Here is a 60,948-nt window from a genome sequence, read left to right as displayed (position 1 = left end):
AGATCTAATTCAACGGAGACTTTGTTAACATGTTAACATCACAGACATCTAAATAAAATGCCAGAAGACATCTCCTTGATGGTCAAGCAGCACATCCGACGGAGTGTGAGATCATTGGACTGAAAGAGCTTGGTCATGGCAAAGAAGGCCTCGGCCGCCTCCGTGGTCCCCAGATGCTCTCCGTGGTTTATGAGATAAAGGATCTTGGTGAGGATGTGGGCACTTTGCCGAGGGTTGATGGGAGTTTCATTAAGTGCATGGGCCTCTTGGAGTATGGCTCTCTTCTCAAGGTGCTGGAGTGGGTTGGAGCCTCCACTTGACTCCTCGTCCTTCTTGTCAAATTTTTTTAACGTGGTGGAGCCAGTGGGACACAGCAGCAACTCAATGCTTGCCAGGTGCGGCACGGAGTGGCGGGGCAACAGAAGTTCTACAGGGACCGTCGATCGAGGATTCTTTAAACAGTATCTAAAATGGCTGACACTAGCCTTTAAGTGCACCAGAATGATCCCCTTATAAATTGTGCTTTTCTCAATGGCTTAAATACTTAGTTACCTTAGTGAAAAGACACTAGCTTAGGCCAGGCACGGTGGTTTATACCTGTAATCCCAACACTGTGGGACACTGGCCACTGAGGTGGGTGGATCCCCGAAGCCCAAGAGTTTGAGACGAACCTGGGCAACATGATAAAACCCTGTCTCTACAAAAAGAAAAAGGAGAAAAACAAAGGTGGTAGAAATATAACACACACAAGAATGATAATCATGAGGACAATCTGTATTCCAGAAGAGTAAGGGAGCCTGTCCATTAGGAAGCCAACTGAAACCTCTCATCCAGTTCACTCCAGGGTGTGGTGTCACAGGCCTGTAGTCCCAGCTACTAGGGAGAATGAGTAAAAGGATTGCTTGAATTCGTGAGGTCAAGGCAGAAGTCAACCCTGATCATGCCACTGCAGTCCAGCCTGGGTGACAGTGAGACCCTGTCTCAGAAACAAACACAGAAAACCCACAGAAACAAACAGCAACAATTTCAGATTGTCACCTCACTCTGAAATGACTGTGGCAAACACCACTGTGCTATTGGGAAATTAAAAGGAACACACTTCCTCCTGCTGTCAGCCCGCCCTCCTGCTCTAACAAGTCTGTGATGGGTTAAAATGCCCAAAAGCTGATGTACTCAAATGATAATACACTTTCCTGTTCTGCACCCGCATTTATTTTTGTCTGAGGTCACCATCCAGGTCCTATACATGTCGAAGGGAATGGAGTGATGAAGGGCAGCATCCTTTAGGATGTTTGAATATATATATGGCTCTGAAGAAACCCAACATTGGGCGAGTTCGCTCAAACTTTTCACGAGGCCTGACCACCACTCTATTTTAGATAAAGATTCTATTGGGGCAAAACCTGACAATTATGTGCCTGGCCATCAAAAAGATAACTCCTTGCATTTTGTGGGGAGAACACTTTTGCCTGAAGGGAGTGTTTCTTCCCAGGATCACAAATCTTTCTGTAACCTTAGGGAACATTGCTGATGAAAACCAGGCACGGTGGCTCTGGCCTGTTATCCCAGTGACGCGGGGGCTGAGGTGGGAGAATCACTTCAGCCCAGGAGTTCGAGGCTGCAGTGAGCTGTGATGGTGCCATTGCTCTCCAGCCTGGGCAACAGAGTCAGACGCTGTCTCTGAAAAAAAAAGAAAAAGAAAAAGAAAGGAAAATATTGCTGATAAAATTGCGGCTTCCTTTGCAGCTCAACAAAAAGCTATTCACTGGCTAAGGTTGTACTAGATAATCATATGGCTTTAGTGATCAATTCAGCTGAGCAGATGTGTGTGGGTGGCAAATACCTTCTGTTGCATATACATAAATATTTCCCATGAAGTAGAACCTTCTCTTGAAAAAATTAGAAAGAAGCCAGTTGGCTCTAAGAAATCCCTGAAGAAGAACTGGGATTTGATGTTTTCCCTGCTCTTTTCAGCTGGCTGCCTAATGGAGCAGCTTCCCTTACTGTTCTGGCACACAGGTTCTCTTTGTGATTATCATGCTTGTGTGCATTATATTTCTACTACTCAAACTGTTAATCTTGTGTATTTCTCATTGCTTACTTCTTCCGAGAAACTAAATTTGTGGTACTCTGAAGACTAGAGACGTTTCAACAAGTGACAGCAACTATGGAATTGACCGAGATCTCTCTCTTTTTCTTTTTTTTTCCATTCTGTGATGACATGAATTCAGCTACCGGGCGCTGTTAAAACTTCATCAGTGAGAGGACGCCTTTCCTCCCTGGCTCCCGGTGCAGGACAGGAATATCTGGGAATGAGTCTTTCTGGCAAAGAGAAGCACCTTGGCCCTGCTCTTGATTGTCAACACTTTCAAGAAAAGTTTCATCTAAAGGGAGAAAGAGGAAAGAAGAGAACTTTTATGTGAGGAATGTGAGCCTTTTCAAATTCTCAGGCCCAGAAAGGCATTACATTGAGACAGCAACCATGCTCCGCTTTCTTTTTGTACAATGCTGTATTTCAAAACAAAAACAACCAAACCTACAAGGTTCACGAAATTGGACAGTTGTCTTTATGACACCACTACTGGTAAACCAGGAGGACTGCTGGTGTGCAGACATCTGAGCAGCTCCTCTAGTTTCATAGATATAATCTCTCTGATATGCAAGGGCTTCCAATTTTAAGCTCAATGCTACTTCACAAAGAGAACCATGTTTGAAAGGAACCGGTTTTCTGTAATCCTAAACGTTCTAATCTGCGAATTAAAAGCCGTGATTTGAGGACGGTGCACAGGCTTCCAGCTGGCCGCCACTGGCGGAAGTTAAGCAGTCCTTTCTTTGGGGGACACCAGCTGCGGGGGGTCTCGGCGCACCGCCCCAGGGGACAAGGGCGGGAGGGAAAGGAGGGAGAGGCAGAGTCACTGAGTGGTGAGGGAGCTGGTTGGTCGGTTGAGTGGCGGAGGGTGGAGCGGAAGTGTAGACAGCCACTGGGAAAGACAGTCGGTGACATCACGGAGACGGCGACTTCTATGCAGATGAGGCAGCGCAGGGGCTGCTGCTTGGACACCTGCTGCTTTGCCAGGAGTCTTTTCTGTTTTGTGGGAGCCAGTCCAGGACCACTGGTCGGACCTGAGAGTCCCAGCTGTGTGTCCGGGCTAGGAGGGCTGGGGGTCCGGTGCCCGCGGCGAGTGACCGTGCGTGTAAAGGGTGAGGCGTATGAGGCTGTGGCGGGGCGGAGGCGTGTGAACTCATACTTACCTGGCAGGGGAGATACCATGATCACGAAGGTGGTTTTCCCAGGGCGAGGCTTATCCATTGCACTCCGGATGTGCTGACCCCTGCGATTTCCCCAAATGTGGGAAACTCGACTGCATAATTTGTGGTAGTGGGGGACTGCGTTCGCGCTTTCCCCTGATTTTTCGCGGTACCCAAAAAAAGAAATACAGCAAATTCTCACTAGTTTTCGCAATCTGATTTACGTCCAACTGTTCTTGCTTGTAAGGCTGGGAAGCACCTAAAAGAACGTGTCGCTATTTTTTGTTGGAGAATTAAGGACTGACTGCTTACCGATGGCCTCAGGGCTTCCCTTTCCACCTTCTCTTCTACCTTCTATCGAGGTTGCTCTTTGGCCTGCTGTCTGGGGTCTCACGCTCTGTGAAAACTTTCGTGTTTTTCCTCCTACCCTCTCAGTCACCTTTTAGAGTTCCTGGGATTTCTGTGCTACTGAGGAATGTGTTCTCACCTCAGAGGGCCAGGTGGAAACTACGCAGACGGGCGCTCATCTCTGGGATCTAAGCAGGGCCTTTGAGGCTCTTAGTGTCCCCTTCGGTTGTAGACACATCACGCTTCCTTCGCGTAGGGGAACGGCTCTGCCGCCCAGGTGCCCCTGCGCAGATTCGTGGAGGCCCACAGGTCAGAACCGCAATCTCACCTGTCAGCGGAAATGCGCTGCCATCCTCCCTGAAATAGAAGGCCGGACGTTTGATGAGCCGGGTTCAGTTTCCCTACTATCTCCTGTCGTTTGTCTTTCTTCAGACTTCACCTAAGTGGCACTTTCCTTGCTTGATGGATCGCTTCCACATCCTACATCCATTGCCCGGCAACGTTCTCGACAGCACCCCGACCCATCCCTCCCACCCCCCCGGCCGCCTCTTCCTATTTCTGCCGCCTGTGTCCTCCCCGTCCCTCTTTCTTCAGGCCCTCGCGTATCGCCTTCATGGACGGAAAATACTTAGCTCTCTCTCAACCTGTGGTGTGCACCTGACACGCATCAGCACCCTGGCAGATTCCTGAATCCCCCTTCTCAAATGGCGTTGTCAGTTCATCTCTTTAACTCCCACGAGTATCTCATTGGTTTTGTCCCTGCTGCATGGACACGAATATTCCACTACACAAGAAAGCCCCAGGCCTGGTGATGGCGCTTCTGGGCATTTTGCCAGCATCTCCTAGGGTGTGTCTTTTGACCCCACCCACTTCTGATTTGTAATGTCCTGCTGAATAGAAACTCCCTGGCCCACACTGAAAAAACAGGGAGGACGGGGTCAGGGTGGGTGCCGGTTGTGGTGGGGGGTGGCGGTGGGACGGCCTATGGCACTGATACATCCGCATGTCCCGAGAAGCCTCTACCATTCCTACCAGGGTGCAGGTGCAGAAACCCTTTGGCTCCAAAGAAAACCGGCGAGAAAGCACAGGATGTTCACGGAGCGTTCAGGACACTGCGAGTGGAAGCCGTATGCCCTACGGACTGATGCAGTTGGATGAAGATGAGCCATTTACTTTTTTTTTTTTTTGAGACGGAGTTTTGCTCTTGTTACCCAGTGCAATGGCGCGATCTCGGCTCACCGCAACCTCCGCCTGCTGGGTTCAGGCAATTCTCCTGCCTCAGCCTCCTGAGGAGCTGGGATTACAGGCACGCGCCACCATGCCCAGCTAATTTTTTGTATCTTTAGTAGAGACGGGGTTTCACCATGTTGACCAGGATGGTCTCGATCTCTTGACCTCGTGATCCACCCGCCTCGGCCTCCCAAAGTGCTGGGATTACAGGCGTGAGCCACCGCGCCTGGCCGAGCCATTCCCCAGCAGCAGACACTGCCTTGCTCAAACATAAAATACATGAATCAAAACCAAAGTAACTTTCAGTGCTTTACTGATGAGCAAACAGGTTTTGAGAAGGTTGAAGAAATGTCCCTTATTGGGGGGAAAAGGGGAGGGCCAGTGGGAGGGGGAGGTGGGGAGGGATAGCCTGGGGAGAAATGCCAAATGTGGGTGAAGGGGAAAAGGAAAGCAAAGCACACTGCCATGTGTGTACCTACTCAACTGTCTTGCATGCTCTGCTCATGTACCCCCAAACCTAAAATCCAATAAAAAATTTAAAAGAAATAAATTTAAAAAAAGAGAAATGTCCCTTGTTTCGTGACCATCATCAATAATGTATGCTTCTAGTTTCTGAACAAAAGCAGCCCACGAATCCAGTGGCTAAGAACTGCTGGGATATTGGTTTCCAGGCCCATCAAACATACCGAGGTTCTGACAAAGACGTGGGCTTCTGTCTGCCTTTGGGAAGGCCGATTCCTCAGACAAAAATTTTTTAAAAAAGATTTCTTCTTGAAAGCATTAATGATCAAAAGCTTAGGGTGTCCCTCTTTGCCAGAAAGTCTCATTCCCTGATAGCCATCCCACACGGGACGGGAGGAAAGGAGCCGCCGCCTCTCTGAGGAATTTTTAAGAGTGCCTAAAAGTCCAATGGAAAGGGCATTACACCAGGTGCGGGGCTCACACCTGTAATCCCAGCACCTGACGAGGCCGAGGTGGGTGGATCACCTGAGTCCTGGAGTTCCAGACCAGCCTGGGCAACATGGCAAAACCAGACCTCTACTGCAAAACAAAAATTAACCAGCTACTCAGGAGGCTGAGGCATAAGAATCATTTAAACCTGGGAAGCGGAAGTTATAATGAGTTAAGATTGCACCACTGCACTCCAGCCTGGGTGATAAAGTGAGACTCTCAAAAAGAAGAGCATCACAGTGAACAGAGAAGAGAGAAGAAAGAGAGAGAGAGGCCTCTCTGATAGCAGATAGAGAGACCTCGGATTCTGATAACAGAATGTCCAACGGAAACAAAGTTTTGAAGTTAACGAACAGCAAGTCACACTATAAAACCACTGCAAAGCTTCGTACTTTAGCAAAAAGGAAAAAACTGTCTACTCTTTAAACGGCAAAAGACCAGGGGAAAGCGCGAACGCAGTCCCCCACTACCACAAATTATGCAGTCGAGTTTCCCACATTTGGGGAAATCGCAGGGGTCAGCACATCCGGAGTGCAATGGATAAGCCTCGCCCTGGGAAAACCACCTTCGTGATCATGGTATCTCCCCTGCCAGGTAAGTATGAGTTCACACGCTTCCGCCCCGCCACAGCCTCATACGCCTCACCCTTTACACGCACGGTCACTTGCCGCGGGCACCGGACCCCCAGCCCTCCTAGCCCGGACACACAGCTGGGACTCTCAGGTCCGACCAGTGGTCCTGGACTGGCTCCCACAAAACAGAAAAGACTCCTGGCAAAGCAGCAGGTGTCCAAGCAGCAGCCCCTGCGCTGCCTCATCTGCATAGAAGGCGCCGTCTCCGTGATGTCACCGACAGTGCCTTCCCAGTCCCGTCTGCTCCTCCGCCACTCAGCCTACCAACCCGCTGCCGGAGCCGGCGGGGAAGTGACGTCGGCCTCTCAGTTCCCTCCCTCCCGCCCCCGGTCTGTTCTCTCCCAAAGAAGCAGGTCCTCATCCTATGTTATCAAGCACCCTTTCGGCGGCCAGCTGGACCCTGCGCACCCTTCTTCAAAGAATGGCTTTTAATTTGCAGACTAGAACGTTTAGGATTACAAGGAAAACTGGTTCTTTTCACATATGATTATCCTGGTGATGTAGCATTCCCCTTTAAATTGAAAGTCCTTCAATATCAAAGAGAACCCGTGTTTCAATAAGCAACCACCAATGACAGCACAAGAAAACCACTGCAAATCCTAATGCCTTCGCCTTGATTTAATGTGTGTTTACCTTTAGAGGATTCCTTTAGAAAAGTGTCTCTAACTGATTGGAGTTCAGGAATTCCTCCATTTTTGTTTCTGTCTTATTGTCTTCAGTTAAGTTTATGCACTATTAAATGAAATATTAGTAAAATAAAAATAGAGTCTAAGCTCAATTTTACAAAAACATATTTATATATGGCCTTCTTTATTGATTTTCTTCTGCGGGGGTGGGCAGGGGGCAGTCTAGCTAAAACATACATTCTTCTCTCTGTAGATACAGCAGAAGAACACGACTCCATCAGCGTTGCCCCAATGTTAACAAAAGTGATTTTGAACTTAAGGTGATCAGAAATCTTATATATCTGTACTTTTTCTGTACTGTTGGTATGTCTATGCTAAGCATGTATGATTTTTAAAAAGTAACTTTAAATGGTTTGGAATAAAAGTATGTACATGTGCGAATAGTACTTAATTCCAGGTAGTGGAAATATGGATGACTGGTTATTTTTGTCTTTCTGTATCTTATATTTTTAAATGGAAAATCTCAATGACCTGGAAGTGAACGAACAGATTAGACATGAAAGGGGTGTGGGGCAGGTGAGAGGAACATGTGAAGGGAGGACAAACCCGGTTCTGGCAGGAATCGTGTTTAAGTTGAAGGTTTCTGGGGAGCAGTTGTTGGGAGAGAAGGATATGGGGGGACAGGAGAATCATGAAAATATTTAGGACAGTGTACTGCCTGTCATCATTTTTCCTCCTTTTGCATTTCTTCAAAAGAAATACACGGACTTACATTTCTTTTCAAGCATATGTACCATTTGTGTTTTTCTTTTATTAATGAAACTGGTGGGTTTATCTTGCTGGTTGCCCAGAAAAGTCAATGGAGCTGAGAACAGCAGGCTTCCTGCAATAGGGAAAGGATCTAATGCATGCAGAGCCAGCCAAGCAACAGGACAGAGGTTCATTATTAATCCAGTCTGTCCCCCTCACACCCCCACCCCCACCGCAAATTCAGAGACTAGGGTTTTTTAAAGAATAGTTTGGCAGGCAGAGGGCTAGGGAATGGGGAAAGCCAATTGGTTGGGTTGGGGGTGAAGTCACAGGGAGTTGGAGCTTGTCTTCTTGCCCTGAGTCAGTCCCTGGGTGGTGGCCACAGGACCAGATGAGCCAGTTCACCTGTCTGGGTAGCACCAGCTAGTTCATCATAAGGCAGGGTCTGAAAAATACCTTGAATGCCAATCTTAGTTTTATATGAATGATGTTATTTATAGGCACAAATGGGGAGCTTAGGAATCTTGTGGCTTCTGGCTGCATGGCTCCTGAGCAGTAATGTTCAATCTTATGTCTAATTTGTTAGCTTTGCTAAGGAGCTCTGATGCCCAAGAAAGGAAGGAGTTTGTCTCAGGAAGGGGCTGTTACCATCTTTGTTTCAGACTTAGACTTGGAAGTAAATTTCTCCCATATTTGGCCTGGCCTATGCCCAGGAATAGCCAAGGGCAGGTTGAAGGTTAGAAGCAAGGTGCAGTGCTCAGGGTCACTTAGCCGGGGAAGGAGGGTTTGAAAGTAGGAATCTGAACTGAAGGCAGCCTGGCTCCAGAAGGCATTCTCAGAACCACTGCGTTTATACTGCTCCTGATGAAAGTGCCCTTGCAAAAACTACGACAGTGAGAAAAACCTGACAAAGGAAAAGTATAACTGTCAAAGAAATCTGACCTGTGTGACCCTGAGCAGGTTACTTAACATCTCTGCATCCCAGTCCTCTCATGTGGAAGATGAAGATGATGGTGCAGCCTTGGCCTGTAAGGACTAAACAATCACACGCACTCATCCGCTGTGCCTGCCATGTGGCACTTTGCAGATCAGGCACAGTCGGGAGGTGTGGATCTATTACTCCTTTGCATGTTAGCTCTTGTAGTTTCCTGCAGCAGTGCAAAGAGCAGACGTGGCCAGGTACAGGCGCTCATGCCTGTAATCCCAGCACTTTGAAAGGCTGAGGTGGGCAGAAAACCTGAGGTCAGGAGTCCGAGACTAGCCTGGCCATCACGGCGAAACTCCGTCTCTACTAAAAATACAAAAATTAGCTCCCCATTGTGGTGCATCTGTAATCCCAGTGACTCGGGAGACTGAGGCAGAAGAATCACTTGAACCGAGGAGGCAGAGGTTGCAGTGAGCTGTGATTGCACCACTATCACTATACCCTGGGTGATAGAGCGAGTCTCATCTCCAAGAAAACAAATAGAAAGAGCAGATGTGATGAAAACCGGCTGTGTTGAAGTCACAGCAGTGATACTTTCCAGTGGCCGTGCACCCTCCCAGGGAGACTGCGGCAATCCTCTCACCAGCAGTGATCTCCTGGGGGGAGGTCCCAGGAAGTCCCTCAATCTTCAGCAGGTTTGACCCTCAAGGAGCTTCAGGGAATGAGCTATAGAAGTGTTTCTCTGGCTGTCCACAGTGGCTCATGCCTATCATCCCAGCACTTTGAGAGGCCAAAGTGGGAGGATCACCTGAGGTCAGGAGTTCAACACCAGCCTGACCAACATGGAGAAACCCCGTCTCTACTAAAAATACGAAATTAGCTGGGCATGGTGGTGCATGCCTGTAATCCCAGCTACCTTGGAGGCTGAGGCAGGAGAATCACTTGAACCCGGGAGGTGGAGGTTATGGTGAGCCAAGATCACACCATTGCCCTTTAGCCTGGGCAACAAGTGAAACTTGGTCTCAAAAAACAAAACAAAACCAAACCCTATTTCTCTCTGGGAGGAACTGGGACTTTATTAGCTCATCTAAAGGAAATCAGTGATTCGATTTCTTGCATCAAATCAGCCTCAATAAAATTTTTATAGTTTTAAAGTGGAAGACATTTGTGCCCGCAGGGGAGGAAATATGATTTTTCCTCGCCCAGCCTAGGTTCACTGCTGAGACCCTTACAGCAAAAGACAGACTAACAAGAGAAGAGCATACTTAGTTATTTAATGTCAGTTTCACATGACTGGAGCGCCTTCCAAAGGAAATGAAGGCCCATGGAAACAGCTAAGCCTCAGGGTTTTTTTTCTTTAACAGTAGTTTAGATAAAGAGTGGATAGTCATAGAGAAGTGTGAAGGAATGAAAAGAGTACGATGTGGGGAACCCCCTGTAGAGGTACTGAGGAAGGAGAGCTAAGCAGAATCCTGGCACAATTAAGGCCTGGAGAATATCTCAGTTTACAGAAATAGGGCTTGGAGAATATCTCAGTTTATAGTGTTACTGCTCAGTTATTTCCCTTTGTACAATCCTCTCTATATAATCATATATTAGTTCATAGAATGAGTGCCTAAAGAATATCCTACCATTCAGTTATTTCCATATATATAAAATGATATCTTAGTTTATAATCAGAGGAATGCCTAGAGTGGACAGAGTACAGAGCATGAATTAAGGAATAAGCAGCTTATAATCGGAGGAATGCCTAGAGCAGACACAGTGCACAGCATGATTTAAGGGAAGAGCAGTTACACCAGGACAAGAATCCATGGCCCAGGGGGCAGCGTTCAGTATCGTAAAGATACCCGCTGTATGGGAGGCTTGGGGCGAGAGCCACTCCTCCTGATAAGGAGTTGTAGGACCTTGCTCCAGTTCTTGTGGGAGGCTGCCCTCAGACCAGCAATCGCACCTTGGCGACTGTGAACTTTACCAGCTCTTGTTACTGTGCTGCTTGAAAAGCATTCCCCTATAGAACTCATTGGAAGCTGCCACCAGGTGGTGTAGACCCTGACAGCTCTGTCACTGCTGTGTGACTTAAAGCATCCTCCTTTAAATCTTCTTAGTAGCTTGCCCATACATAGAGGTATTGCACACTGCACCCTCTTCACTGCGCACGGCCCACCTCCATGCCTCGGTGACCTAATGGGATGGACTCCATACTGCACATGGCCCTTGCCTCGATGACCTAATGGGAATGGACTCCCTGCTGTGCACTGTCCATCTCCCAGCCTAGGTGACCGAATAGGGGTGGACCCCTAGTTTTATTGCTCACGACCCTATCACTATCCTTAAAGATGACGTCACTCACTGCCCTGCCCCCTAACCTATACACAATAAATACTCACACTTCTGGACATTCGGGGCCTCAATGCCTGACTCCACTCATAGGTGGCGTGGCTCCCCGAGCCCAGCTGCATTTTCCTTGTACTTCTGTGTCCTGTGTCTTTATTTCTTGGATCCTGTGCCTCAGCACAGCATAAGGGACAATCCATGACCCTGTGGGCCATCACCCCCACAGTACCATCTAATGGTAATAAGCTGGGGGAAACATAGCCAGGCCTATACATTCAGACTCTTCTCTGTGTCCCTGTACCTTCAGACACAGCGATGCACATTTCCTCTGGGTACAGAGAGGGCACCTCTCACATGAGAGCCTTATGATTGGCTTCCGGGACGAAGGGCAGGGGGAGGTGACAGTGGCCTTCCTGCTTCTGTTGTTTTCTCAAATCCCTTTAGTATAAAATGTTTAAGAGCTCAAGGTGTTATATTTTGGAGTAGCGTGTCTGGAACCCCATCATTCACATGCTACAAAACCCAGAATCTTTGAGAAGTGATACATATGACTGTAAAATATTTAAATGCAAAATACAAATGATGGCTGGGCACGCAGGTCAGCACTTAATCCCAGCACTTTGGGAGGCCCAGGCAGGCAGATCACTTGAGTCCAGGAGTTCGAGACCAGCCTGGCCAACATGGCAAAACCCCCATCACTATAAAATACACAAAAATTAGCTGGACACCGTGTTGTATACCTGTGATCCCAGCTGCTTGAGGAGGGTGGGCTGAGGATCAACTTAAACAACATCATGTGTAAAAACAAATGTTTTATTTTTTCCTTTAAGTTTAGACAAGTGAAGCAGTGGGAGTGGGGAAGGAACAAAGAAATCTGTAAGGAATTGTGATCAGTTGCTTGTAAACACGAGTGATCTGCATGCACTATACACTGTTATGAAGGTCTCACAGGCTGCAAAGCTGGTGGTGAACAGCAGCAGTGACGGCAGCGTCCTGGCCCCGCCCGCACTTCTCTCTAGGGATAGCAACTTTCAATGCACCTGCTCCTCTTTCACTGTGCAATTTTCCATCCCAGGCCCTTCAGTCCAGCCTGCAAGGGGAAACAGCGTGTGTGTGTGTTTTCCTTCCTCCCGGTCCACTCCAAGGAGCCAACAAGGCACCTCTCTCCCACCCCACACCTCACCTCCCCACATCCTCCAAACTGACTGCCTCAAAGACTTCGGTGTTTTTCAGTCCTTTGTAACTGCTGAAAATTCTCATATTTTCAAAATATGAAAATCAGAGCGATGGTCCTGAGCGCCTGGAGGGACATCTTAGCGCGCTCTCAACGCCCACCATGAGCCTCATCCGAAGTGTTCTACTGCGCAGAAGAAAACATTTTTGCATCTGTCTGGTCCTAAGGCGTCCTCTTCTCCTTGGGGCTGGGGTCCTGGCCGGTCGAGGGGGAGCCCGGCGTCTGACACTCATCCCTCTGGGCTGCTCAGCCTCCTCTTCCCTGTGGCCCTGCGGGAGCTCCCTCCAGGCTGCGGAGGATCAGGACCAGGGCTTCCAGTCCGCGAGCTTAAGAGGCCGCTGCGCGGATTTCTCTTTCCAGCTGAGATCCTGGGACCAAAGAATGAGATTTCCAGACTCAGCTTCCAAAGCTTAGTGAAACAGCGACAAAGAGCCCGCAATAGAGACGTGGGAGCTAGAAATTCGGCAAAAAAAATCTAAATATGAAGAACAGAGCAAATTAACATTCGGAATAGGATGGGCCACCTGAATAAAACACTATTACTCCTAAGGTAGGTCTCCAGCCATCGACCCTATACCCAGACACAATCACCAACGACTGACTGAGCTATCCGCATCAAACTTTCATGCCACTGTTTCTTACCAAAAAGACAACGGGTGCCATTATGAGATGTTCTGGGTGAAAGGCATCTCCGGGTCTAGGATCCAGGCGAGGCAGCCATTTCAGTGGCGGAGACCTCTCACCCCAAAACCCAGGGTCACGGGGTGGGGCTTCCTGGGTCGCTGGGGCACTGGCTGTGGGCTCTGGCCCCTCCCATTGCACGGGCCAAGAGGCCCGCTCAGGACGGGGACCCTCCAGGCTTGGTGACTCCCATTGGATGCTTTGGCAATTTCCCTGTGGATCAGGCCACTGTGAGAACCCAGTTTTTGGGACCTGGTCCCCTGAGGAGGGGATAGGAGAGCGCAAGTGACATCACCGGGGACGCATTGCAAGTCGGGAGCAGGAGGGACGTGGGGAGTTGCAACAGCCCGCACCCTGCGGGGGACCCTCCCAGGACCCAAACCTTTCCCTCCTCTGACCCAGGACTTGGAACAAAGGGCAAACGGAATCCACACCCCTTTCCCTTTATCTTTGAGGCGGAGTTTGCCTCCTGGAACGCCTTCCGGCTCCAGTATAAAAGACCAGCTTCCGTGTACAGCTAACGACAAGGTCCCACCGAGATTTGAACTCGGATCGCTGGATTCAGAGTCCAGAGTGCTCACCATTACACCATGGAACCGCCTGTCGGAGCACTCTCGGTTATTGGCATTTGCAGGTGAATTCTCAGCCTCCAGGGTCACCAGAATTTCCTTCGCAGCTGTTTTCTTCTGGTCACACAGGACCTGAGTACCTTTAACTGCAATAGGAGGAGTCGCCCCAGACGTGCTTCTCTCTGCTCTTCTCTTTCGGTTTCTATCTCAGAGAATGAGATTAAGCACCTCTTGGGATCAGGACCCGGAAGAGCTATATTTACGCCTCCACAAAAGCCGCCAGTTCGCCCGAGTTGCCAGTTTCCTGCCCCGACGTGAAAATTCGGCCGAGCCCCCCACCCGCTGGGGTCTCTTTCTTTTTCTTTGCAACTGTCCTCTTCCCTTTGTGCATGGAGCACAGCTGAGCATTTCCAGAACGGGATTGGGAGTATGCGGGGGTTTCTGCCCTCCTTCTGCCTTCTCCTCGTCCCCCTTCTCCTCCTCCTGTCATTCCATTTCCAACCCCCCTCCTGCTCCCTGTCTTCCTCGCAGCCCCCCACACCCATTTTCCCAGCCCCTCCAGCTCTCTGTCCATCCTGCCTCCTCCTCCTCCTCCTCCTCCTCCTCCTCCTCCTCCTCCTCTCCCTCTGGCCCCCATTCCTCTTCCTTCTCCAGGCTCCCACCCTCCCCACCACCGACCTCCCACGCAGCCGACACTCACAGGAAAGCCCACCACGGTCGGAGAGGAAGCGGAGGACGACGTTCCTAGTCGGGACATTTGGGGGTCTTCACTGGTGAGTGTGAGTGCAGCGGCGCCGACAGAGGCGATGAGCGTCAGCCAGTCCTCAAGGCCTGGGCAGGACGGCAGATCCAAGGCCACCCACACCTGGGGCGACCCAAAAGCGTCCTGCTCCGGTTCCAGAAGGCGGAACCCAATCGCCGAAGTCCGAGGAGACTGACGGCAGCGGGAGCCATTTTCTTCGCAAGTCCAGTTCCAAGTGGAAGCATCATGGCGTCTCCTTGGAGCCACCACGACGTCAAGACACAGGGATTAGCATCACCCAGGACTCAGCCAGTGCCCTGGACGCCTGGCCAGGGCCTGTGCAGAGACAAGCTGGGCGTGGGGCCCATTTCCCCCAGGCAGAGGCTCCTGGGGGTGTGGGCGCTCACACGAGATTGCCCCGTCCATCCTCCTGAGGCCGTGTGGAGCCTCAGCACTGGGCCCTTGGCCTTCACCCGGGGATGCCACCAGCTCCGGCTGTTCAGGGCTTCCAGTGAGCTCTCCAAGGCTCTGATTTTTGAATCATTCTATTTGGTGCACCAAGAGCTGCCTCCCACCAAGTGAGCAGACCTGAAGGGCCGCCAGATCCAGAAGGTGAAATCACAAGGCATTGCCAGCTACATAGGGACAGCGTCTCCTCTCTATTATGATTTAGATTGAAAGGGAAGATGTCATGGTCCCTAAATATCACAGCAGGACCAGGGCAGGGCACCCACGACCTGCAGCGCCCTTGCCCCTGGTTAGGTGTAAGTTATTTTACTTGAGCAGACAAGTGTTCTCTTCTGCATTTTTCCTCAGTGGCTAGATCTGCCTCTCCCGATCTCTCTCTGTCTCTGTCTCTGTCTCTGTCTCTCTCTCTCTCGTCCTGAGCCCCCTCATTCTCTACCCACCTTTATTTTCTCTCTCTCTTTCCACTCTGCCGCCCCACTGCCACCTGCTTTCTCCTGTTCAGCTTTCATGGTTCCCCCCTTGCCTGCCCACTGGCACCCCCACACTAACGCTGCTGCACTGTCCTGGGTGGGGAGATGTGTGTGGTTGTGGCTGGTGCCTGCCAGACATGTCCAGGGTGGGCAAACATGGTGCAGCTGCCCGTATAATGGTTTGAAAGAATGGCCACCTTCTAGAGCCTTTCACATCTCACAATCTGGGATCTTTTGGGACTAGGAAGTTCCGGGCCACAGTGGAATTCTTGTCCTCCAGGGCCGTGTGGGAGATGCCTCCTCTCACTGAGCTGTCGTGGTGTGGCTATGAAGTGCCAGGCCCTGCTCTGGGATACGGATATCACTGTGAGCAAGTCTCAAGTCATGACTCATGGAGTGGGTCTGAAGCCCACCTCTGCAGGCGTCGAGAGGTGTCGGAGAGAAAGGGACACTGCCAGTTTGCGTCCTTCCCAGGTGGCTACTCATTGGGTCCTGGGGAAGTAGGAGCCAGTGCAAGGAGAGAGGCCCAGTGAGAAAGCAGTGAGAAAGCAAATGGACAACATGAGACCTGGGACTGAGGCCCACACCCACGATGGGGTGGCTTCCGAAGCAGGCAAGGGGCAGCGGGGAAGGCCTTGGCCTGGTGTGCTGGTGTCCGGTGCCCCGGCTCCTTCATGTGGATGTCCAAACTTACCCAAAGGCCAGATTCAGTATCTCTGTTCCCAGTGAATTCTGAATGTGTCCTTAGAGGAGAAAGGAGATGTTGGGGAGCAGCTTCTCACCCCATTCTAACTGCATTTGATGTTACAGTATAATTTCTCTGTGCTATAATTAGTTAGCATGTGGCCATGAACGGAAAGGATTAATGATTTAAGCCCATTCCCAGATATTCTAGTCTTTACCTAAGTTCCCTCCCTTCCTTCCTTTCTCCCTCTCTCCCTTTTTTCCTTCCCTTTCTTTCTTTCTTTTTAAAATGGAGTCTCTCTCTGACACCAGGCTGGAGTGCAGTAGCATGATCTCAGCTCACTACAACCTCCACCTCCCTGGTTCCAGAAATTCTTCTGCCTCAGCCTCCCAAGTAGGTGGGACTACAGGACAGCGCCACCATGCCCAGCTAATTTTTGTATTTTTAAGTAGAGACAGGTTTTCAACATATTGGCCTGGCTGGTCTTGAACTCCTGACCTCAGGCGATTTGCCCACCTTGGCCTCCCAAAGTGCTGGGATTACAGGTGTGAGCCACTGCTCCCAGCTTCCCTTTCTTTTTAAATAGACCACTTTGCTCTGAAACCTAAGTTCTTTTTGTGACTTCTAATTCTCTCTCAGAATTTGCTGAAATCTCTGAGGCTACCTTTATCTTTCAGTCAGGGAGCTTATTCTGTAGGCTGCGGCTCCTCCCTGTCTCCTCCTTTGATCTGTGGTTCCAAGTATTTGCCAAGTTCTGCCTTCCAAGCTGGTTTCTCCCTGTCCTTACCAGAACCTGCACTGTCTGCAGTGCTGATGCCACTATGACCTAGCTGATCTGCCCTCTGGATTCCAGGGGCACACCAGGGACAGACATTGAAATCTTCAACTGCTCTGACTCCAGGTTGTGCATCTCAAGGCCCAGTATTAACCACACAATATCAGGATGCCGCCAAAGACTGGATTGGGAGCCTTCACATTCTAATTTAGAAAGCTTTATAGATGTTACTTTATAGAACAGTTCTAGGCTTACAGATGAATTGAGCAGAGACTGTAGAGAGTTCCCATGTGCCTCCCTGTCCTTCAATACACAATTTCCCCCATTAGTGTCTTGCAATAGTGTGGCACATTTGTTACACTGGATAAACCAATATTGATCATTATACTTAACTAAAGTTTATAGTTTACATTAAGGGTTCCATCTTTGATCTTTTTTTCTTTTTTAACAATTCTGTGGGTTTTTAAATTGCACGGTGTCATGAATCCCCAATGCAGTCTCATATGTCATAGTTTCACTGCTGAAAACTCCCTGTGCTTCACGAATCCATCCCTCCTTTCCTCCTTCGCCCTTGGCAACCACTGATCATTTACTGTATCTTTTTGACTTTCTCAGAATGTCCTACCGTTGGAATCATAGGGTATGTAGGTTTTCAGACTGGCTTCTTTCAAGCGTTATCAATTGAACATTCCTTTATGTCTTTTCATTGCTCGATAGCTCATTTCTTTTCATCACTGACTAGCCTTCCAGTGTATGGATACAGCACAATTGTGTTTGTCCATTCGCTTGTGGAGAAGCACATCTTGGTTACTTCTAGTTTTTGCTGAGAATAAGTAAAACTGCTGTAAATATTTGTGTGCAGGTTTTTGAGTGAATGTAAGTTTTCCTCTCATTTGGCTAATCAGACTGCCATTGCGAGATTATATAGCAAGACTATGTTTAGCTTTAAAAAAAACCTCCCAAACTATTTTCCAAAGTGATTGTACTATCTTGCATTTCTACCAACAATCAGAGTTCCTGTCGCTCTGTTTGTGTGACAGCTTTTGAGATTGTCACTTTTTAGATTTTAGCCACTCTAATAGGTGTGATCTGTTACCTGATTGTTTTCACAAGCAATGTTCTGATGACAAATGACTTTGAGTTGCTCTTTCATATACCTATTTGCTGTCTGTGTATCTTTTGGGTGAGGTGTTCAGATCTTTTGCCCACTTTTAAATTGGGTTGTTCACTTTCTTATTATTGAGTTTGAAGAGTTCTTTGTTTATTCTGGACACAAGCACTGTATCAGATCTGTATTTTGCAAGTATTTTCTGCTGATCCTGGGAACCAATGGCCTTTCCAAGGTAGGGAAGGAAGGGGGGCCAGGAAGCTCCAGTCCGGGTGTTGGTGGTCATGGTGCTGTGAGGGGAGGAGGCAGTGGGGTCTCTTCATGCTTCCTCAGGGTCAAGTAGAAATCCAGATGCTCCAGCCCAGTGAGGTGAGCAAGCGCTGTAGTTTCAGATCAGATCTGCTCTCCAGTCCTGGGTTTAACCCGCACTCGTTATTCACCTTGGCCAAGTCATTTGCGGTGCTGGTATTTTCATCTCAGTTCCATCATCTGAGAAACCTGAAAAATCATATCCACGTTCAATCTTTGTTGATAACATTATTATACTTTCCAAAGGGCTAATTCAATAACAATTGCTCAATAAGTATCTGAATAGATGTTACCTAATTCTGTTCTCTTTCTGGTAAATTAGCACTTAGGAAGTGACGTCACATGCATTGTTTCAGGTGAAAAAGAGCAACAGTTAGGATCTCTACTTTCTAGGGACCCCTGTTCCTGTGTTTTCTTAGAAAGTCTTTCACCAGTTTTCTTCATCTCCATCAACATCCCTTTTTAAGTTAATTTTCCCCTATCAAGCACTTTCAGTAACAACCTATTAGGCATATTCAGTAAAAGTGCAAATGCTGGGCCCACAAGTCAGTCTCCTGACATGCCCAGCTTCTTGCTATGTTTTCCCCCCTCATTTTGAAACAATAAAGGGCAACCTTCTCATGGAAAGTGTAGAAATCTGTCTCTTTCATGAAACTCCATTTAGTCCATCATCTCCACGCATGTCCACGGCCATGTCCTCGGTTTCCTTCTCACAGGGATCCACTTCCACTCGGATTTCCTTAAAACCCCGGGTGGTGTTCATCCTTACTCTCCTTCCCACTCCATGACTCCTCCTGGAGCCCCTGGGGCTGTCTGGTGCTCACCTGTCAGGCGATGCCCTCAGCTGAGGAATGAGAGGAGCCCTGTCCTCAGGAGGGAGGTCATGTGAGATAAGGAGCAGCATCTGGTCCGTGGAGAGGACACAGGGAAGGCGCTCAGTGAGTGTCGGGGGATGCGCAGTCCCTGACACCTGCCTTGATAACTTGAGTATTGAAACTGATTTCTTCCCACTTGTATCTCTCTTGCTTCCTCATGGATTCCCACACCCCCATCAGGACTCACCCCTGCTGGCCCTGACACTCTCACCTGCTGGCTTTCCCAGGAATCTGGAGCACTGACCAGGCTCCAGGCAATAGGACAGCGAGAATGCCTTTTGTTTCATTCCCCTTTACCTGGCGACTTCTCCCTGCTGTCTAGTAGGGCATTTGTTCCCTACCACACCTTCTCTCTCTCATTCGTCTTATTTTTCTACAATTTTTTCCAATTTCACTGGACCAGATTATAATGCTAGTGATTATAAAGTTAATTCAACCTCTTCCACATAGCTACGTGTTTTTTCTTTCAATAGATTTTTATACATAAATATATGTTTTTATGTCATTTATGATATACATTATGTATATTTGGCATGTATTTTAAATAAAATGTATATATATGCAATATGCGTATCTGTATGATAGTTTCGTAAATATCCCATGTTTAGTCTTCCCAATATCCCATGTTTAGTCTTCTCCTATGTACATTTAGTGTTGATTTTCCTTGTTATTTAGAATCCCCTCCCTCCCAAAACAGCCTGTGTTCAGTGTGATTTCCTTGCCTTGGCCTCGTCTACCTGGAAGCTATTCGTGTTTACTAATCCAGTTTCTGGAACATGTTTGTCAATTGGGATCGACTTTTCTTCCCGGAAATCTTGTCATTACCGGGTGATGCGTGAAAAAGCAACAATACAGAAAAGACCAAAATGTCTTTCTTGGCAGGAATTGATGCTGTGTTTATCCATCACTTTTACTGAGACTGTCTGTGAAGGTTAATTCTGGGATAATTTGACGGGGCCAGGGGGTGCCCAGATATTTGGTTAGACACTATTTCTCATTGTGTCTCTGAGGGTGTTTCTGGGTGCGACTGACATTTGAATCGGTAAACTGAGTAAAGCAGATTGCCTTCCCCAGTGTGCGTGGGCCTCATCCAACCCACCGAAGGCTTCAATGGAATGAAAGGCTAAGAAAGATGTCTTTGTGTTTCACTGTCTTTGAGCCGGGACATCAGCCTTCTGCCGTGGGCCTTGGACTTGGTGGTGAACTATATTCAACTCTCCTGGGTCCACAGCTTACTCAGTGCAGACCCGGACTCCTCTGCTCCCTGATCATGTGAGCTGGTGTAAATCTCTCTCTCTTTCTCTCTCTCTCTCTGTGTGTGTGTGTGTGTGTGTGTGTGTGTGTGTGTGTGTGTGTGTGCATGTCCTGCTCGTTTCTTTCTCTGGAGAACTCAGACTAATATAGTAATCTATGCCAGTTGCCAGTGTTTGTCTCTGTGCTTTTTAAAGGTATAAAATCAATAAATAAAATAAAACAAAACCTTGGAGTGTTCTCAAAGAAAAACCACAAAAGAAATGGATTCTGACAGATTTTACATTGAGACATTCAGGTGTGAGGAAAACATGAAAAGCACTGTGCTAGGGAAAGCAAACGCCATTGAGAATGTCTCACAAACGCAAACCACACATCAGCAGGTAGCTTTGACCCTCAGGGTGGGCACATTTTATGTTAAGTGCACTTTTGGTGGAATTTAAGATGAATGTAGGACTTTCATGATGGATGTATCTATGTGTGTGTGTGTAGACATATATATACACACACATACAGATATGTATATATATATAGAGAGAGATAGATATAGTTATATATTTGGAGAGACAGTGTCTTGCTATCTCGTCCTGGCTGGTCTCCAACTCTGGGCCTCAATCAATCCTCCCTTCGCCCCCTCCCAAAGTGTCCAGATTACAAATGTGAGCCACCTCACCCAGCCCATTTTAATATTTTAAATTTGGTTCAACAATTGTGGAAGACAGTGTGGTAATTTCTCAAAGATCTAGAACCAGAAATACCATTTGACCCAGCAATCCCATTACGGGGTATGTGCCCAAAGGATTATACATCATTCTACTATAAAGACACATGCACACATATGTTTATTGCAGAACTCTTCAATAGCAAAGACTTGGAACCAACCCAAATGCCCATCAATGATAGAACGGATAAAGAAAACATGGCACATATACACCATGGAATATCATGCAGCCGTAAAAAAGGATGAGTTCATGTCCTTTGTGGGGAATGGATGAAGGTGGAAACCATCATTCCCAGCAAATTAACACAGGAACAGAAAACCAAACACTGCATGTTCTCACTCATAAGTGCGAGTTGAAAAATGAGAACCTGTAAACACAGGGAGGGGAACATCACACACGAAGGCCTGTTGGTGGCTGGGGGGCAAGGGGAGAGATAGCTTTAGGAGAAACACCTAATGTAGATGACGGGTTGATGGGTGCAGCAAACCACCATAGCACATGTATAGGTACATGTAATAAACCTGCACGTTCTGCACGTGTATCCCAGAACTTAAAGTATAATCAAGAAAAACATTTTAAATTTAAATACATATTCCACAAATTACATAACAAGTTTAGGAAGCCTCCTTCATGCCAGTTTTACAAAAACAGAGAAGATGGCATATCGGTGACAAGATGTCCAAGTGGCAACATCCTAAAGTGGTGAAAGAGGAAAAAGTTATTCTGGAATTCGATGCAACAGTGAAAACTCAACATCGTGACTGAAGTAAGGACATTGAAACACATACAAAAAACGAGGCCAGGCACGGTGACTCAGGCCTGTAATCCCAGCACTTTGGGAAGCAGGGGGATCAGTTGAGGTCAGGGAGTCAGAGACCAGCTGGCCAACATGGCAAAGCCTTGCCTCTACTAAAAATACAAAAATTACCCAGGTGTGGTGGCATGCACCTCTAACCCAGCTACTCAGGAGAATCACTTGATCCCAGGAGATGGAGGCTGCAGCCAGCTGATATCACACCACTGCACTTCAGCCTGGACGATGGAGCAAAACTCCATCTAAAAAAAAAATACAAATAGGGAAACCCATTTGGGACCCTTCCTCTGCACGAGGGAGCTTTTCTCTTTCTTTCACCTGTTAAACTTCTGCTCTTAAATGAAAAAAATACAAACACAAATAAAGACATACAAATATATGAAAGCATTCACTGACCCACACTGCAAGAAATGTTAAAGGAGTCCTCTAGGCCTCAGATAAAGATGACAGACAGAAATCTGGACCTCCATGAAGAAATATAGACGACTGAAAATCGCTATGTGGGTACTTCCATGTGGGGGTTTATAACATGTGTAAAATCAATTTATGTGACAACACTAGCATAAAGGCCAGAAGGGGAGGTACAATGTCGCTTGATGGCAGACTGATTAAGTTGTAGTCTAGAAACCCTAAAGCCATCACTGACATATCGAAAGAAAGAATTATAGCTAATAAGTCAGAAAAGGAAAGAAAATGGACTGATATAAAAGCCACGTGATCACTATGCTGGAACAACTGCTCTCCAGGCCTCCACCCTAGAGAAACACACCGGTGGCCAGTGAGAAGTGAACAAGAATGATGAGCGCAGCATTGTTTGTAACCCTAAAGTAATAGAACCAACGCAATTTCAGAGTGGAAAGCGCTTTATTTATTTAACAAACACAAGCAATCGAACAAACAAACAGTGGAAGTCCTTTTGCCTAAAGGAACGCAGAGGGTCACGAGATGCTACTCCTGCATGGATTTCAGGGTTCCCAGACGCCTAGTTTTCGGGCTAGCTCTTCTGGAAGATCTTATGCTTGGGAGCTACAGGTTCTCGCATCTGGGCTCTTCCAGGTTCTATCTCCGTTTTCCCCTCAATTCCTTCCCGTTCCGCTGCAATAAAAAAATTAAATCTCACCGCCAGCGCCTCTGCACGAGCCTTTTAGGAGGTCTGGATGTCTGGTCCACCGCCCCCCCCGCCCGGCTTCTTTCCCCGCTTTTCCCTTTCCCCGCTTGTCCCGTCCCCCGACCGGACCGCAGCGCAGCTGCGCCCCCGGCTCCACAGCGCATAAGGAGCCCTGGAGGCCCTGCCCTTTGCTCACGCCGCGGAGCGCCGAGAAATCAACCTGAATAAACGCTTTGCAAACGGAATTTCCATGGAAAAATCTCTCGTGATTTCCATTCTCAAGACTCTTTAAAGGACTAAAAGCTAAAGGCGAGGATGCATTCATTCGACAAGTCCTAGTCGTGCGCCCGGCTGAGTGCGGGACCCTGCTCCCCGCGAGGGGACCCGCGAGCGACCCTCACCACATCCCTGCCCTGGTTGAGCTCCCGTGCGGGACACAGGCTCCGAAGACGGCATCGGAAGCTCCGCAGCGCCCCGAAAGCGACTGGGCAGGGTGGGCAGAGGCTCCCTCACTGGGTGAAGGCGGCGCAAAGAACGGGAAGAGCCATCCCGGCAGCAGGCGGGCGCTCAGCTTCCCTTCCACCCCCAGGTGCCTCCGCCTGGGTCACGGACCCGGGCATTTCCGGGGGCTTCTGAAGCGGCGGTGGGGCAGGGCCCGTAAAGGCCATTCCGATGTCCTCTGACTCCAGAATCTCCCAATGGGTGACCTAAGGAACCAGTGGACTCGCTGCTCTGATCTCTCCGGGTCTCGCTATCAGTCCTGTCGGGGCAGCCCTTAGTCTGGACGGGATGCGGGACGTTTGGTGAGTCGCCCTACCTACAGCACTCAGTGGCACAACCAGCACCTGTCTCTGGCGCAATCGGTCAGCGCATTTGGCTGTTAACTGAAAGGTTGGTGGTTCGAGCCCACCCGGGGACGCCTCCTCTAACTTTTAAAGCGTTCATATATTATCAATCACTAGAGAATCTCCCGTTTCTTCCCATAGTCCTAACTCCGAAAGATTGGTGGTTCCAGGCCAGCCAGGGATATGCCCATTTCAGGGAGGGTTTCCTCTTCTCAGTATTCTAGTCACAGTTAACAGGGTCCCTCACAGAGCCAATTCTGACAGAGCATCTCCTAAAATGTCAGGTTGTCTTGTGCCTGTGTACAAGAAACAGAGACCAAATGAGTCCCTCTGGTGTGATAAAATCCTCATACTGCCCCTCATAGGCTTGGATGGGTTCTATACCAGCCTCCATTTTTTTTTTTTATTTTTAACAGGAAACTTAGAGAGGTGTCCTATCCCCAGGATGTGCCTGGATTTACGTAATGTGACCAGTGGAATCATTCATCATCATCATAATCCTCTCCATCGCTTTTGAAAACAGCATTTCCCCCTCAGTTTTTGCATGATTTATTTAACCCTTTTCAAAATGTGTTGGAAATGAGGTTGGCTTCATGGTTTTAGGATTTCAAAGAATCCTACAGTGATCGTTCTTGCACACGTCTCTTTGGCCACTGATATTCCTGTAATGTAGAGAACTGGATGTGCCACTGCCATGTTACAGGCTTTTTAATTTTAATTTTTAGTTTTTGTGACAGGGTCTCATTCTGTCTCTCAGGCTGGAGCGCAGTGGCCTGATTACATCTCACTGCAGCCTCAACTTCCCAGGCTGAAGTGATCCTCCCACCTTTCAGCCTTCCCAGTATCCGGGACTACAGGCATGAACCATCATACCCTGCTGGTTTTTGTATGTTTTGTAGAGAAGGGATTTCACCATGTTGCACAGGCTGCTCTCCTAACCTTAATCGAAGCTAAGATGAGCACACTTTGGTCTGTGCGATTCTACTGGGCTCAAGCAGCTCTGAGGCCTCACAAAGTGCCAGGATTTACTGACACGAGCCACTGCATCGGGCCTTGTATAACGCCTGTAACTTCAGCAAAGTTAGCAGATTCATCTTCTGTGGGAGAAGTACCAAATGATATTCCAATTTATTTCTCAACTCTAATACTGTCGCTTTCTTCATTTACTTGCTGACACAACAAACTTTCTTCTCCCTCCCCATCTTTTCTTAGGGTAGGTGTCACTGTGTCACCCAGTGTGGGGTGCAGTGGCGTGGTCTCAGCTCATGGCAGCCTCCACCCCCTGGGCTCCAGTGATCCTCACACCTCAGCCTCCACAGTAGCTGGATCTACTGGCATGCACGAGCACATTCAGATTTTTTTTTTTTTTTTTTTGTAGAGGTAGGGTCTTGCTTTGTTGCCCATGTTGGTCTCTAACTCCTGGGCTACACAGATCCATCTGCCTTGGCCTCCCAAAGTGCCGGGATTTCAGGCGTGAGCCACCGCACTCGGCCATGTGCCCATGATATTCTAATAAGGGGCTAGGTAGCTTCACAGCTTAACTAAGGGGACAATACAACAGAAGGATATGGAGGACTTTATACACAGATATTCTGTGGCACAGGATGGACAGGTAAACTTCTAGGACATTTCATTTGATTTTTGAGACAATGTCTCACACTGTTGCCAAGGCAGCCATGCAGTGGCACGGTCACAGTGGAGCATGATCATGGCTCACTGCAGTCTCAACCTCCCCGGGCTTGGGTGATCCTCCCGCTTCAGCCTCCTGAGTAGCTGGGACTACCAGCATACACCAATGCTGGCTGGCTAACTTTTGTATCTTTTTGTAGAGACGGGGTTTCATTATGTTGCCTGGGCTGCTCTCCAACTGACCTCAAGCAATCCACCTGCCTCAGCCTCCCAAAGTGTCAGTAAGACTTACAGTTGTGAGTCACTGTGCCCAGCTTATAATTGTTTCCTGTGGTGACCAAGTCACATGGGTCCAGAGAAGACAGGTCACAGTGACCTCTTTGATAGGCTTCTGCCAACTCACTTATCCAAAGGAGCAAAATCACAATGGTCCAAGACATTTTTTCTGCTCCCCATTCCTCTTTTCTTTCTAAATTTTCATTTTACTTTTATTTGCTGAAAACAATCTAATGCCAGTTCTCCCTTCTGTATTAATGAAGAATTAACATGCAGGTAAGTGTCTCTGAATCTTTCCCTGACTGATTTCTTTCAGAGGCTATGTCCATAAAAATCAGCCCATCTGAGAAACATCACTGGAGCCAACAGCATCCTGCACCTGACAGGCCCCTGTTACAGACCCGGATCCTTAGCGCTATTGGCTCGTGTTCCATTTCCCGCTGATTGGCACAGAGAAATCCGAGCACTGAGACCCTGAGTATTGCTGGGGAAGAAGGCCTTAATTCCAGCTATTTGGGAGGCTGAGGTAGGAGAATGGCTTGAACCCAGGAGGCAGAGGTTGCAGTGAGCTGAGATCAAGCCATTATACTCCAGCCTGGCCAACAGAGTGAGACTGTCTCAAAAAGAGAAAGAAAAAGAGACTACAATAGTGTAACCAATCTAAAATACTGCCTGATAGTTTCCAATACAGTGAAAACTACACCTACTTCCTGACCCAGCCATTCCATTACTAGGCGTACACGCAACAGAAATGAAGGCACAGGTCCATAAAGAGGCCCATAGTGGAATATTTGTAAACACCTTGTTCACAATCGCCAAGACTAGAAACAGCCCAAGTGTCCATTAACCGTGGTATATTCACAGGTTAGAATACATTCATCAATAACAGCAAAAACCTGAGATTTATGCCATATAATAAAAGCATCTCATAACCACTGTTGCATTAAAAAAAAAAAAAAACCAAATGGGCAAAGTCAGTACACTCCTTTACATGATTTCAAGGAGAAGCAAAAGCAAATCACAGAGATAGAAATCAGAAGGGTGACTGCCTAAGTGGGGATGGGCTGAGGATTGACTGGGAAGAGGCTCTAATGACTTTTTGGGCTGGTGAAAATGTCCGGTAACTTATCTGGGTGACAGTTTCTTTGTCAAAATGCACTGGCCCTTGAAGTTAGGATTAGCACACTTTGGTCTGTGTGGATTACACCTCAGTCATTTACTGAGAGCAAATAAAGAAGTAAAAACAAAATTAAAAATCGGGGTTGGGGAATGTCATTGAGTTTAGATTTTATTATATTCTTTAGGTTTCACTTAAAACACCCGGCTGGAGTGTGAACTCTTAACTTCTCTTGTTCATTTCTGTTTTGGCCTGAAAAGACCCTAAGGATGTTTGAAACATCTGAGCTAAAGAAACAGGCATGGTCACATCATGTCATCAGAAAAAGACTCCAATGAGGCTGACTGAGAGGGAGCCCCTCAGCTTTTGGGTATCGCACTTGCTCAGAGAGGGGGCAAAAGTCTAGCCTTTCAAGATGACGCGACCCCCGCGTGCAGGTTACGGGTTCCTTCTATTACTGCCCGTACAGAGAGCTCTGAAGCCGCAGGAAAGTTGTAACCTCTCTAGTCACAGGTAAACCGCGTAGCCCAGGCTGAGGTTGGAGGCTAACGGGAAAGAAGAGCCCTGCACCCCAGAAGCGACACTGCAGTGACTCCGATTCGAGCCGAGTCTGTTGCGGCCACAGCACAGAGTAGCAACCACGATGCAGCAGGGCGAGCACAGGAGCTGAAGCGCCGGGCTCTTCAAACTTAACGCAGGGCCGCTTCCGTTTTGGAGATCAAAGGGTCCACGTAGATTTCGTTTATTCTTGGTGTCTCTCCATTTTTCCCCACTCTGCTACGATTACAAACAAAACAAAACAAAAGAAAAAACAAAACAAAACAAAACAACACTTCTAGTCTTTTCCCGGTGCTGTCCTCAGCGCTGCACAAAGCTACGGCGAAGTTTTGTTTCCCCGGTCCCGACTCTACAGACTACCGACCCTCCTCCTGGCAATTCCCTGTTGGACCCACCTCCTGCCCAGCTCCCAGCCTCCTGCCCCGGGCACGCACCCAAAATCAGCGCAGCTGAGCCCCTCAGCTTGCCTCTGGCCCCGAGAGGGCCTCGCCCCTTGCCCTCTTCTCGGGATGGGGAGAAATCGATCGGAATCAACGCTTTTTACAAAGAACTTACTTCCCCTTCGCGACCAGGCTGGGAGACGTGGCGAAATCCTGTCAATACAAAAATACAAAAATTAGCCGGGCGTGATGGCGCTCCTGTTGTCCCAGCTATCTGGGGGCTGAGGCAAGAAGATCGCTTGGCCCCGGGAGGTGGAGGCTGGTGGAGGCTGCAGTGAGCCGAGTTTGCACCACTGCACTCCAGCCTGGGCCACCGAGTGAGACTCTGTCAACAAACAGAACGAAACTTCCTCATGGGGAAAAAAGTTCGTGATTTCTATTTTCAGGGTTCTTCAGAGGACTAAAAGCAAAAGGCGACGACGGATTCGTTCGAGAAGTCCTAGTCGTGGGCCCTGGTGAGTGCCAGACCCTGCTCCTCGCGAGAAGACCCACCAGCCACCCTCACCACATTCCTACCCTGGTGGAGCCGGCGATCGGGGCGCAGGATCCCAGAAGGCGGCGCAAAAAATGGGAAGAGCCATCCGGGGAGCCCGCCAGGCGTTCAGCTTCCCTTGGGCCACCAGGCGGCTCGGGCAGGTTTCGGATGGGGGCGTTTCCGGGGACTTCTGAAGCAGACCAGGGCCAGGGTGGGCGAAGGCCATTCGACTGTCCTGGCTCCAGAATCTCCCAACCGCGGGTGTTCGGCGTGACCAGAGCGACTCACCGGTCTCGAATCTCTCCGGTTTTCCAAGGCCTCCTCAGTCATCCTGAGGACAGAAGGGCTGGGAGCAGTTTGGTGAGTGTGCGGTGCCTTCAGCATCCTGTAGAAGCAGTAGTCACGGTCTCTGTGGCGCAATTGGTTAGCGCGTTCGGCTGTTAACCGAAAGGTTGGTGGTTCGATCCCACCCAGGGACGCCTTGTGTTGTGTTTTAACCCGTTTCAATCAACCAGGTTAACCTGTTTCTGTTAATATACAATCAACCAGGTTAATCATGGGACATTAGTCCTGAGACACACGTCCTCTTCCCGACCTCCGTGTCAAACTCAGGAATCCCGGAGACCTTAGACAGTAATTCACTTCTGTATAAAACCCATCTTTGCTGCCATGGCAGGCTTGGGTGAGTAAGGTGCAGTAAGTTTTTTATTTATAACAACAGGAGACCTATTACAGTAGCATCCTATCCCCACGATGTGCCTGGGTTTACTGATTGCTCTGTCAATTATGTGACCAGTGGAATCGGTCATTTTCATGCTGATCCTCGCCATGGTTGGTGAAAACAGCATTTCTCCTCAGTTTGTGTAATTTATTTAACCCTTTATAAATGTTTTTCAAGGCCAGTCTCCGTGGCTCACGCCTGTAATCCCAGCATTTTGGGAGGCCGAGGCAGGTGGATTACCTGAGGTCAGGAGTTTGAGACCAGCCCGGCCAAGATGGTAAAACCCTGTCTCTACTAAAAATACAAAAATTATCTGGGCATGGTGGCAGGCACCTGTAATCCCTGCTGCTTGGGAGGCTGAGGCAGTAGAATCGCTTGAACCCAGGAGGCAGAGGTTGCAGTGAGCCGAGATCACACCATTGCACTCCAGCCTGGGGGACAAGAGCGAGACTTGGTCTCAAAAAAATAAATGTTTTTGAAATGAGGCATGTTTCATGATGTTAGGATGACAAATGATGCTGCAGTCCCCACCGTTACTGTAAACATTTCTTTGGTCACTCGTGCAGGTGTTTCTATAGTGTAGAGAACAGGATGTACCATTTTTACATTACAGTCTTTATTTAAGGCTTCTAATGTGAATACCTTCTACAAACTTATCTTCCGAGGGAGCAGGACCAAATCATACTCCAATTTGTTTCCCAATTCTATCAAGGTCTCTTTTGTCACTTACTTGCTGGCACAGCAAACTTTCTACAAATCGATATATGGTATTCCACTTAGGGGAGAGGCGCCCTCCTGGCTTAACCGAGGGGGTGGACAACAGAAGGACATGGTGGACGTCACACACAGATACTCGGCAAAATACGGTGAACTGCTAAGCTTTTAAGATATTTTAACGTTAATATCTGTTAATATCCAACATCTGTAATTGTTTTCTGTGGTGACCAAGTCACGTGGGTCTGGAGAAGATGGGCCACAGTGACCTCTTTGAAAGCTGTCTGTCAAGTCGTTCATCCAAGGGGAGAAAAATCACAAAGGTCCTAGGTGATATTTTTCTTCTCCCTTTTCCTCTTCATAAATCTTGATTTTGCTTTTATTTGATGAAACCAAACTCACGCTCATTCTTCCTCCTATGCAATGGTAAATAAGCATGCAAATTATTATTTTTTGATAGATTTTTGCAGGGGCCATGTCCATAACAATTAGCCCATCTGAAATGCATTGTGGAAGCTGAGAGAACCCTGCACCCAGCAGGCACCTTGTGCAGACCTGGACCCTTGGAGCTATTGGCTCATGTTGCTTCAGTTCTTCTATTGAATATCATGATAGAAATTAAGCTCTTTTGGCTTTTACCCACTACTATGGCTATAGCACAGTCTCTCTCTCTCTGTCATTTTTGCATCATGATTTTTTTCCATCAGTGGCATCAGTGGGGGTTTCTGGTTTTGATGTTATAGAGTGAACTTCTGGGATCGTTTTATGACTATGTAACAGTCGGTATTCAATTCTTCTGAGGATGAAGGTTTGTGTTTTACCCAGGTTTTCCTTAGAATAAAAATGAGGTTACTAAGAGCATTTTTGGTAGAAGCTTTGTTGGATGTATTGTTTATGCAATGTGATAGGGTAAGGGACCACCATAGGGAGGTGGGAATGTGCTTCTCAGAGGTGGAGACTGTTCTTGATGTCAGAAGGATGAGGGTTGGAAGAACCTTCAGGCACAGAGCAAACCATGAACAACAGCTTTGTGGAGGCCAAGAACCTGGAAAATAGGGAATAAAAGAGGCCAGTTTGGCTGGAGCAGAGAATGCAGGATGGAATTGGTCTGAGCAGTGAGAAGAGATGGAGAGGTGGGCAAGGCGCCTGGACATTCAGGGCTTGGTTAGTCAGGAAGTTTTGTCTAGGAAAATGGGAAGGTGTTTAAGTGGTTTAGGCTGGGAAGTGACAGGGTCACATTATGTTATGAAAAAGCGACTCTGCCTGTTGTGTTGAGATTAGAGAGGTGATAAGGGGGATACGTGTAAACCACAAGAAGACCAGGCCAGGAGTTTCTCCACCCCCACTCCCCAGGTGAAGGTAGCCTAGACTAGTGTGGTGATGGAAGAGACAGAGGAGGACAGACTCAAGGACAATTTGCACGGCAAAAACCAGTAGGATTCGCTGATGGACGGAATACAGGAGGGGAGAGGTAGATTGTTAGGGCTATAGCTTAGTTTTCTTATACAAGATGGATTCAGTTGCAATGACATTGTTAATTGAAACTGACTTTAAATAATGACACGACCTACTTAGGCAAACATTTGCCTCAGATAAAATGTCAACTTTATTACAGTTTTTAGCTGGATGGACAGCACGGCTCTACTTCCTATCTCTTGGTGTCTCTTAATGTTGTTAACAAAAGGTTTTTCTCTTCTGAAAGGCTTATTTCAGTGGAAGTCCATCTGCAAAACCTGTTCTAAATTTAAGTTAGAAAATAACTACGAGTGCCATTGACACGCTCATTATTGTTTTTGAGAGTGCCCTAAGGCCGCCTCTGGGGGATCTGGGGACTGCCTTGTGAAGCCTGCGCGTCTGCACCGGGTGCCCTGCCTGGCGGCAGCGCCAAACCTGCAGTCCTAAGAGCGGGTTCGCTCGGGCCCCCAGGGGGTGTGTTTCCTGCCGCTTTAACCTGCTAGGGGCGGTTCCAGTTGCCAGGAAATGAACGCTTTTCAGGATTCCGGGCCGTTGCTTTGAAAGAGAGGCGGAGGGGTGGCGGGATTTCCCGGTTCTTGCCTCACTGGTCCATCCGCCAGCGGCCCCTGACAAGGTTGTGCCCTTGAGGTGGACGGGCCCTTTAAGGCCCGCGCCTGCGCTTTGGGCTCTCAGCCGGGCGACCTGGAGGAGCCCGCGGGCTGCGGGAGGGGCTGGGCGGCGGTTGAGACGGCGGTTCCGGAGGCGTAGGTGCGGGTCCCCGGGCGCTGGAGTTTCTGAGTGAGCGAGACGCTTTTGTCAACGGCAGAAGGGCGACCTGCGGAGCCAGGAGCAGGCGGGGGCGCTGCAGGGCGGCGGCCATCTCCACGGGAAGTTAACGTTTCCGGTGAAGTCCGCCCAGCGGTTCCGAGGTGAGGGCGCCAAGCCTGACCCCGGTGAGTCCGGGCCGCGTGTTTCTCCCGCCGCTGGCGCCCGCCCTCCTCTCGTGGGCGCGGGGTAAGAAGCTCGCGGGGTGTCTTCCTGTGGCATCCCAGGGGGTGCAGGGACGGAGCAGCTTCGGGGGCAGGTCCTCGTAAATCCTGTGGAGGGCGCTGACCCTGCGCCCCAGCTTCGAGGTCAGAAATCGGTTCCCTCTGGGGACCTGCGGGGCGAGAGCGCTCTGGCCCCTGAAGTGCGAAGTTGCATCTTTATTGGGGTCCGGGATTCCGCGCCTGGCGCTGTCTCCAGCCTGGTGGCGGGCAAGCCTGGCGTGCCAGGTCCAGGATGCGCTAGAGGAGCGTTTGCAGCCGTCACTGAATCGCCTGAGGACTAGCGGGGCAAGCCTGAAATTAACCGCAGCGTTTGCAGTAGGTTGGATTGTGGTGCTGCTGTTTGTGCTCCAAAGCCTTGCTGTGATTTCCCTGCCTGTCTGTCTGTTTCTGTCTGTCTGTCTCTCTGTCTGTCTCTGTGTGTCTGTCTGTCTGTCTGTCTCTGTCTGTCTTTCTGTCTCTCTGTCTGTCTCTGTGTGTCTGTCTGTCTGTCTGTCTCTGTCTGTCTGTGTCTGTGTGTCTGTCTGTCTGTCTGTCTGTCTCTGTCTGTCTGTCTCTGTGTGTCTGTCTGTCTGTGGGGCTTCTTAGATGATCTCATTTGGCATCCTCTCACCCAGGAGTCAAGCAGGACTTTTGGAATGGTTTCCTCGCTTTCCTGCTGTGTTTTGCTGGTAAAGCTGCTTCCGACGGGAAGTCTTTTCCTGCAGTGCCATCTTTTCTTCGGGTTACAGTGTTGTCCATCCTTTCTTTGCGGAAGGAATGACTCCCAGGGCTTGAGGAAGTTAAAGTGATCTGCTGGTAGTTTTTATTTTTTTATTTTTTATTTTTTTATTGAGACGGAGTTTCGCTCTTGTTACCCAGGCTGGAGTGCAATGACGCGATCTCGGCTCACCGCAACCTCCGTTCCGCCTGCTGGGTTCAGGCAATTCTCCTGCCTCAGCTTCCTGAGTAGCTGGGATTACAGGCACGTGCCACCATGACCAGGTAATTTTTTTTTTTTGTATTTTTAGTAGAGACGGGGTTTCACCATGTTGACCAGGATGGTCTTGATCTCTTGACCTCGTGATCCACCAGCCTCGGCCTCCCAAAGTGCTGGGATTACAGGGGTGAGCCACAGCGCCCGGCCTTTTGCTGGTAGTTTTTAATCTCTGTACTGAGGTGATATGCGTTAGTTGCTTTCTTTTTGATTTTATATTTTACTAGTAAAATTTCACCAGTGAAGCTGAAGCTTTTTTTATTTTTGTATTCTAAAATTCTAGCTTTAAGATTTCTGAGAACTTTGTGTCAAAGAAATCTTCGAAAAATTCTTGACTTACACAGGAGAAGTTCACAATTTTAAATGTGCAGGTGTTCCGGGCGCAGTGGATCACACGTGTAATCCCAGCACTTCGGGAGGTCAAGGTGGTCAGACTACTTGAGCCCAGCAGTTCCAGACCAGCCTGGGAAATGTGGCAAAACCCCATCTCTACTAAAAATACAAAAATTAGCTGTGTGTGGTGGTGTGTGCCTGTAGTCCTGGCTACCTGGGAGCCTGATGCGGGAGGATCACTAGAGCCCAGGGGGTTGAGATTGCAGTGAGCAGTGATCGTGCCATTGCACTCCGGCCTAGATGGCAGAGGCTGGGCGTGGTGGCTCATTCCTGTAATCCCAGCATTTTGGGAGGCTGAGGCAGGTGGATCACCTCAGGTTGGAAGTTTGAGACCAGCCTGGCCAACATGGTGAAACCCTGTCTCTTTAATTAAAAAAAAAAAAAAGTACAGGTAATGAATTTTTTGAGACCAGCCTGGCCAACATGGTGAAACCCTGTCTCTTTAATTAAAAAAAAAAAAAAGTACAGGTAATGAATTTTTACTAAGTGAACCACCACAGATCAAGAAATAGAACATTACTAGATTGGGGTTTATATGTAGGAGTGGCATTGTTGGTTTTAGAGGTACATGAATGATAAAACTTTAGTATCAGATATTGTTGAACATTTTCCCAAAGTGGTTGTGCCATTTAGCAGGGACTGTTCCGGTTTCCCCACATCCTTCCTGATGCTTCAAAAGTATTTTGCCATTCAAGTAGAGGTGCAGTACTAGATCAGTGTGGTTTCATTTTGCATTTTCCTGGTATTGCGATTGAGTATTTTTGATCGTCATTTATATGTCCTCTTTTGTGAAGTGTCTGTTCAATCTTTGTATCCTGTTTTCATTGATATGCTGTTCTGTTGATTTGTAATACTTTATTCTGGATATGTGTCCTTTCTAGAATATATATGTATGGCATTTCTCTTTTTTCAAACTGTGGCTTTCCTCTTCACTCTTTTAATGGTGTTTTTACATGAATGGAGATTCTCTAGTTGTTTTTTTTCTTTTTGAGACAGGATCTCACTCTGTTGTCCAGGCTGAGTGCAGTGGCAGAATCACAGCTCAGAGCAACCTGGACCTCCCAAGGCTCAGGTGATCCTCCTGCCTGAGCCCCCAAGTAGCTGGGACCTACAGGGCAGCACCATTATGCTCAGCTCTTTTTTGTATTTTTAATAGACATGAGGTTTTGCCACGTTGCATAGGGTGGTCTGGAATTCCTCAGCTTAAGTGATATACCTGCCTTGGCCTCCCAAAGTATTGGGACTACAGGTGTGAGCCACTGCACCCAGGCTGAGTTTCTTAATTTCCAAAAAATTATACTTGATCAATCTCTTCCTTTATGGTTACTGCTTTTTGTGTCTTATTTAAGAAATCAATGCCTAACGTAAGAATATGAACACATTTTCTTATGTTCACCTTATAGCAATTTTATTTTAGTTTATGCATTTATTTTTCAGACAGGGTCTCACTCTGCTGCCCAGCCTGGAGTGTGGTCACATGATCTCAGCTCACTGCAGCCTCTACCTCCTGGCTCAAGTGATCCTCTCACCTCAGCCTCGTGAGTAGCTGTGACTATAGGCATGTGCCACCATTGTCTGGCTAATTTTTATATTTTTTGTAGAGATGAGGATTATTCAACATGTTTCCCAGGTTGGTGTGGAACTCCTGGGCTCAAGTAGTCTGCCTGCTTCAGCCTCTCAGAGTGCTGGGATTACAGGTGTGAGCCATCCCACCTGGCTGTGATTCACTTTTTACTACATGGATGTGACTGCTTGATCCAGCACCATGTATTGAAAAGACCATCCTTGCCCTTCTGTACTGTAGGGCACTTTTTTTTTCATAAATCGGATGGCTGTATGGTCATCTGATTTATGAAATTAGTGTGGGTCTGTTTCTGGGCCAACCTGGGCAACATAGTGAGATCCCGTCTCTACAAAATAAAATAAAATAAATAAATGATTTGTAAAAAGTGGGTAGAGAAGATGGAGTCACAGGTGGTAATTTATAATTGATTGTCAATTTCTTGGCTACATACAGGTGTTGGTAAGTCAGATCTGTTGGGTGTTCAGGCAAAATGCATTAAGTGAATTATATAGTGTTCAGAATGATTGCTAGACGTTCATTGTGACTTGAATTAGATGTTATTTGGGCCTCACAGAGCTACAGTTTTGACTCTTTTATTTATTTGTCTTTTAAAAATGTTTACAATCTTCCTGTCAAGGCAGTAACTCTTTTCTACTTAATTGTTCTTACCTGTCCTTAATTACCAGGAGAACTTTAGGGATCATACCTAAACAAGTGTTAAGCCATTTAAAGGGCTGATGTGAGGTGATGTAGACAGTAGTATTCTACATAGTAGTTTCAGGACTACATTGATTAAATTGTTTCTTTTTCCTTAAAAAAATTTTTTTTTCTTGAGACAGGGTCTTGCTGTGTTACCCAGGCTGGAGTGCAGTGGTGTGGTCTGATCATGGCTCACTGTAGCTTTGAGCTCTCAGGCTTAAGCAGTCCTCCCACCTCAGCCTCCTTAGTAGCTGGGACTACAGGCATGCACCACCAGGCCCGGCTCTTTTTTTATTTTTTGTATACAGGGTGTTCCTATGGTGCCCAGACTGGTTTCAAACTCCTGGGCTGAATGATCCTCCCACCTTGGCATCCCAAAGTGTTGGTGTTACAGTTGTGAGCCGTCACACCTGGCCATTTTAGTTTAATCATTTCTATATATTTCTAGTTTAACATATTTACTAAAATCTATTATTTGTTAAGTAATAAGAAAGGATATTTATTACCTAAAAAAAACACCTGTTACCAGAGTGACAGGACAAAAGGTGAGACACATCAGTAGGTGAAAAAATGAAAGACTGAGTTGGACGGTAAATGCAGATCTTTCACTCATCGTGGTTGATGGTTGACTATCAGGAGATTGAAGTAAAACATAGGAGGTGACTGAAATTTTAAATAAAATGTATTCTCTACTATTTTGTTTGAAGAAATTTGAACATGAGAATACAATGAGGGAGGTGGAGGAGAAGATTAAGGCTCTTGTATTACTCATCACACACACACGCGCGCACACACACACACACACCCCAGATGAACTAAAGCTTTGTACTTACAATGTAAAAATAAATCTGTAAAGGAGAATACATTTATAACTGAGTGGAATGAGGAAATTGTAAGAGAAAATAAACAACAAAAATTGGTATAGAGAAAGCATATTAAAACAGGCTGCTAAAAATAATTGCAAACCATGAATATGTGTGTGTGTTTGTGTGTTTGTAGGTGTTCACTCACACAATCACACACATATTTAGTAAGAGTGATTGGGAAAACATATTTTTGAGGCATATAACCAAAATATCCATAATAATAAGTAATATTATTTAGTAGCTACTGTGGTTTGGACGGTATATAGAAAAATGGGAAGGCATCAGACCAGATTCTTCATTATAATCAGTTTAAAAAGAAAAGTGATATTTTTAACTTTTATAAAATATATATTTGTTACTTTCCTGATTTGAATGGCTATAAGTTACTCTTGTAAATGTGGATATTCATAGACTTTTAAAAATAAGACAAAACAGACAGCAGTTGCATTGATTGGAACTGTGTGAGGAAACAGACGGTAGAAGGGTGAGAATAAGAGCTGAGGAAGCCGTGACTATGGCAGTGTCCCTAGAGAAAAAGGCCACAGAGACAGAGGGTGAATGGTAAGTCTGGAAGCTGAGACCAATAAAAGACAGCATTCAGTTTCATTAATGAATTATTGTTTTTGTTTCTTTGTAGACTTTTGGTAACCCATAGAAGCATTTGATCAGAGATGTGAATGCAGTTTTTAAGAAGATCATCTGACAGTGTCGTACAGATAACTGCAGTAAGAAAATACACACCAGTGAGATGAGGTAGGAAGCAAGAACAATTGTCCCCACATGGGAGGTGACAAAGATTATTATTTTTCTGTCATGTTTAGAGTATTGTTTCAACTGAAATGATTTACCTTGCTAAATTGCGAATGGCTTTATAATTTCTTCCCAAATTTACTTTTACTAACAGAACAATGAATGTCACATTGATCCATGTTTTATTTAAATCTTCTAACTCAACTAGAGCCTGAATTTTCATGCTATATTTGGCAGGGACAACTGTCATCATCATTTTGTAAAATACTGCTCGAAAATGAAAATTCAAAATGTAGTTACAATTGTCTTTGAAGTTTGTCAGTACTGTTCTGTGATAATTCTGAGAAGGAAGATAAACTCAGCCTATGAAAAAAGAAGAAAGGAACTGAGCTATTTAATCTTCTTATACTGACAATTGGAAGCTATGATAATTCTTTACATTGTGTGCACCTAGTACTTTCCCATGACGAGGCTTAGACATCCTTGAGAACTTCAGTATATTGTAATAGGTGTCTGTTTGTGACCAAGATGATACTTTTACTTTACCTTTCAATACATATTATGTATCTTTCATCCTTAGACTATCAGATGGTTATTTTAGCACAATACACATGTGGAATGTTCACATATTTTTTCTTCCTTGCGTCTAGGTTATGTTCACAGACAAATGCATTAACAGGAAAAGCTGTTGAAGAGATTTTTCCATTCATGGATTTTAAAGAGAAAGGATGAAAAATCAGAGTCCTCTTAAGGATTAAGCAAAGGATTGGGTATGTATTGTATTGGAGAATCTTACCGATTTGCATATACAGTACAGGATGTGGCTTGGTATAAATATTTATGTGTATACTTTATAAAGAATAACAGAAAATGTTTCCACTTTTACAAATGCAAAAATAGAGAACATCTGGTAGAGAGTAATTATATTAGTATTCGTCACATTATAATATTTATAATAAAGAAAGGTGTGCATTCTAAATATTTATTTTGTTCTGAAAAATAACATTTGTTAGTGGCAGAAATTATGCAGCAAGAAAATTAGGATATATTAGATAGTTTTATTGCTATACTTCAGGGATGTGAAGGAGGCTTTTGTGATTTACCACAGACCTTATGAAAGAACAGGAAGCTTAAATTTGAGCCTCTTCACTTTATTTATTTATGTATTTGAGACAGACTCTAGCTCTCTGGCCAGGCTGGAGTGCAGTGGCGCAATCTCAGCTCACTGCAACTGCCACCTTCTGGGTTCAAGTGATTCTTCTGCTTCAATCTCCCAAGTAGCTGGGATTACAGGTGCACCACCACACCCAGCAAAATTTTCTGTATTTTCAGTATAGACAGGGTTTCACCGTGTTGGTCAGGCTTGTCTTGAATTCCTGACCTTAAGGGATCTTCCTGCCTTGGCTTCCCAAAGTGCTGGGATTACAGGTGTGAGCCACTGTGCCTGGCCGTCTGTTCACTCTAAATAACACTATATACTCATACAAAAATTCTTACATCTCAGATCAATAAAATACTTGAATATCGTGATACATTTTCTGTGCTCTTTGAACAATAATTTGTCAAAGTTAATATTTTTCACTGGGAATGAATATAGACTGTACATTTATTTTTTGGGTCGTTAGTATACTTTAAATTCTGGGGTACATGTGCAGATCATGAAGGTTTGTTACATAGGTGTACACGTGCCATGGTGGTGGTTTGCTGCATCCATTGCCCTATTATCTACATCAAGTATTTCTCCTAAAGCTTTCCATCCCCAATCACCCCACACCCTGCTATTCCTCCGCTAGTCCCCCAGCCCCCAGGCCCCAGTGTGTGATGTTCCCTTCTCTAGGTCCGTGTGTTCTCATTGTTAAACACCTACTTATATGTGAGAACTTATAGGTGTTTGGTTTCGTATTCTGGTATCAGTTAGGTAAGAATGATGATTTCCAGTTTCATCCATATCCCTGCAAAGGAAAGGAACTCATCGTTTTTTATAGCTGTGTAGTATTCCATGGTATATATGTGCCACATTTTCTTTATCCAGTCTATCATTGATGGGCATTTGGGTTGGTTCCAAGTCTTTACTATTGTGAACAGTGCTGCAATAAACATATGTGTGCATTTGGCTTTATAATAAAATGATTTATAATCCTTTGGGTATATACTCAGTAATGGGATTGCTGGGCCAAATGATATTTCTATTTCTAGATCTTTGAGGAATCGCCACTCTCTATTCCACAATGGTTGAGTTAATTTACACTCCCACCAACAGTGTAAAAGTGTTCCTATTTCTCCACATCCTCTGCAGCGTCTGTTGTCTCCTTTTTTTTTTTATGATTGCTATACTAACTGGCGTGAGATGGTATCTCAATGTGGTTTTGATTTACATTTCTATAATGACCAGTGATGAGTTTTTTTTCATATGTTTGTTGGCTGCATAAATGTCTTCTTTAGAAAAGTGTCTATTCATATCCTTTGGCCACTTTTTGATGGGGTTGTTTTTATCTTGTAAATTTAAGTTTGCCATAGATTCTGTATAGTAGCACTTAGTCAGATATGTACCTTGCGAAAATTTTTTCGCATTCCTTTGGCTGCCAGTTCACTCTATCGATAGTTTCTTTTGCTGTGCAGAAGCTCTTAAGTTTAATTAGATCCCATTTGTCTATTTTGGCTTTTGTTGCCATTGCTTTTTGTGTTTTAGTCATGAAGTCTTTCCTCATGTCTATGTCCTTAATGGTATTGCCTAGACTTTCTTCTAGGGTTTTGAGGTGTTCAGGCTCATGTTTAAATCTTTAATCCATCTAGAGTTAATTTTTGTATAACATGTAAGGAAGGGGGTCCAGTTTCAGCTTTATCCACATGACTAGCCAGTTTTCCCAGCCAAATTTATTCAATAGGGAATCCTTTCCCCATTGCTGATTTTTGTCAGGTTTGTCAAAGATCAGATGGTTGTAGTTGTGTGGTGTTCTTTCTGAGGCCTCTGTTCTGTTCCATTGGTCTATATCTCTGTTTTGGTACCAGTACCATGCTGTTTTGATTACAGTAGCCTTGTAATATAGTTTGAAGTCAGGTAGGGTGACACCTCCAGCTTGTTTTTTTTTTTTTTGTTGTTGTTTTTTGCTTAGGAATGCCTTGGCTATGCAGACTCTCTTTTGGTTCCATATGAAGTTTAAGGTGTTTTTTTCCAACTCTGTGAAGAAAGTCATTGGTAGCTCGATGGGGATAGCATAGAATTTATAAATTATTTTGAGCAGTATGGCCATTTTCATGACACCGATTCTACCTAACAATGAGCATGGAATATTTTACCATCTGTTTGTGTCCTCTCTTATTTCCTTCAGCAGTGATTCATAGTTCTGGTCCTTCACTTCCCTTGGATGTTGTATTCGTAGGTATTTTATTGTCTTTGTAGCAATTGCGAATGGGAGTTCACTCATGATTTGACTTTCTGTTTGTCTATTATTGTATAGGAATGCTTGCAATTTTTGCACATTGATTTTTTATCATGAGACTTTGCTGAAGTTCTTTATCAGCCTAAGGAGATTTTGGGCTGAGACAATGGGGTTTTCTAAATATACAAACATATCACCTGCAAACAGGGACTATTTGAATATCCTTTCTGTTTGAATATCCTTTATTTCTTTTTCTTACCTGATGGCCCTAGCCAGAACTTCCAATAGCATGTTGAATGGGAGTGATGAGAGAGGGCATCCTTGTTTTGGGCCAATTATCAAACAGAATGCTTCCAGTTTTTGCTCATTCAGTATGAAATTGACTGATACACTATATTTGATACCTATTTATTTCATTATAGTTGAGAATTTTTTGTACAACACCGTAGAACTACACTTTAAAATTTTCTCTAATTAGGAATAACAATAAATATATTGATATGTGTTATTTAAATTTTCTTTCTTATGTAGTTCCATAGTAGCATTTATATAACCATTGATGATAACTTTTTATTAGCGTGATTGTGGAAGAATTCTAAATTAAATTGCTAGTTTCTATTTTTGTGTGTATTTAGTATTTTGACTAGTATATAGCTTTGCTGGCTTTAGGAGCTTCTTCTGTTTCCAAATGCTTTTAATGTGACCAATTTTTTAAAAAAATGTAGTGTGGTTATTTCCAATAATTTTCTTAAGATACAAATCATAGACTTCTAAACGTTAGAAGGAAAGAAGATGTGTAGTCTTATTTATAAGCTAAAATTTAGTTAAGAGTGGTTTAAATCAAAATATATTAATCTTACCATAACTAGAAACATTTATTTGTAGTAGGGAAGAAATGGTGTCTGTTATTTGTCTGGTGTGTGAGCTGAAGAATAAATTAAAGATAACATTTTGCAGAAGAAAGGGAGTGGGAAGCATTTCACCTTTATTTGGTACAAATTTCAGTGTGGTTCCCCTGCTTATTAGATCTACTTCTGGACTTCCACCCATTTTTTAAATACTTAGTGGTTATTTTAACTGAAAGGATAACAGTATTTTCAAATCCTTTATAAATGATTGTATGTACTTTTTTTTGTATGTATAGCCATTTTTTCCTTTTTTCTTTATATTTTTATTTTATGGATTCAGGGGGTAACATGTGCAGGTTTGTGACACCGATATGCCGCATAGTGGTGGGGTTTGGGCTTCTAGTGGATCCATCACCCAAATATGAATATTATGCCCAACAGGCAATTTTTCAACCCTCAGCCGCAACTCACTCTCCACCCTTTTGGAGTCCCCAGTGTCTTTTATTGCCCTTTGAAACTGTTCATATGTATCCATTGTTTACCTCCTACTTTTAAGTGAGAACATGTTGTATTTGATTTTCTATGTCTGAGTTATTTTATGTAGGATAATGGCTTCTAGCTTCATCCATTTTGAAGCCAAAGACGTGCTCTCATTGTATTTTATGGCTAAATAGAATTCCATGGTGTGTACATACCCTATTTCCTTTATCCGTCAGCTGTTGATGTACACGTAGGTTGATTTCACGGGTTTGCTATTATGATAAACGTACAAGTGCAGGTGTCTTTTTTATGTAATAATATATTTTCCACTGGGTAGGTGCCCAATAGTGGGTTTAGTGGTTCAGATGGTCATTCTATTGTTATCTCTGAGAAATCTCCATACTGTTTTCCATTGAAGTAGTACTAATTTATATTCCTTTTTCTCCCCATCCTAGGCAACATCTGTTATTTTCCATCTTGACTTTGGTGTGAGATGATATTCATTGTGATTTTAATTTGCATTCCTCTGATTAGTAGTGATGTTAAACATCTTCTCATGTTTATTTGCTACTTGTATATTTTCTTTTGAGAAGTACCTGATCATATCCTTTGCCCACTCTTAAAAGGGCTGTCATTTTCTTGTTGAGTTGTTTGAGTTCCTTGTAGGTTCTAAATATTAGTCATCTGTTATAATAAATGTGTATTTTGCAGATATCTTCTCTCATGTGGTAGGTTGTTGAGTTACTCAGCTGATTATGTCTTTTGCTGTGCAGAAACTTTTCAGTTTAACGAAGTCCCACTTGTTTATTGTTGCTCTATTGCGTTTGCTTTTATGGTCTTAGTCATTAATTCTTTGCCTCGGCCAATGTCCTGAAGAGGTTTTCCTAGGTTACTTCTAGGAATTTTTTGTAGTTTGAGGTCATATGTGTGAATTTTTAATGCATCTGGAGTTAATATTTTTATATGGTAACAGACAGGGACCCAGTTTTATTCTTCTGCATATGTCTATCCAATTTTCCCAGCACCATTTGTTGAATAGGAAGTATTGTCTCTGTTGCATATTTTTGTTGATTTGTCGAAGACCAGTGTATAGATGTATGTGTCTTCATTTCCTGGTTCTCTGTTCTCTCCATTTTGTTCCATTCATTTATATGTCTATTTTTCTGCTTGTGTCATGCTGTTTTGGTTACTATAGCCCTGTAGTATAATTAAGATCAGGTAATGTGATGCTTCCAGCTTATTCTTTGTGCATGGGATTGCTTTGGCTATTCATGCCCTTTTTCTAGGTGTCATTTGACTTTTAAGATTGCTTTTTATAATTCTGTAAAAAATGATGTTGGTAACTTCATAGGAATTGCATTGAACCTTAGATTTATTTGGACGGTATGGTAATTTAAATAATATTAATTCTTCCAATCCATGAGCATGAGAGATTTCGCCATTTGTTTGCGCCATCTCTGATGTCTTTCAGCAGCACTTTGTAGTTCTCCTTGTGGAGATCTTTTACCTCCTTAGTTTTTTTGTGTGGCTATTGTAAATGGAATTGAGTTCTTGATTCGATTCTCAGCTTCAACATTATTGTTATATAGAAATGCTACTGTTATTTGTAGTTGATCTTGTATCACTAAGATCACTTATTAAGCATAGGAGCCTTTTGGATGAGTCTTTAGGGTTTTCTAGGTACAAAATCACATCATCAGTGAACAAAGATAATTGACTTCCTCTTTTTCTATCTGAATGCCTTTCATTTCTTTCTCTTGCCTGATTACTCCAGTAGGATGTTTAATAGGAATGGTGACCGTGGGCATCTCTGTCTTGTTCCACTTCTTAGGGGAAATGCTTTCAACTTTCTCCATTAAGTAAGAAGTTAGCTATGGGTTTGTGGTGTATGGCTCTTATTTTTTTGAAGTATGTTCTTTTGATGGATAGATGGTTGTAAGGTTTTTTTTTTATCATGAATGGACATTGAACTTTCTCAAATGCTTTGAATCATCTATGAGATAATCTTATGGTTTTTCTTCATAATTCTTTTTATGTGGTGAATGACATTTATTAATTTGTGTATGTTGAACCATCCGTATGTCCCTGGAATAAAACCTACTTGATCACGGTGTACTTATTATCTCTTTGATGTGCTGCTGGATTTGGTTTGGTAGCCTTTTAATCTTTGTTCATCGGTAATAGCCTAAAGTTTTCTTTTTTGCTTGGTGCTTCACTGATTTTCATACCAGGGTGACCTCCCTGTTTTTAGAATGAGTTAGAGGGTCATCCCTCCTCATTTTGTTTTTTTTTGTTTGTTTGTTTTGTTTACTTTTAATTAAACAGAAAGAGTGGTATAAGCTCTTTGTTTGTATCTCTGGGGTAAATGTGGCTATGAATCCATCTTGTCCTGGGCTTCTTTCTTTTTTTTTTTTTTTTTGAGGCGGAGTTTCATTCTTGTTACCCAGGCTGGAGTGCAATGGCACGATCTCGGCTCACCGCAACCTCCGCCTCCTGGGTTCAGGCAATTCTCCTGCCTCAGCCTCCCAAGTATCTGGGATTACAGGCACGCGCTACCATGCCCAGCTAATTTTTTGTATTTTCAGTAGAGACGGGGTTTCACCATGTTGACCAGGATGGTTTCCATCTCTTGACCTCGTGATCCACCTGCCTCGGCCTCCCAAAGTGCTGGGATTACAGGCGTGAGCCACCGTGCCCGGCCGTCCTGGGCTTCCTTCATTGGGAGATTTTTGATTCCTGTTTATATTTCATTACTCATTATTGGTCTGTTAAGGGATATTTCTTCCTGGCTCAATCTTGAAAGGCTGTATTTTCCAGAAATGCCACCTATTTTTGTATGGTTCACATATTTGACGATTTTGTATTTATTTTATATTTGCATTTTTGATTATTAGAAACGTCAAAATAATATTTTGTGATACATAGAAATTATGTAAAAGTAATGTCAGTATTCATAAAGTGTTTTATTGTAACACAGCCATACTCATTTATCTAAATATCATCTATGGCTAAAGTGTGTGTGATAACGTCAGAGTTGAGTGTCTGTCATAGAAAAGATGTGGCCTGCAAAGTTTGAAATGTATACACTTCCACATTTACGTAAAAAGTGTGTCAGCTCCTAGATTGCTGTGTAAAGAGGACTTTGCTATCTGTACATTCTATTTGCTTTGCAAAAACAATCAAATTGGATCAAGCTAGAGTTGGAGTGCATTTTAAGGATACAGGAATGATTCATTAAATAGAAGGAAAAGAATGGGGCTGTACTCAGAAACATACCAGGATCTCAGTTTAAGTGGCCATTTTAAAACTCTAGTTTGTAACTTCTGGCTCATCAGCTCCATTTCATTTCCTCTATTTGGAAAAGAGACTTCTGTTTCTTTAGGTGACAGTGGTTTTTACTTTGTTGTAAGTATACAAAGTATACTTGTTTGTAAGTGTACAAAATATATACTTACACATACTCCTCACCTCACTTCCTGTATTTAAACTTCTAAACTTATGTATTACTGGTCAAGCTACCCAAACATATATTGTTTCTTGGTCTCAATTCACAATTCCTGGGAAGATTACTCATGAGCTAAAATTTAGCCAGGGTTCCTCCTATAAGTCAGGTAACAATACTGAGGGAAGGTGATTATATTGTAAACACATGGCTGATGGTAACTGTCCCCACATCCACATCATTATGCAAATGGAAGGTGGAATTCCTCAGATTATCATTATGTGGTAGATAAGGTAATAAATTAACAATAAAAGTAATACTGGACACAGTCATTTTTCCAAAGGGAAATCAAATAAACTGTGAATACCCAAAGCATGCTTGATCTAAGCAGAAACACACAATGTTAATAAAACGACAAGTAACTACAATCGCACAAAAAATCCATGGCAGCAATAGTAATAGTTTGTAATATTTATTAGTCCCTCACATTACATTGCACAAATATTTCTAAATATTTCTTTTGCATTATTTCATGTTACAATAGACAAAGGATAAGTAATATGGGACCACCATTTATACATAAGAATTATCTGACTTAGATAAGTCAAGGAACTTGACTAAGGCTGCACAACTGTAAATGTGTCATGTCTGAAAACTAATGCTGCCCTCCCCGCTGCTAATCTATTCTGCAGGATGGAAGAACTTAAAAGAAGTATAATTTATCAAGTATATATGTTTATATATATATTTGTGAATTTAATAATTTTATCTGAGGATATTAGTTTCTAAAATGTTTACATAATAAATGGAAATGTTAATAATGTACACTTGTTTGAACTAGTAAGTTTTATTAAAACTGATTAGAGGGCTGGGTGCAGTGGCTCACACCTGTAATCCCAGCACTTTGGGAGCCCAAGGCGGGTGGATCACTTGAGGTTAGGAGTCCGAGTCCAGTCTGGCCAACATGGCAAAACCCCATCTCTACTAAAAATACAAAATATTAGCTGAGCGTGGTGACAGGCACCTGTGATCCCAGCTACTCAGAAGGCTGAGGCAGGAGAATTGCTGGAACCTGGGAGGCGGAGGTTGCAGTGAGCCGAGATCAGGCCACTATGCTCCAACCTAGGCAAAAGAGAGACTCCATCTGAAAACAAAACAGAGCTGTTGACAGGACAAATCAAATTCTGCAAAAATGTGTCCCTGACTCTGTGAAGGAAAGACTGACACTGTTAGTTTGACTTTTTGTTTTCTCAGTCGAATTTAATTCAAAATGAATGAGAAACATTGCAAATTTCTGCAGTAATATTAATGTTAATTTAATAGAAAGGTTGATGCTAATGTAAGTACCAGTCTTAATATTAATCTAATAAATTTATATTATAGTTATATTTTATGTATTTTTACAGATACATTTTGTATTCTATATATATTTATATTAACATAATACTAATACTATATTTGGATATATATAATAGCCAGAAGCTTCCTAAACTGCTTCCCATTTTGCAGCTTAGCAAACTAAACATTATATACATTTTAAAAGTATAATTTTCCTAACATTTAAATTGGTCATGTATTTGAATCACATAGCTTTAGCCTTGACTTTTTTTAATGATTCTAAACTATTTTCACCATTTGAATAAAACTCAGCTCTTCCTCAAATTTACATTTGCCTGAATGATTTATTTCAATTAAAGAACTGCATTCAGTTCTCTCAGTTTCATTCCAGTGGGTGTAACAATACACTTGACAAACTTCACCTCAGCAAGAATTTGGAATTTGGCTTATTTTGACGGAAAGATATAGGATTTTGGTGAAGGAATCAGCTGCCTTTCTGAATAGTGTAATTAACTATTAAAAAGATGTATAGCAAAAGATATTAATACCTTAATCAAAATGATACTTATTCTTATGTTGTATGTGTAACTTTACATATCCCTACAAATATATTTATTGAAGTTTATGCAGTGTGATTCAATATTATTATTTTAAATAACAGATAAGCTTCTCATGCAGCAAGAAAAAAGAACTATTCCTACAGGATACCTAATATATTCAAATTCAGACAAATTTATTTTCATATAACATATGAGCGAAAACTCTATCTGTAATACCTCATGCTATTCATACAAGTGTTTACTAGACTACGATGTGCCCATGGGTATTATCATCTATAATAATCTATTATCATCTATAATCATCTATTATCATCTATAATACCCATGGGCACATCGTGGTCTAGTAAACCTTCCTTACTTCTCCTACTATGTTATCCAAAAGTAGTTCCCAGAAAATACAAAATTGACAAATAAATTCAGCACTGAATATATTGTTTTAATATATGCTCTTTAGAGCAAGATGTTCTTGTAATTTATTTTAGGTCTAATGAGCAAAGGCTGGAGGTATAGCACATGACACAGAGCAATGGCTTCAAAAATTTTGTCTACAATTCATAGTAAGAAATAGTATCTTACATTATAACCCAAAGTACATACTGTTAGATATGTATACAATAGGTATACATTCATACATGAACCAAGAAAAAATGAGATGGATTAGATGTGATACATTTTGATTTGAATTGTATTCTATTTTATATCATCATTTTCTATTCTGTTTTAGTTCACTTTATAATGTTGGATGAGGCCCACCCAATAGATTTTCCAAGAAACAGTTTGTAAAACACGACTCTAAAGCCATTTATTTAGAGGTGTAAATACTGCAACCTCACTGCCCCTAGTGTGAGTATTAATTTCCGGTTTGTTTATCTTCTACTGTGAGTTGTGAAAATTTCAAGAAAGGAAACAAGTACATAAACTCACTATTTGTAGAGAAGACTGTCATCCATACAGTGGTCCAGAATATTGCGAGTATGTTATTTGAAAGGCAATTTATTAAATCATTAGAGATATTAGAGACTTGATCCGACTATCCTAAAATGTTGAAAACTCTATGCTCCTCCAAAAAAAGGATGAGTGACATTTTTCAGTAGTAGAATTCTTGGCATAGCTCATCTATAAAGCAGATAAAACTCAGAGAAAACCTATTACTCCCATTCATCTATGAAGAATACAAATTTTACTAAGAAGTGAAATTTCACAGTAAAAAATGAGTGTGAGTGTAGTAAGAAGGATATTGCCGGTGGCGGCTCCATATTAACAGCCTCCTTTTCCTCTGCGGCCGCCGCGTCTCCTCCTCCTCCTTTCACTCCCGCCCGCGCTCTAAGCCATCTCCCCCTTCACCCCGACGCCTACCTCTTCCCCTCACCTTTCCCCCTCCCCTGTTCTACTGCGCCCGGCAGGATGGAGAAAGGGCCCAAGTTACTGGGGAAGAACCGATTGGCCAACGGCAGCGCCAAGAGCCCTGCGGGCGGCGGCGGCACCGGCGCCTGGTCCACCCGTGGCGGGCTGCAACTCAGAGCCCGAGAGCAGCTGCAGCAGCGAAGACAGCACGGTGAGGATGTTGGGATGAGAGTTGGAGCCGAATACCAAGCTCGGATCCCTGAATTTGATCCAGGTGCTACAAAGTACACAGATAAAGACAGTGGAGGGATGTTTGTATGGTCTCCATATCACAGTATCCCAGATGCCAAACTGGATGAACACACTGCAATTGCAAAGGAGAAGCATGGCTACGATGTGGAGCAGGCACTTGGCATGTTGTTCTGGCAGAAACATGACATTGAGAAGTCCCTTGCCGGTCTCCCTAATTTCACTCCCTTTCCTGATGAGTGGACAGTGGAAGATAAAGTCCTATTTGAACAAGCCTTTAGCTTTCATGGAAAGAGCTTTCACAGGATTCAGCAAATGCTTCCAGATAAGACAGTTGCAAGCCTTGCAAATATTACTATTCCTGGGAAAAAGCTCACTCTCGGACAAGTCTGATGGATCGCCAGGCTCGTAAACCAGCTAATAGACATACTCAGGGTGACAGTGATGATGATGTAGAAGAACCACATCCAACGGATGGGAACGATGGTGATTATGATCCCAAACAAGAGGGTAATACTGAACAACCTGTCCAAACTAGCAAGATTGGACTCGGAAGAAGAGAGTATCAGAGTTTACAACATCGCCATCATTCTCAGCGTTCTAGTGCCGTCCCCCTAAGGGCATGTGTTTAACCCAGGAAGATGTGGTAGCGGTTTCCTGTAGTCCCAATGCAGCCAACACCATTCTGAGGCAACTGGACATGGAGCTGATCTCTAAAATGTCAGGTTCAGAATGCTAAGCAAGGAAACAGTGCACTTAAACAGAAAATGGAAGGTGGAATTGAAGAATTCCAACCTCCTGAGTCAAATCAGAAAATTAATGCTGGAATCAGAGGAGCAGCTTCTAGCAGTGCAAGGTGTCCGCAAATATGGTAAAGATTTTCAAGCAACTGCAGATGTAATTGGCAACAAGACTGTTGGCCAAGTGAAGAACCTCTTTGTAAACTACAGGCGTCGGTTTAACTTAGAGGAGGTATTGCAGGAGTGGGAAGCAGAACAAGGCACCCAGGCTTCTGATGGTGATGTTTCTACTTTAGGGGAGGAGACAAAAAGTGCTTTGAATGTGTCTTCAGGAAAGAGCACTGATGAAGAAGAGGAGGCACAGGCTCCTCGGACACTGGGTCCATCACCTCCTGCCCCATCATCCACGCCAACACCAACAGCCCCCATTGCCACTCTGAACCAGCCTCCACCGCTTCTTCGTCCAACACTGCCTGCTGCCCCTGCTCTTCACCGGCAGCCTCCTCCACTCCAGCAACAGGCTCGGTTCATCCAGCCCCGGCCACCTTTAAATCGGCCTCCACCACCTCTTATTCGCCCTGCTAATTCTATGGCACCCCGTCTAAACCCAAGACCAGTGTTATCCACGGTTGGTGGTCACAGCCACCTTCCCTTATTGGAATTCAGACATTCACAGTCCTCACTGCACTAAAAATTAAATTGGACAGAGCTGCAGTAACTTTTCACCCCATCATTATACCAATGCTCATCTGACTGATGAACAAGGGGAAAGAATAATCCCTTTTAGATACGAAGGCTGCGAACTAGCTCTGTGGCAGTGGACTAGCATAAGTGGATGTCTAAGAAACTTTTCAGTTCATGAGACTGAAACGTTACACAACAAAAGCCTCCAGTGAGCCTCCTTTCTAGAGTGTGTGTTCAGCAATGTTGCTCTCATAAAAGGAAAAAACAGATTTAAGTATTCTAGATACCAAGTTTTTTTCGTTTTTACTGTGTTTATTTTATTGAGGTTCTTTAGATTCCTGCCTGTTCTTACTTAAGGCTCTTAGTACAGGAATATTGACTTAGGAATTGTGAAAACTCCTTAAGTTTCTTAAGTTAAGGATGTTTGGCTTTTTTCTTTATTTGTTTAAAAAACATTTTCCTATGTTAGGAGTGTAAGAGTAGCCGGCATTTTTGGCATATGTTCATTTTATGCCTATTTAAGAAATTATAGCTGCATATCCCTTCTTTCAAAAAATGTTGCTTTGTTTCCTAAAGGAATTTTAGTGTATTCCTTTAAAAGAAAGCAATTTAATCAATTGCAAAGCAATTATATGAAACCACAAGGAATGTACTGAACCTACTAACCCTTTAACATACAGTGTAGGGTCCTAGCGCAGAGTCCTTGTTTAAAGGTCTTGACTCATCATCTGTTAGTAATGAGAGGATTGGAAGAACAATTTTATGTACAAACGAGGACTTAATTTGTTAAAATATAATCTCTTTAAGTTCCTTGAGAATGGAGTTAATTCTGAAAAAAATTTTTTTTGGTTTCTAAATGCTATCTGCTTTTAACTAGTAGTTGCCCACATTTGGGGACTTCAGAGAATAATTATATTTTGTTAGTTATGTAGCCATAGTGGTTGTGGAAGCACTTATTTACAGTACCCCTTTTTGTGTTTGGTTTTTGAACTTAACATTGCCCTCATACTTAATAATGTGGTGTGCATTTAATATGAAAGGTGTTTTCTTGATAAATCTCTATTTTACTATTTGGACACATTTGTGTATTCCTTGCAGCCAACCTGTATCCATGGGATGGGTTTGGGGTTAAATCATCAGCATATTTTATAAAATAAATTTAAGAATTTGTTCTGTTATCTAAAGATGTATCAGTATATTGTCACAATTGTGCTGTTTACTAAAAATGCCGAGACCCTTTTTCATAGAAAAAAAGACATCAAGTCTTAACCCATAATCATTAAGCACTTACAAAGAATATTTTACAAGTGATATTTCAACACTGTGTAATTAATATTTTTGATACAATGATTTCATATTGGAATCATTATTTGTGCAAAGGACAGATCACTTAGATTGCAGTACGAGTAGACATAGGCTAAAGGTTTGCACATTCACATTCTTATCACATGTAGAATACCTCCCAACATAGTCAACAACCAAGGCCCTAATTTATGTTTTGAAAGATCATGTGTTCCCAAAGTATTTTCTGTCATTGGCTCCACAGCCTTAAAGTGCTATAGATTTAAATTCGTTGATTAGTTTAATTTTTGATTTTAACCATTTATTTCCATAAATATCCTATGCACCAGCATTATCTGAAACTTTTCCAGCAGGGTCCTTTTCGTTCTCATTGGATTATCTTAACTAGTTCTTGGTCCTGGATTATAATCAGATAAAGTTTAGCAGATTTAAAATTCTTAATATTCAAGAATTTATAATTATTTTTTCTTTAAAAGCCACAGGGGACAGTTATATATCTTAAAATATCTAAAGCATTTTTTAAGCAGTTAGATTGTCTTGCGTCTGTGCATACTATACCTTTACAGAGTTTATTGTCTTGTCTCTTGTCAGTAGACATTCAGTCCACAGTATGTGGGATATGTCAGTCAAGTTGGTCAGCACCAGCAACTGTCCAGCTGTTCAGTCTATTGTGATTCATTAAAAAACCTGTTCTATCCCAGACATGGGCCAAGGTGCTGTTATCTGAGGGATGTGCTGTACTTTAATTTACATACATTAGAGCACACAGTAGAAAACCTTAGCTTACTTAGTAATATGATGCATGGATATAGTGAGATGTCTTTATTGTGTGCTTTGCATATTTTGTAAATATTTCGCACATCATTATTTTTCTTTGTTGTTTAAGCAGTGTTTGGCCTGGAAGAGTGATATGCTTGCTGCTTAATCAAAGGATTAAAAATTTAAAGATGTCTACGTCTTCTATTTTTATATAATTTAATGTTGTATGAGTAATTTAGTACCTCTTCACTGTGAAATTTGAAATAATGATTTTTATAAAAGCAAAACTAGGACTCTTTTAATGGCAATTTTCATTAATTTTAGGGTTATCATTTTTGAAAAATATACACCAGAGTGTCTTTTTAAAATTACATAACTAAAAATAAATCACACTGTGGATACAGCTTATAAAACTAATGGAAAAAAAAAAGAAGGATATTGCTGATTTATTAGACCTGTCACTTACGTTTCCACTCACACTATGACATTGTTTTAAGTCTCCGTGAAGTATCAGGATGAAAGACTTTTGAAGTCATATCAAAGAAAAATAAATTCTTTGACACAAAAGACAAGCACCTGAATTTAATGTCTTCTCAGCCTTCACTTTCAGCACTCATTCATTATTTACCAGTAAAAACTAGTACGATTAACAATAATTGTAGTAGTAGCAGTTTCAGGAAAAGTATTTTAATTACTAAACCATTCATGATTCAGTTATTGAATGTAAAAATGGTCTATTTAACAAATGAAATAGATAATTTTAATGTTAAACCTTTAAAATCATTCAATAAAATGTATATATTAAATTGAAAGCATTTCTATGTCAATACATACTTAAGATATATAAAATTTCAATGTCTGGACATAATAAATTTCAATAAAATTGTATGTTATTTAGAAAAAATCATATATATAATTATTCTGCCTTATTTTTAAATAATTATTTGAATTTTATTTGTTGCAAAGAAAAACATGCATCCCAAAGTGTATACCATTCTAAATTATTACATAAAATGGTAGATTGATATTAATTTTATATCCACTTTTCCCCCTCAATTTATTAGTTATGGTAATTATTTGTAATAAATAGATAATGTAACATTATGATGTATTTATTTTAATATTACTGAGAAAAAAATTTAATTTAAGATTCTTGACTATTACTTATTTAAAGAATTTTTCCCCCAAAAATTGCTTATATAGAATATCATTACTGAGTATTATTTTCTGTTTGCTCTGTTAATTTCTCTCAAAGAGGTATTGGTGTTGATCAACTATAATAGTGGTTACATCCCTTTACTGAATTCTAGTGGTTTTTTCCCTGATATATATATTCATGCTTTGTTGTTAGATGCATGTATTTTTACAATTGTTATGTCTTGTTGGATAATTGCACTGTTCATCAACACATTAGGTAGGTGCTAAAGCAATTGCAATTTTTGGGATCATGTTTAATATTTGAATTAAATATTCTGAAATTAATATTATTTCTGAAATTAATATGGCTATTTCAGCATTTTTGAAGTTAGTGTATCATGGTATATATTTCACCATTCCTTTATTTTAATTTATCTGAACATTTATATTTAAATCTGATTAATTTTAGACAGCATACATTTGGGTCTCTTCTTTTAATCCACAATTACGATCTGTCTTTTAGCTGATATATTTGGACCATACACATTCAAAGTGATAGTTGATGCAGTTAGATAAATAATTACCATGTTTGTAACTGTTTACTATTGTTTGCCTTTGTTCCTTGTTTCTTGTTTTTTCTCTCAGTTTTTGATTTCTGTGATTTTAATCGAGCATTTCATATCATTTCTTTTTATCTCCTCTTAGCTTACCAATTATACTTAAAAATGATAATGATTTCCCTAGTGTTTACAATACCCATTTTTTTAAGTAACTAATTCCTTGTCCAAACAGCACTGTACCACTTCACATACAGTATAGGTATCTTAGAATATCCCCAAATTCCTACTTTCTGTCTTTTGTGAAATTGCTGTCATTCTCTTCATGTATTCATATACTGGAATCAATCCATGTATCATTTCCATCATTGTTTTTAATAAACAAATATCATTATATAAATAAAGGACAAGAAAATTACTTTTAAAATTTTATTCTGTCTTTGATGAGCTGCAATCCTGCATGTAGATTCATTTATGACCACTCTTATTTGTCCTCAGCTAAATAAAATTTGTTAACATTCATTGTGTGGCAGGTCTGTTAGTGATAAAGTTTCTTATTTTGAGTGTCTGAGTAATTATTTCTACTGCATTTTCGAAGAATGATTTTGTAGGTTATAGAATTCTAGGGGCTTTATTTGAAACATTAAATATTTTCTATGTGTTTTTCTAATTTTTGACAAGAAATGTCCTGTAATTTATTTGTTTTTTTTTTTTTTATAGTAAAGTATCCTCTGATCCCTGACTTGTTACAGGATTTTTCTCTTTGCTTTGGTTTTCTGCAATTTGAATATGGTATGTAGTTAAAGATTAAGTTGGTCCCCCCTTCCAAATTTATATGTTAGCCTATAAACCCCAGTACTTCAGGATGTGACTTTCTGAAGAGAAAAACATTTTACTGAGCTAATCAAGTTCAAATGAGGCAATTAGGGTGGATCATAATCCAATATAATTGGTACTCTAATAAGAAGGGGGAATTTAGACAAAGACATCGATAAAGAAAGGATAATGTGAAGGCACAGAGAGGAGCGAGCTCTCATAAGCCTAAGAGGGAGGCCTGGAACAGATCCTTCCATCATGGTGCTCACGAGGAACTACTCTTGCCTGTATTTCAGAGTTCAATTTCAAGACTCTGAGAGAACAAATTTATGTTTTTTAAGCCCCATACTCTGTGATATTTTGTTATGACAGCCCTAGAAAACTAATACATACACCAAGTTTTGATGTTTCAAATTGTTTGTTCATTTCGCTGTTTATCCTGCATGTTTTAGATATAGCTCTCTGTATCCATCATTAATTTTGGAAAGCTTTTAGCCATTATGAGTCAAATATTAAATCTGGTTTCTTTTCTCTTGTCTTTCTGACATTCCAGTTACACATTTTGGAACTGCTCAATAGTTTTTGAAGGTTATATTCTTTCCCTCTCCTATATTTTTTAATTTTGTGAGTTTTCTATGTAATTAATTTTGTGAACTTTCTTTTTTTTTTGTATTTTTTAAAATTTGAATTTAAGTTCTGGGGTAAGGTGCAGAACTTTCAGGATTGTTACATAGGTATACACATGCCATAGTGCTTTGCTGCCTGCATACCCCCATCATCTACATTAGGTATTCCTCCCCAACTTCCCCACCCCCTGCTATCCCTCCACTTGCCCACTATCACCCAACAGACCCCAGTGTGTGATGCTCCCCTCCCTGTGTCTATGTGTTCACAATGTTCAACACCCACTTATGAGTGAGAACATATGGTGTTTGGTTTTCTATTCTTGTGTCAGTTTGCTGAGAGTGATGGTTTCCAGATTCATCCACATCCCAGCAAAGGACATGAACTCATCCTTTTTTATGGCTGCATAGTATTCCATGGTGGATATGTGCCACATTTTCTTAATGCCGTCTATCATTGATGGGCATTTTGGTTGGTTCCAGGTCTTTGTTATTGTAAACAGTTCCGCAATGAACATACGTGTGCATGTGTCTTTACAATAGAACGATTTATAATCCTTTGGGTATATACCCAGTAATGGGATTGCTGGGTCAAATGGTATTTCTATTTCTTGATCCTTGAGAAATTGCTACAGTGTCTTCCACAATGGTTGAACTAATTTACACTCCCAGCAACAGTGAACAACCATTCCTATTTCTCCACATCCTCTCCAGCATCTGTTGACTCCAGATTCTTTAATGATCACCATTCTAACTGGCATGAGATGGTATCTCATTGTGGCTTTGATTTGCATTTCTCTAATGGCCAGTGATGATGAGTATTTTCTTCATATGTTTGTTGGCTGCATAAATGTCGTCTTTTGAAAAGTGTATGTTCATATCCTTTAGCTACTTTTTGATGGGGTCGATTGCTTTTTTCTTGTAAATTTGTTTAAGTTCACCATAGATTCTGGATAGTAGCCCTTTGTCAGTTGGGTAGCTTGCAAAAAAATTTTTCCCATTTTGTTGGTTTCCAGTTCACTCTAATGATTGTTTCTTTTGCTGTGCAGAAGGTCTTAAGTTTAATGAGATCCCATTTGTCAATTTTGGCTTTTGTCACCATTGCTGTTAATGTTTTGGTCATGAAGTCCTTGCCTACTCCTATGTCCTGAATGGTATTGCCTAGGTTTTCTTCTAGGGTTTCTATGGTGATAGGTCTTATGTTTAAATCTTTAATCCAGCTGAAGTTCATTTTTGTGTAAGGTGTAAGGGAAGGGTCCAGTTTCAGCTTTCTGCACATGGCTAGCTAGTTTTCCAAACAACATTTATTAAACAGGGAATCTTTTCCCCATTGCTTGTTTTTTCAGGTTTGTCAAAGATCAGATGGTTGTAGATGTGTGGCATTACTTCTGAGGCCTCTGTTCTGTTCCATTGGTCTATATCTCTGTTTTGGTACCAGTACCATGCTGCTTTCATTACTGTAGACTTGTAGTATAGTTTGAAGTCAAGTAGCATGAAGCAGTTGAATCCCTGAATAGATCAATAACAAGGTCTGAAGTGAGGCAGCATTTAACAGCCTACCAACGAAAAAAGTTCAGGTCCAGACAGGTTCACAGCCGAATTCTACCAGACGTACAAAGAGGAACTGGTACCATTCCTTCTGAAGTTATTCCAAACCATACAAAAAGAGGGAATCCTCCCTAACTCATTTTATGAGACCAACATCATCCTGATACCAAAACCTGGCAGAGACACAACTAAAAAGGAAAATTTCAAGCCAATATCCATGATGAACATTGATGCAAAAATCTTCAATAAAATACTGGCAAACCAAAGGCAATGGCACATCAAAAAGCTTATCCATCACGATCAAGTCAGCTTCATCCCAGGGATGCAAGGCTGGTTCAACATCTGCAAATCTGTAAACATAATCCATCACATAAACAGAACCGAAGACAAAAATCACGATTATCTCAATAGATGCAGAGAAGGCCTTTGACAAAATTCACTTTGTGCTAAAAACTCTTAATAAATTAGGTGTTGATGAAACATATCTCAAAATAATAAAAGCTATTTATGACAAACCCACAGTCAATATCATATGGAATGGGCAAACCTGGAGGCATTCCCTTTGAAAACTGGCACTAGACAAGGATGCCCTCTCTCACCATTTCTAGTAAACATACTGTTGGAAGTTCTAGCCAGAGAAATCAGGCAAGATTAAGAAATAAAGGGTATTTAATTAGGAAAAGAGGAAGTCAAAGTTTCTCTATTTGCATATGACATGATTGTATATTTAGAAGACCCCATCGCCTCAGCCCAAAATCTCCTTAAGATGATAAGCAACTTCAGCAAAGTTTCAGGATACAAAAGCAATGTGCAGAAATCACAAGCATTCCTATACACCAATAACAGACAGAGAGCCAAATCATGAGCGAACTCCCATTCACTATTGCTACAAAGAGAATTAAATACCAAGGAATACAACTAACAAAGGATGTGAAGGACCTCTTCAAGGACAGCTACAAACCACTGCTGAAGGAAATGAGAGAGGACACAAACAGATGGAAAAACATTCCATGCTCATGGTTAGGAAGAATCAATGTCATGAAAATGGCCACACTGTCCAAAGTCATTTATAGATTCAACGCTTTCCCCATCAAGCTACCATTGACCTTCTTCAGAGAACTGGAAAAAATCACCTTAAACTTCATATGGAACCAAAAAAGAGCTCACATAGCCAAGGCAATCCTAAGCAAATTTTAGGAATTTTGCATTTGAAGCTCACTGATTCTCTCCTAAGCCATAGTGAGCCTGCTGATGAACCCGTCAAACCCATTTCTTTGTTTCATTTCTCTTACATTGCTTTGGTTGCTAGCACTTCTTTTTGATGTTTTTTTCTTAGAATATTCACCTGTCTGCTTACCTTCACCATCTGTTTTTCTATGTTGTTTACTTTTCCATCAGTGATTTAAAATTTCTTAATTACAAGTTATGTCTCTTACAGTAGTCTGATCCTGATGCTTGTTATGTTTCTGCACTGGTGGTGTCCTTGTCTGTGGGCATTGTTATAACTTCTTGTAAATGACACGTATGTGCAATAGGAATTGAAATTAATTGGCCTTTTGTGTGAAAACAATGGTGATACAGTTATCAGTTGGTCTCTGTCTCACGTTTTTGATAGCTATAGCTGTCACAGACTTCACATTTTTCTAATACTTTTATTTTTGTCTTGCCTGTGACTTTGGGCACCTCTAAGTGTTCCTCCTTGGAATAACTATTGCAGGGGCTTCCACCGTAATCCACTGTGATGGAGCCCTGTTTGTGTAATGATAAGGCATGAAGAAATGAGTACATTCTGCAAACTTCCAGTGAAAGCATCATTTTTAAGTAGACTAATTTTTAGTATTGTGATCTTCAGTGGTATTTCTGGAAGTTTTGGAGCAGTGAGACTTTTTTCTATGGTGCTACAATGGTAGGTAAAGGTCAGTATACATTGTCAAAACCCACAGAAAGTACAACTCTAAAGGTGAACCTTGATGTGAACTATGGACTTTGGGTGACAATGATATTAATATAGCTTTATCAGTTATAACACATATACCACTGCAATACAAGATGTTAATAATGGAAGACGTTGTGTATGTGTGGGAACTCTGCTCCATTTTGCCATGAACTTAAAAATGCTCCAAAAATAAAGACTTTTAAAATATATGTAAACCATTTCTTCAGTATTAAGGTTGTTAATTTTTCCTCCTAACCCCTACTGTTTCCCAATATATTTATTTGGGCACATTCCCAATATATTTATTTGAAGCTCTGATCCTCATTGATTGTTTTCTCCCTTTTAGATAATATAGGAAGGCTGGAGGGTTTTAATGGGAGGTCTTTTCTTCTCCCTAACTGAGATAAATCTCTGTAGGTTGTTTTCCCCAGAATAGTAAGCCTTGCTACAGAGAAGTATCTGTTGTACTTTGCGATGATTTCTCCTCCTCTCCTCCTGCCAGAGCTGTGAGAGGTGCCTTCATATTTGAAGCACAGGGACCAGGTGGTGTTCCCGGAAACAGAGTTTAGAAAGTGTTGCCCGCCCTCAGACTGTGACTTCCAGGAATTTTTTGTTTTTGTTTTTGTTTTGTTTTGTTTTAATTCTCATGCTACTGTGCACTCAAGCTCCAGGAATGTGTCAAAATCTCAGTTTAACTCTTTCTACCAGTTAATAGCTCAAGGTACTTTGACTCAGGTAAGATTATCTTGGTTGCGACTCTCCGGATTCTAGTGTGCCCTGTAGCCTCAGTTCTCTAAGTGGTCCAACAAAAGTCATTGATTTTTAGTTTGTCACGTTTCTCTTGTAAGAGTGGGAGTGATGAATTCTAATCTCTCCATATGTTGCAGCTAAAATTATAAATCTACACTTTTGTAGAATATATAAATATGATCATCTCAGAAAAAAAAGTTTGTTGTTTTTTTAAAAAAATTAGATTCTTTTATCTCTGTCAACCCTCCATTCTCAACCTCACCCTGATCCGGCACATGGTAAATAACTGAAAAATATATGAAATATGGTTGAGTGAATGAGTAAATAATTAAATGACAAATTTCAAAATAAAAAAATTTTATAGTAGAAAAGAAAGGCTTAAAAATACGAATCTATTCAGGTTTGGAGTGTCAGTTGCTTAAAGTTCGAACTCAATGAAGGGCCGTTATCTCAACCCCCATCGTGAATCTAGAACATCACACTGTACCAGTTTCACATGTAACAGGAAGTCTGGGAGAATCAGCTAAGGTAAAGAAAAGCCTTCTTAATAAGAGGCTTAATTAGATACTCATTTAAGCTGTCCACATGATGGCTACTAATTCTGATCCAGTGAGTTCCAAAGATTTTGGTAATTCTCAAGTTAGGCAAGTCCTCTCAAACTGTGTGGCAGCCCGTCGTGTAAAGCACATCACCTACAGAAAGGAGGAGTGACCCAAATAGCCTGTATGTTGAGCTTTATTTCTGTAGATGCTCAGCATTTTCAGTGTAACAGTTTAATTCACTGTTCTTATTATCCCTGTATGCCCTTGACTAATGTACAAGAGCAATTTTTGTGTTAGAACCTGTAGAAAAGATGGAACTTCAGTGTAGGGTGTCCAGCCAACACCGTATGTCTTCCAAACAACGTCATGTGCAGGTATCAGGGAGTACAGGCTCTTCAGGAATGATTGGATTCAGGAATTCCTTTGCCATACTTGTTTATTGTTTTTCAAATATGACAAGAATTCCCTCACCTCAAGGACTTTTAATTTCCTGTTTTCTCTGCTTAGTATGATATTTCCTATATGTAAGC

General features: G+C 43.1%; 1 protein-coding gene, 4 non-coding genes and 1 pseudogene across 8 annotated transcripts; 3 read left to right on the top strand and 3 right to left on the bottom strand.

The window, feature by feature from the left end:
* The first annotated feature begins 3,244 nt into the window (after positions 1-3,244).
* LOC144580291 (U1 spliceosomal RNA) lies at positions 3,245-3,408 on the top strand. The gene has a single exon (XR_013529584.1). It is a non-coding gene; the product is annotated as a U1 spliceosomal RNA (small nuclear RNA).
* A 2,808-nt stretch (positions 3,409-6,216) lies between these two features.
* LOC118149378 (U1 spliceosomal RNA) lies at positions 6,217-6,380 on the bottom strand. The gene has a single exon (XR_004736755.1). It is a non-coding gene; the product is annotated as a U1 spliceosomal RNA (small nuclear RNA).
* Positions 6,381-13,489: 7,109 nt separating this feature from the next.
* TRNAQ-CUG (transfer RNA glutamine (anticodon CUG)) lies at positions 13,490-13,561 on the bottom strand. Its single transcript has one exon. It is a non-coding gene; the product is annotated as a tRNA-Gln (tRNA).
* A 9,046-nt stretch (positions 13,562-22,607) lies between these two features.
* Positions 22,608-28,597, bottom strand: LOC144580189 (uncharacterized). Of its 3 annotated transcripts, none has more exons than XM_078355509.1 (3): positions 28,241-28,597; positions 27,840-27,877; positions 22,608-22,846 (listed from the first exon to the last, which is right to left on the bottom strand). In XM_078355509.1, the coding sequence occupies exons 1-3, from the start codon at positions 28,423-28,425 to the stop codon at positions 22,746-22,748; spliced, it is 324 nt and encodes a 107-aa protein (XP_078211635.1). In that variant the 5' UTR covers positions 28,426-28,597; the 3' UTR covers positions 22,608-22,745. The 3 variants fall into 3 exon arrangements, with proteins under 3 accessions (XP_078211635.1, XP_078211634.1, XP_078211636.1); XM_078355508.1 differs by lacking the exon at positions 22,608-22,846 and adding an exon at positions 26,447-27,503 and having other exon boundaries at positions 27,719-27,877; XM_078355510.1 differs by lacking the exon at positions 22,608-22,846 and adding an exon at positions 26,447-27,503.
* A 7-nt stretch (positions 28,598-28,604) lies between these two features.
* On the top strand, positions 28,605-28,678 carry TRNAN-GUU (transfer RNA asparagine (anticodon GUU)). Its single transcript has one exon. It is a non-coding gene; the product is annotated as a tRNA-Asn (tRNA).
* Positions 28,679-38,031: 9,353 nt separating this feature from the next.
* LOC128930122 (REST corepressor 3 pseudogene) lies at positions 38,032-50,582 on the top strand (annotated as a pseudogene). The gene is made up of 2 exons (XR_013529324.1): positions 38,032-38,153; positions 48,760-50,582. The product of XR_013529324.1 is annotated as an REST corepressor 3 pseudogene (transcript).
* Positions 50,583-60,948: the final 10,366 nt, after the last annotated feature.

The sequence above is a fragment of the Callithrix jacchus genome, chromosome 18 (assembly GCF_049354715.1).
Source record: "Callithrix jacchus isolate 240 chromosome 18, calJac240_pri, whole genome shotgun sequence".
NCBI lineage: Eukaryota > Metazoa > Chordata > Mammalia > Primates > Cebidae > Callithrix > Callithrix jacchus.
The sequence above is the reverse complement of the archived record's forward strand: the minus strand, read 5'-3'. Positions and strand labels throughout refer to the sequence as shown.

Excerpts from the sequence above, each read along its gene's own strand:
- LOC144580189 (XM_078355508.1), bottom strand. The coding sequence starts at position 28,425 with ATGGCCTTCGCCCACCCTGGCCCTGGTCTGCTTCAGAAGTCCCCGGAA. Across the intron at positions 27,878-28,240 it reads CGATCGCCGGCTCCACCAGG|GATTTCGCCACGTCTCCCAG; the intron begins GTAGGAATGTGG and ends TTGTATTGACAG. Across the intron at positions 27,504-27,718 it reads CTCAGCTGCGCTGATTTTGG|CAGAGTGGGGAAAAATGGAG; the intron begins GTGCGTGCCCGG and ends TTGTAATCGTAG.